This window comes from Ipomoea nil, unplaced genomic scaffold, assembly GCF_001879475.1.
Source record: "Ipomoea nil cultivar Tokyo-kokei standard unplaced genomic scaffold, Asagao_1.1 scaffold3056, whole genome shotgun sequence".
Classification (NCBI taxonomy): domain Eukaryota; kingdom Viridiplantae; phylum Streptophyta; class Magnoliopsida; order Solanales; family Convolvulaceae; genus Ipomoea; species Ipomoea nil.
Genome location: NW_017619484.1, coordinates 434834 through 506922, shown reverse-complemented (window position 1 = coordinate 506922; position 72089 = coordinate 434834). Strand labels below are relative to the sequence as shown.

Below are 72089 nucleotides of genomic sequence, written 5' to 3'. Positions count from 1 at the left end.
CTCATTTGTTATTCTGTCCATTTGGTGTTAAATAAATAGACAATTCCGTAATTTTAATATTGGCATCTCTTTACTCATAGACATGTGAACTGCGAAATCCTTTTTTTTTTTACGAATTACTCCCAGAATTACTCCTAAAACTGCGAATATAAAATTTGATTTGCAGGTCCGGGAGTAATTCTGGGTGTAATTCGTACAAGAAAGATGAATTTCGCACTTCACAAGTTGAAAGTAAAGAGAGATCAATATTGACATTATTGAATTGTCCATTTATTTAACACCAATTTGACGGAATAACAAATGGAGGACTAAATTGAGCGAAGCACAAAAGTCTGGGACAATATTAGGTCACCAAAGTCGTTTAGGACGAAATTGAGAAAAACCACTATAGGCAAGGACGATTTTGGGTATTAACTCTAAAATTAATTCTACTATGTATCATAACATTACAACAATACTTATAAATTTTTATCCGTGCATCGCACGGGGCAAATACTAGTTAATATTTAAAAGAAAACCCCAATGTTGCATATAAAGAATCCAATTACAATTAGAAATTAATCTCATAAATCACAATTATAATCTCACTATTAATATTCAAAAAGATCAAAAAATAAAATTTATAAAATCAATTACTTAAAGATTCAAACCTAAGACACTTCACATATTACCATAGACCTAAGCTATCTAAGCTAAGTCATCCTTTGGTTCAATTATTGTATATTTAGTATTTATACACGTTTAATCTGTATATATAAGGGGTCTATACATATACAACATATATAAAGGGGTGTTGAGTAATAAGGTGGAAAATCCCAAAAAATAATAACCCTACGAAAAGATTATTATTATATGGGAAAAGGCAAAGAAACTGGAAAGGAAAAGTTGGATGATTTGGATAGAGGTTAGCACAAGTTTGAACAAATCATTCTTTTCCTTAAAACCTTATTTGCTACTTCCCACAAGTGCTAGGAGCGTTGTAGCCTAGGTTTCCCAGGATAAAACATGCTACGATTCAGTGTTTGAACACTCAAACAAAGAATCCGGCAAACAAAGCAAAGTATGAACACAACTGGCTAAAGAAACGAGTAGAAGCAGAGTTTTGGGAGCTAAAACGTAGTGGAATTCCTTGTTTCTTGTTCTGTGTAAAAAACCTGCTGGTCTACCCTCTCTTATATAACCAATTGTGTAACACATGCAACAACCATGCCCACTAACTAGGATTAAATTTAGAATTCAAAAAATTGGAATTAAAACAATATTAATTCCGTAACGGATGAATTTAATCTTTCCAAAACTTCATGCCGAACTTATGAATCTCATTGTGCCGGCACGCACGAGCTTAGGCTTGATTCAATCATTTTCGATTTCATTTTGGGATTTGATTTGCACCCCCCCCCCCCCTCCCCCCTGCGCGCAAGAGAGAACCTCTATGCTATACAATTCAATAAGCTTAAAAAGAGCTCCTATATAAATAGTGGGGCAAATCAACTTCCAAAATCAATGTGGGACAAAAGCTTCACTTTTTCCCTTCATTTTTCCAACTCAAATTGGTCTACTTTGAGAATCAATATCTCATTCACCCATTATCCGTTTTGAGCGTACAATATATCAATCTCTTCGTTTTACTATGAAGAACCCGAATCCACTTTGACCCGACCCAAATCGGAAGTGGACCCCGCTGATAATTGTACCACAAAATAGCCACTTAATATGCCATTTAAGCTATTTTTTCCAACAATCCCCCACATAAATGAAAAATTGATTTTCAGGGTATTTTGAAATCGGTAAAAACTGTGTTCAACGGTTAATCCCTACATAGGATAGGTAGGGTCACACCTTTTAAACCTTCCCTCGTGAAGATACATTTACTCTACTGGTTGTACGATAGAACGCGATGTCTTTGAACCGACTGCCATTTGTGTAGACGATGACATATCTCACACAGAAACCTCCCAACCATGCTCTGTTCTCATAACTGTGCCCATTTTGGTCGTGGGTCACCATTCCTGGTTCTGCAAGAGTTTGTGAAGAATTGTGCCCAACAATTCTCCTTTGAAGCGACCCTCACTTCTCTCCCACATAGGTGATTCTTTTCCGAGTATCCCGCATACTCACACATGTCAACCGACATTCGAATCACTAAAGCATCAACATGCTAACCTCGTGCGGGAGCCACTGTTCTAACGAGGAGTGGAAGGGAATCCGAGACCCCCACAATGACACGCTCCGTTCCATAATTTAGTTGTCCCATTGAACCTAGGTGCCAGCTAAGTTGGGTATCCACTATAGAACTTTATACCAAGGGCCTTAGACCCATTCCTCGTCTCAATTTCTCCACAGCTACTCTACATAACCCTTTGGTTAGCGGATCCGCTATATTGTCTTTTGACTTTACATAGTCATCTAGACAACACCAGTTGTGAGAAGTTGTCTAATGGTATTATGTCTACGACGTACATGTCTAGACTTACCATTATACATATGACTCTGTACTCTCCCAATTGTGGCTTGACTATCACAATGCACACATATTGGAGGTATATGTCTTTCCCAATTAGGAATATCCTCTAGAAAATGGTGTAGCCACTCAGCCTCTTCACAACATTTGTCCAAGGCTATCAGCCCAGATTCCATCGTGGATCTAGCTATCACAGTTTGCTTAGAGGATTTCCATGCAACGGCTACACTGGCTAGTGTAAACACGTAGCCACTCGTAGACTTGGAGTCCTTAATATCAGATATCCAGCTAGCATTGCTATACCCTTCAAGTACAACAGGATATCTCCCATAGTGCAGTTCAAGGTCTCGAGTATACCTCAAGTATCTCATAACCTTCACTATTGTCGTCCAGTGCATGGCACCGGGGTTACTGATATATCTACTGAGTTTACTAACCACAAAGGCAATATCCGGCCTAGTACAACTCATAAGATACATCAAACTACCAATAACCCGAGCATATTCTACTTGAGAAATACACTCCTCGTGGTTCTTAGTTAGATGAATACTACGATCTAATGGCGTCCTAGTCTTTCGATCATCATCCTTGTTAAACTTTTCAAGGATTTTATCAAAATAATGTGATTGGCTCAACACAAGACCATCAGGTCTTCTAATGATTATAATCCCGAGGATTAAATCAGCCAAACCTATATCCTTCATGTCAAATCTCGCATTTAACATGTTTTTGGTATACTTGATCATCCGATCGTTACTACCAACGGTGAGCATATCATCTACGTATAAACAAAGAATGACGTAGCCGTCTATCGTTTCTTTAACGTAGACACATTTGTCACTTTCACTTATTTTAAACCCATTAGTTAACATCGCATGGTCAAACTTCTTGTGTCATTGTTTAGGCGTTTGTTTTAAACCATATAGCGATTTAACCAACTTACACACTTTTCTTTCTTGGTCTGGAACCATGAACCCTTCGGGTTGTTCCATATAGATTTCCTCATCTAATTCGCCATTTAGAAAAGCGGTTTTAACGTCCATTTGATGAACTTCCAAATTCCGAAACGCGGCTATGGCAAGTATCATCCTAATGGAGTTTATTCTCGTCACGGGAGAATACGTGTCGAAGTAATCAAGGCTCTCGCGTTGCCTGTAACCTTGATTACAAGACTAGCCTTATACTTCTCGATGGAACCATCAGGTTTCATCTTACTCTTAAAGACCCACTTGGATCCTAAGGGTTTACTACCCGGAGGAAGATTAACAAGTTCCCAAGTGTGATTCTGTAGAATAGAATCCACTTCAGTTTTAATAGCCTCTTTCCACATTGGTCCTTCCTTAGAAGTCACGACTTTTACAGACGTTCGAGGCTCGTTCTCTATCAAACAAGATAGAAAATCTGGTTCATTTTCTAATAAACAAGTTAGAGTACCCAAATCGTACTCCAACAAGTAAGTTAGAAAATCATGACCAAATGATTTTTCAACTCTCGCTCGCTTACAGTGTCTCGGCTCGAGCTTGGGTTCTTTCTCGGATTTCCCACTATCATTATCCATAGCTTCGTCAAACATTCATTTTGACATACTCGGTCCCTCGTTGGACTTACAAGGAAATACATTTTCAAAGAAAGATGCATTCCTTGGTTCTATTATCGTGTTCTTATGTACGTCCGGATTAAGGGATTCGTGTACTAAGAACCGATAAGCACTACTGTTATGTGCATAGCCAATAAAGATACAGTCCACCGTCTTAGGAACTATCTTTACTTTCTTAGGTGTTGGCACCAAAACTTTGGCAAGACACCCCCACACTTTCAAGTACTGGTAGTGGACTGTGTGGAATCTTTGGAATCTTTGTTGAGATGTTATCTGGAAGTGGACTGTGTGGGGACCTATCTTGATACTGATGTGAGATATAGCGGGTCTCTGGCTCTGTTTACAATGGGTCATGTTCGATGTTGTAAGCCCTTGACAGATCGATTGCAGTGGAGCACCGGTCAACCATTGTGGACTGATTCGGTAGTATTGGAAAGCTACCGGGTTTTTATTTGGTTTGATTATTGATTTGTGGGGAAACCTGGTAGAAACGTATCTTGAGTTGTCGGATATAGTTCTACACTTTTAGTTGTTGGGGACTGGAGATCCCAATAAGGGTATATACTTAAGAATATTTATAGTTGTCTCCACTGGTTACTTGAGATCATGTTCTTGTCCCCTGGGTGGACTTGATTGCTGTCTGGAAGCCCTCAACAATGGTTCCACGTTTGATTATTAAGACTATGATGATATTGTCCCCTGGGTGGACATGAGACATGAGATTTGAGATTGAATACATGGTTGAGATGGGAATTTTTCTATACTCAAATTATGTGATTTGCTCTATATTTCTTGATGTTCATATCTTGAAACACATCCGTAAAACTGTTTTGCTTCCTCCCGATAGTGTTAGGGGTTTTGAAGCGTTGATTTCTCAAGATACAATGGATTTCATGTATATATTTGAGGACTCAAATATAAATGTTTTAGCAAACTTAAACAAAGGCACAATTCATAGGTAGAAAATTAGAAATTTCAGAGAGTATTAGAAGTGTTGGCAAATATGTAGAAATAAAGAGATTTCATAGGTAGAAAATTATAAATTTCAGAGAGTAAAAACTTTTAAAACATTTTGCCAACATATGGTATTTATAGGGAAAAAGGAATTCATTATCATTCATGACATTCAAGATTGAATTGAAATTCAATTGTGTAACTCTCATACCTAGCAATTTGATGAGATTAAATTTGATGTTACAAAGTTAATTCTTAGATATAAATTGGAATTAATCCTAACGAGTCCAAACTTTTTGGATTTGATTTGCGCCACCCCCATCGCATGCGATGAAATCTGAGTCGTTGATCAAATCTAGATCAACGGCTCAAATTAATGAAAATTTAAAAAGAAAAAAACGCGCGTCCTAGAAGGAAGAAGCAAAGTGTAAAAATTGCGCACTTTAAGTGTTACAATGACGCACCTTAAGTCTTAACATCGCGCGCCTTCAGTTTTTAAAATGACACACCTGAAGTGTTACAAAGACACACCTTAAGTAGTAAAATCACGCACCTAATTAAGTGTTAAAATGACGCACCTTAAGTGTAGAACTTATGCACCTTAAATGTTAAAATGATGCATCTTAAGTGTCGAAATAACGCACTAAGCTTTGAAACGACACACCTAAGTTTTAACAAAAAACGCACCTTAAGTTCTCAAGTGTGTAACTGACGCACCTTAAGTATTAAAATGGTGCACCTTAAGCATAGAAAATACGCACCTTAAGTTTGAACAATATACAAAATGACTAAATTGCCACCACGTTTTTTTTAATATGTATTCATCCTGGACTTTGATTTTGACAAGATCAATGACTATTATCTCACCACATGAGAGAGAGAGAGAGAGAGAGAGAGAGGGGGGGGGGGGGGGGGGGGGTGTTCCAACGGGAACCCCTACCCCATGAGAACTTGCCAACTTTACATAAATGATCACAATCTTCTACATGAATGCATACAATAATCTAATATTCCCAGGGCTATCCCTGGGCATGATTCCTCAGGGCGCTTGCACAGGGCCCTTTGAATTTGGGGGCCCCAAATCCCTAATTAGAGAACATATGGCATGCATTGCATTGTGCGCCTTGATGCAAAACGACGTCGTTTCAGTTTTTTTTTTTTTTTTTTTTTTTTTTTTTTTTGAAATTTCTCTACCCTATATTGGTGGTTAATTTTCTTTTAAAAAAATCTCAGGTTAAAAAATGTACATAATTTTATACTAGAATACACATAATTGTATACATGAATGTACATAATTGTATAACAAAATACACATAATTTTTTTTAAAAGATAATACATATAATCCAACATAATACATAATATACATAAACTTTTAACATAATAAACATCAACTCTTAACATAATACACATAAATTTCATGGTTTGGATGTACACAATTGTATAAAAAAAAATATGTACATGATTGTATAAAAAAGAGTGAATTCCATTTTTGGACCTACTGTAATAGGGGCGTTTCCAATTTTAGTCCACCTTAATTTTTTTTGCCACTTTATAACCACTATTATTGAATGTGTTCCACTTTAGTCCCACCGTTAGTATTTCCATCAAGAGGCCGTGTAATCTAGGGGTATTTTGACCTTTTTTCTCATCCAAGACTATGTTTGACTAAAGAAATGAGAACATTAAACCTAAAACCTAAGAAACCTCGCCGACCCATGTTGGAATGAACGAAACGATGTAGCTTTGGGTTCCCATTCTCGTTGTTCGAAGAGCCATCTTCGAATATTGAAGGAGGAGGACGAAGCGCCTGGATTAAAAGAGAAGAGACAAACATAAAAAGACCAAAACACCCTTTGATTATACGGCCTCTTGACAGAAATATTAACGGTGGACTAAAAGTAGAACACATTCAATAACAGTGGTTGTAAAGTGGCAAAAAAAATTAAAGTGGGCTGAAATTGAAAACGCCCCTATAACAGTAGGACCAAAAATGGAATTCACTCGTATAAAAATATACATAATTGTATAAACAAATACACATAATTTATAAACAAATACACATAATCACATCAACTCCCTACATAACTTACCAAAATGACGTCGTTTTGGGAGGCGCGGGGCGCACAGTGCTATGCACGCCGTGGTGCAGGGTATAACGATTGATACAGCAGGTAGCGCACTGCCTGCTGTATAGTATGCGTATATATATAATTTTTTTGTTTTTTTTAACAATTGGCCCCCAAATTTGGGGGCACAATTGTAAAATAAAAAATAAAAAATAATATAGTTATATACATATATTATGTGAGTTATATATATAGGCTATGTTTGGTAAAATAGTTAGTTTATTTATCAATTTTAATTTATTTGACTATTATTAGATGTTTGACTTGGTTAAAAAAAAAGTAATATAAGAATCAACTTTTTGTAACTCCAAAAAGCTACTCAAAGCAATTTTTTCAATTAGCTTTTTGAGAAAATAAATTATACCAAACAGCTATCAGCTAACAGCTAATTTACCAAACACCTTTCTACAATCAGCTAATGTTATCAACTAGTCATACCCTCTAATTACCCAATCAGATAACAACTATTAGTTAACATCCATTTACAAAACAGGACCATAATTTTTTTTACAATTAGGCCCCAAATTTGGGGATAAAATTGTAAAAAAAAAGAAAAAATAAAAAAAATTATATACTTATATACATAGATTATATGAGGATTGTCAACCCAATTACCATTTCAAATGGATATTCATAGGTTTGAACTCCGGTTGTGGGGGCTTATATTCTTTGATTTTCTAGAAGTGGTCTGAGGGAGGTTGTCGGTCGGTAGTATACTGTATACAAGTTCTGAATTTTGAAAACTGAAGTTCTTCATTAGGTAGTTTAATCAGGATCTGGAGGAGTGGTCCAAGTTGTACAAAAAAAAAAAAAAAAAAAAAAAACCCTTAGATGTAAATCGTAAAGCATTTTATACTATTAGTGTAGTCACAATCTTTAACATAACTTTGTGTGATATTGCAAATAGTTGTGACAAAGCAAGAGATTCCTTTGGGGTATTACAACGTATTTATAAAATTGAACAGCTATTATTTATATATATATGACTTGAAAAGGGGCCCAAATTATGATGTCGCACAGGACCTTCATTTTCATTGGAACGGCCCTGAATATTCCATGCACACAATCTACCCTTGAGTAGTTTGTGTGCATTCATGTTGAGAATCAACCTGCATGGGCAGCTCAATTGGTGACAGATGTGAAACTTTAAAAGAATGACCAGGGATTGAGTCTCACCAGTGGCAGTGTGGGAGCAATCTCTCAAAGTGAGGGGGGTTCCTTGTGTTGGTACCGTTGGTAGAAAACACAAATAATAATCAAAATAAGATTATTATTTTTCTGGAAATAAGGGAAGAAAAGATGAAGAAATTTGGCTAGTGTTTGGTGTTGGGTTTTTGCAAGAGTCAAGTAAGCACTCTTTCCTTAAAACCTTATTTGCCACCTCCCAAAGATGCTAGGAGCGTTGTGGCCTAGGCTTCCCAGGATAAAACTTGCTAATGATTCAATGTTTGAGCACTCAAATAAGGAATCCGGCGAGCAAGACAATGGCTATGAACACAGTAGGCCAAGAAAGAGTAGAAGCAGAGAGGTTTTGAAGCTGGAAAAACGAACTTTCGTGTTCTATGTTTCTGTGTGTAAAACTCTACTGCCCAACTCCTCCTTTTATAGGGGTGAAGGATTTAATAGCTTTTAATTATGACAATTAAAAATGACATTAAACTGCCTTCCAACAGCTATAACAGCAGGCCACTACCTGGGAATTGAATTCAGAATTCAAAATTGGAATTAATAGACAATTAATTCCGTAACAGATGAATTCAATCCCCTCAACGGTCAGAACTTTCGGTTTCCAGACCGTTAGCGTACAGGGTTCGGTCTCAACTTTCGACCTCACCCAGTTTCGGCCCTTGCACCTCTCGTGGACTCTGTTGCACGAGAGTTGTGCTCTCGGTGCACCACAACCTCTCGTGCTCTCTTGTATCACGAGAGTAGGTGGCTGTTGCACGAGAGTTTTGCTCTCGGTGCACCACAACCTCTCTTGCTCTCTTGTAGCACGAGAGTAGGTGCTCTCGGTTCGGTTCTGGCCGAACCAAGTGGCTATAGCAATTGAAAAATGATACCGAAGTTTAACCGAACCAAGTGGCTATAGCAGTTGGAAAATGATACCGAAGTTTGGCATAACTTATGCCCGCAAGGCCAGCCAATTTCCGCACATGAGCTCGGGCTTGAATCAAGCCTTTTTCAATCTCTGCTAGTTGGAATTTGATTTGCACCCCGCCCCCCCCCCCCCCCCCCCTCCCCCGCGCGAGAGAGCCTCTATGCTATACAATTCTACAAGCTTCAAAAGAGCTCTTGTATATAAGGGGGGAAAATCTTCATTCCAAAGCAATGTGGGACAAAAGCTCACTTTTTCCCTTCATTTTCCAACTCAAATGGGTCTACTTTGAGAATCAATATCTCATTCACCCATTATCCATTTTGAGCGTACAATATATCAATCTCTTCGTCTCACTACGAAGTATCCGAATCCACTTTGACCCGACCCAAATAGGAAGTGGACCCCACTGATAATTGTACCACAAAATAGCCACTTAACATGCCATTTTATGCCATTTTAAGCTATTTTTTCCAACAATCCCCCACATGAATGAAAAATTAATTTTCGGGGTATTTTGAAATCGGAAACAACTGTGTTCAAACGGTTGATCCCTGCACAGGATAGGTAGGGAGTCACTATACCCTTTGAACCTTCCCTCGTGAAGACATGTTTACTCTACTGGCTGTACGGTAGAACGCGATGTCTTTGAACCGACTGCCGTTTGTGTAGACGATGACATATCTCACACAGGAATCTCCCAACCATGCTCTTTCTCTCATGAGTGTGCCCGTTTTGGTCGTGGGTCACCGTTCCTGGTTCTGCGAGAGTTTCTAAAGAATTGTGCCCAACAATTCTCCTTTGAAGCGACCCTCACTTCTCTCTAACATAGGTGATTCTTTCTTGAGTATCCCGCATACTCAAGAATCATTAAAGCATTAATATGCTAGCCTCTTACGGGAGTCACTGTTTTAACAAGGAGTGGTAGGGAGTCCGAGACCCCCACAGTGACGCGCTACGTTCCATAATTTAGTTGTCCCAATGAACCTAGGTGCCAGCTAGGTTGGGTATCCACTATAGAACTTTTTAGTCCAAGGGCAGTAGACCCATTCCTCGTGTCAACTTCTCCACAACTTCTCTTCCTAACCCTTTGGTCAGCGGATCCGCTATATTGTCTTTTGACTTTACGTAGTCAATCGAGACAACACCAGTTGTGAGTAGTTGTCTAATGGTATTATGTCTACGACGCACATGTCTAGACTTACCATTATACATATGACTCTGTACTCTCCCAATTGTGGCTTGACTATCGCAATGCACACATATTGGAGGTACCGGTCTTTCCCAATTAGGAATATCCTCTATAAAATGGCGTAGCCATTCAGCCTCTTCACAACCTTTGTCCAAGGCTATCAGCTCAGATTCCATCGTGGATCTAGCTATCACAGTTTGCTTAGAGGATTTCTATGCAACGGCTGCACCGGCTAGTGTAAACACATAGCCACTCGTGGACTTAGAGTCCTTAATATCAGATATCCAATTCGCGTCGCTATACCCTTCAAGTACAGCGGGATATCTCCCGTAGTGCAGTCAAAGATCACGAGTATACCTCAAGTATCTCATAACCTTTACTATTGCCTTCCAGTGCATAGCACCGGGGTTACTCGTATATCTACTGAGTTTACTAACCGCATAGGCAATATCCGGCCTAGTACAGCTCATAAGATACATCAAACTACCAATGACCCGAGCATATTCCACTTGTGAAATACCTTCTCCGTGGTTCTTGGTTAGGTGAATATTTGTATCAAATGGTGTCCTAGCCACTTGACTATCATCCTTGTTAAATTTCTCAAGGATTTTGTCAATATAATGTGATTGGCTCAACACGAGACCATCAGGTCTTCTAATGATTCTAATCTCGAGGATTAAATCGGCCAAACCCATATCTTTCATGTCAAATCTCGCATTTAACATGTTTTTGGTAGACTTGATCATCCGATCATTACTACCAACGATGAGAATATCATCGACATATAAACAAAGAATGACGTAACCGTCTATCGTTTCCTTAACGTAGACGCATTTGTCACTTTCGTTTATTTTAAACCCGTTAGTTAACATCGCATGGTCAAACTTCTCGTGCCACTGCTTAGGCGCTTGTTTTAAACCATAGAGCGATTTAACCAACTTACACACTTTCCTTTCTTGGCCCGGAACCACGAACCCTTCGGGTTGTTCCATATAGATTTCCTCATCTAATTCGCCGTTTAGGAAAGCGGTTTTCACATCCATTTGATGAACTTCCAAGTTCCGCAACGCGGCTATGGCAAATATCATCCTAATGGAGTTTATTCTCGTCACGGGAGAATACGTGTCGAAGTAATCGAGGCCCTCGCGTTGCCTGTAATCCTTGATTACAAGCCTAGCCTTATACTTCTCGATGGAACTGTCCGGTTTCATCTTCCTTTTAAAAACCCACTTGGATCCTAAGGATTTACTACCCGGAGGAAGATCAACAAGTTCCCAAGTGTGATTCTGTAGAATAGAATCCACTTCACTTTTTATAGCCTCTTTCCACATTGGTCCTTCTGTAGAAGTCACAGCTTCTACATACGTTCGAGGCTCGTTCTCTATCAAACAAGATAGAAAATCGGGTTCATTTTCTAATAAACAAGTTAGAGTACCTGAATCGTACTCTAACAAGTAAGTTAGGAAATCAGGACCGAATGATTTTCCAACTCTCGCCCGCTTACTGCGTCTCGGCTCGAGCTCGGGTTCTCTCTCGGATTCCCCACTATCATTATCCATAGTTTCGTCAAACGTTCGTTTTGACGTACTTGGTCCCTCGTTGGACCTACAAGGAAATATATTTTCGAAAAAATATGCATTCCTTGATTCTATTATCGTGTTCTCGTGTACGTCCGGATTATGGGACTCGTGTACTAAGAACCGATAAGCACTACTATTATGTGCATAGCCAATAAAGATACAGTCCACCGTCTTAGGACCTATCTTTACTTTCTTAGGTGTTGGCACCAAAACTTTGGCAAGACACCCCCACACTTTCAGGTACTGGTAGGAAGGTTTCCTACCGTTCTACAGCTCATAAGGAGTCTTATCGAGCTTCTTTCGTGGTACCTTATTCAAAAGGTAATTACTTGTCAAAAACGCCTCACCCCACGCATCTTGAGGTAGGCCCGAACTTATAAGCATCGCATTCATCATATCTTTCAATGTACGATTCTTTCGTTCGGCAACACCGTTCGATTGAGGTGAGTAAGGTGCCGTACGTTCGTGTATTATACCTACACTTGCACAGAAGTCACCAATAGGTGCTTCGTACTCACCACCTCTATCGCTTCTAACCTTCTTAATTCTCCGATTAAGTTGGTTTTCCACTTCATTCTTATTATAAAGAACGAATTTATCAACGGCTTCATCTTTGCTCTTAAGCAAATACACATAGCAGTATCGTGTGCTATCGTCGATAAATGTGATAAAATTCTTATTACCACCTCTCGTTTGTATCGATCTAAAATCGCACAAATCACTATGGATTAATTCTAGTGGTTCAGTTTCCCTTTCAACCGATTTGAAAGGTACTTTCGTTAGTTTTGCCTCAACACAAATTTCACACTTGTTATTTGTGTCAATTTGAAAGTTAGGAATATGGTCCATGCTAATTAATCTACGCATAGAATTAAAATTAACATGACCTAGTCTACCATGCCACAAACTGGAAGACTCAAGCAAGTAAACAGAATTAACTTTGCTTTTATTGATAATAGGAATTACATTGAGCTTAAAGAGCCCATCAGTTACATATCTTTACCAACAAACATCCCAAACTTGGACAAAACTACTTTGTCGGACTCGAACACCATGCGAAAGCCATGCTTGTTCAACAGAGAGCCAGACACAAGATTCTTCCTCAGCTCAGGAACATACAGCACGTTGTTCAACGTCAGTTCCTTCCCAGAAGTCATCTTCAGAACCACCTTGCCCATGCCTTCCACAGCAGACTGAGCGGAGTTTCCCATCCACACCTTTTCACCCTCAACGGTCTCAAAGGTGTTGAACATCTCTCGGTTGCAACACAAGTTCCTGGTTGCACGAGGGTTTGTGCCCACGAGGTTCACTTCGGTCACCATAGCCGAAAGGCTAATCTCGACCTCCTTCTGACTGCTATCTCCAACAACATTGGCTTCAGAACTCTTGTTCTTCTTCCTTGGAGCCTTGCATTCAGATGCTCTGTGGCCATGCTTGCCACAATTGTAGCATTCACCAGGAAACTTGTTCTTGGTAACGCCACCTTTCGGACCTAGCTTTCGCTTGTCCTTCTTGCTCCTCTTGGAGCTCTTACCGTGCTCCACAACGTTGGCCTTAGCGCCAACAACGATAGGAGCCTTCCTATCATTCGTCCTGTTCCCTTCCTCAATCCTGAGTCGCTGGATCAGGTCCTCCAGATTCATCTCCTTTCGCTTATGCTTAAGGTAGTTCTTGAAGTCCTTCCACCCTGGAGGCAACAAATGGATCACAGATCCCACTTGGAAGGCTTCACTTAGCACCATGCCCTCATCACGGATCTCATCAAAGATTAATTGCAAATCTTCTACCTGACTTAGCACGGTCTTTGAATCAACCATTTTGAAGTCGAGGAATCGGCCAACTACAAATTTCTTTGAGCCGGCATCCTCACTTCGGTATTTATGATCCAAAGCTTCCCACAACGCTTTTGATGTGCTTATCTTTCGATATACATCATATAGCGTGTCACACAATCCATTCAGGATGTAGTTTCGGCAGAGGAAGTCCGAATCCTTCCAATAGCCAACTGCCATCACGGATTGTGCATCTTGTTCCTTCAACTCGGGAACACTCTCGGACAAGAACCTTGCCAGGCCGAGAGTTGCTAGGTAGAACAACATCTTCTGTTGCCACCTCTTGAAGTTCGAACCAACACCGGTGAACTTCTCCGGCTTTTCAGCCGAACCACTCGGTACCGAAGGTACCCGAGACATGGGAATATATCCCTCAGTGCTCCCACCATCTTGTGAACCAACGTTCACTGGTGTAGCTTGAGAATTAGCAACATTGTTGCCATTCCCTCCACTGTTATCCGCAACAACGTTATTGTTGTCGTTTCTTCCATTGTTGTCCGCAACAACATTATCCTCCCCATCAATTGGCAGTACGGGGTGCTCCATTTTCTTCAAGGAAATTCGGAGAAAACCACCAACGGGAAAACAAATATATAAGGTTTTAAGATTGTTGGTACCGTTGGTAGAAAACACAAATAATAATCAAAATAAGATTATTATTTTTCTGGAAATAAGGGAAGAAAAGATGAAGAAATTTGGCTAGTGTTTGGTGTTGGGTTTTTGCAAGAGTCAAGTAAGCACTCTTTCCTTAAAACCTTATTTGCCACCTCCCAAAGATGCTAGGAGCGTTGTGGCCTAGGCTTCCCAGGATAAAACTTGCTAATGATTCAATGTTTGAGCACTCAAACAAGGAATCCGGCGAGCAAGACAATGGCTATGAACACAGTAGGCCAAGAAAGAGTAGAAGCAGAGAGGTTTTGAAGCTGGAAAAACGAACTTTCGTGTTCTATGTTTCTGTGTGTAAAACTCTACTGCCCAACTCTTCCTTTTATAGGGGTGAAGGATTTAATAGCTTTTAATTATGACAATTAAAAATGACATTAAAGCTGCCTTCCAACAGCTATAACAGCAGGCCACTACCTGGGAATTGAATTCAGAATTCAAAATTGGAATTAAAAGACAATTAATTCCGTAACAGATGAATTCAATTCCCTCAACAGTCAGAACTTTCGGGTTCCAGACCGTGAATTCAATTCCCTCAATAGTCAAAACTTTCGGGTTCCAGACCGTTAGCGTACAGGGTTCGCTCTCAACTTTCGACCTCATCCAGTTTCGGCCCTTGCACCTCTCGTGGACTCTGTTGCACGAGAGTTATGCTCTCGGTGCTGCACGAGAGTTGTGCTCTCGATTCGGTTCTGGTCGAACCAAGTGGTTATAGCAGTTGGAAAATGAGGCATAACTTATGCCCGCAAGGCCAGCCAATTTCCGGACGACATTCGTGCCCCCAGGTGCCGGCGCACACGAGCTCGTATAAGCCTTTTTCAATCTCTGCTAGTTGGAATTTGATTTGCATCCCCCCCCCCCCCCCCCCCGCGCGAGAGAGCCTCTATGCTATACAATTCTACAAGCTTCAAAAGAGCTCTTGTATATAAGGGGGGAAAATCTCCATTCCAAAGCAATGTGGAACAAAAGCTCACTTTTTCCCTTCATTTTCCAACTCAAATGGGTCTACTTTGAGAATCAATATTTCATTCACCCATTATCCGTTTTGAGCGTACAATATATCAATCTCTTCGTCTCACTACGAAGTATCCGAATCCACTTTGCCCCGACCCAAATCGGAAGTGGACCCCACTGATAATTGTACCACAAAATAGCCACTTAACATGTCATTTTAAGCTATTTTTCCAACACTTTGTGCGCAGTGAGCACAGGTCTTGCTCTGACGGGTTGGGGTTCAGCCTTTTGAAAGAATGTTGACGTTGAGTATCAATTTCTCATTTAACTATTATATATTTTAGGAACATAATATATCAAATTAAACATTTCAAGAGAATCTAAATTTACTTTAATCCGATCCAATCATAGGGAAACTGGAAACGCCCTCCTCTGTTTTATAACTTATGTTTGAAATATAGTAAATGGCAAAAATTGGACTTTGGAGACTTATTTTGAGTTTGATTATCACTTTTTACATTTTGATTCGTATTATATATGATATAAAATAATATAGTATTGATGATGTGATAATGACGTTAAGGAGTGTATGATGCGGTAAGAACTAAGAACGAGTTGCAAATAAGTCATATAATGTAGCTTACCAATCTTTGTCAGCCTATTCCTTGGCTTAAAATTGGTTCAACCAAATATTGCAGTCAATAATTTCATTTTGTAGTGGCGTCATCGCCGCTCAAATCCTCCGTGGAATCGTCTCTTTCACCGCTCAAAAGTCAAAACCTCTGCACAGCGGTTGCTGACTGAATGACACAAATTTAGTATGCATTTCGTTTCTAGGAAATATATATATATATATATATATATATATATATATATATATATATATATATATATATATATATAGAATAGCGCTCAAATGCGGCAGTAGCTTTAGGTGCGGCGGTGCGGCTATATCAGCATCGTCCATTTTGCTTAATCTAACAGCAGCGGCTAATTTCTGAAGATTTAAAGATTTAAGCGCGTCCTGATAAGTGGGGGGTGTTATGGTAATTGTAGTGGTCATTTATATCGGTCGCTTGTCAGAATACACCAACAGTATTAACAAAAGACATCAATAGTGTTACGAAAAAGCACCACAATGAAATGCACAAATACACCAAAAAAACACACAACACACCCAAAAAATACACCATATAACTCACCACCCCCAAAAAATACACCATATAACTCACCACCCCAATGGTGTATTTCTGAACACTGTGTGATGCTTTTATTCATACCTAATGGTGCGCTCTGGTGATGCGTATCTAATTTGTGCATGTTTTTTGGTGTGCATTTTCTAACATGGATGGTGTATATTTGTATAACTATTAGTGCACCCGCACTGACCGCATGGGAAGGCGTGGGCACACCTGAACTTGGCACCAACACGAATCCTCAAATACTCAAATACACCACAGTAAGGTTAATAATGCACCAATAACAAACATAAAACACACAACACTATGGTTTGATATATTCAGGTGCCCAATAACGACTGAGAACGTGCGCGAAAATATCAGAAAAGCCTAGATGAATGTGATTCGTTGAATTTATCTAATCTAATGGCCCTCAGAAAAGTCTGGATGAATGTGATTCGTTGAATTTATCTAATCTAATGGTCTAAAATTAACCGCAATGACCTAAATTAATGGTCTAAAATTAACCGCAATGACCTAAATTAACCGCACAGCCGCCGCACTTGAACCTTTCTATATATATATATATATATATATATATATATATATATAATAATAATAATAATAATAATAATAACAATGGATCGGATCGAACAGACACCAAAAACTGCAGGACAACGCGTATACAATTATCTATCATCCAACAATATAATAAAAATGTATAAAATTAATATCAGTTTCTCTGAATATAGTAATTTTATCACATTTAATTTTAAATTTTTAAATTGATCATTTCTAGTACTTTCACTTTCAAATTGTTATTGTAGTTTTGAAGTTGAACCACTGTAATAATTATTATCATCTGTAATTTTGAAGTTGAACCACAATAATTATTTAAAAGTCAGAAAGATCAGAGTGGTCAATTTGAAAAATTTAAGATTAAATATGACAAATTCATTATACTCATTGGAGGACCGGATGGTATTATATGCAAAAATGATTATAATAAATCAATAATCCACTTTTACATGTAGCACTAAATAGTGAGGAAAAAAAATGAAACAAATGAACTTCATAATAACTTGAAAATAATTTCTTTTCCTCCATCACCCACACAAAATTAAAGAATATAAACTCCAGCCCATATTTGATCGCCAAGATCTTTTAAAATTCGATTCCCAATTCATCATGAGAATCTCCGACCTTGGACTCTAATTTATCTTCCTCCTCCATTAATGGAGCTGGAATTTGGGGTTTTGTTTTTAATCGGAAAAAAAATATCTACATTAATAATCAATCTAATATGGAAAATTGATTTTATGACGACAATGCAGCAAAGCCACCCCTTTTCATCATGTGCTTGAACTCGGCGAAGTCGACCCTCCCGTCGCCGTCGCCGTCGACTTTGCCGATCATCCTCTTGCAATCCTCCAGGGAGCGGCCCTGCTTGAGCCCCAGCGACGACAGCACCGACTTGAGCTCCTCCTCGGTGATGAAGCCATCGCCGTTGATGTCGAAGACGTTGAAAGCTTCCCGCATGTCCTCCTCCTCGTTCCTCTCGGCCATGAGGGACTGGTACAGCGCCCCGAACTCGTCGATGTCGACGCACCCGTCGCCGTTGACGTCGATCTTCTCGATCATGGCGACCAGGTCGGCGTCGGGGATGGATATCCCCATGTTCTCCAACGAATGGTTCAGCTCCGCCTTGGTGATGCGGCCGTCGCCGTTGCGGTCGAACATCTGGAAGAGGCGGGACAGGTCCTCGCTCTCCATTCGTGGGTGTCGCGGCGGCGGCGGCGGATGCGGCGGTTTGGGAATGGCGGCGGGGCGGTGGTGGGCTGGTGGTACCAAGAAGCTGGGAGGAGGGGGCGGAGCTTCTTGGGAACCAAGCGGAGGAGGAATGCGTTGAGGAGATTGTGAAGGAAGAAGAGGATTAGCGAAATGGTGGGCATTATATTGTTGGTGGTGTGGCCAAATCTTTTGGATGAGAAAATTTGGGAGACAAACTCGGACGGTCACTCCATTATATATTGGTGGAGGACAACTCTTTATTATTATTATTATTATTATTATAATTATAATTTCTTTTAATTTCTTTTAATTATTACTGAATCTATTACAATGTAGTATCTGTCTATATACCGTCTAAAGAGAATATCCCTCCACGAGAACTCAAACTCATGACCTCCCATTTAGAAAAGTTAATTCATGCTACTAGACTGCAAGGTTATTGGTAGGACAACACTATTTAATTTAGCTACAATTTTTTTGGAATATTATACTTTTCATCCTTAAATAAACAATTAGTTCATAAGTATTGGTCGTGCTCACTTTTCGTCTCTAAGCTATCATTGACGTTGTAATACTTTTTGTCCTTTTATTAACTTTTTGTGCTTATTTTCCGTCATTAAGTTATACTAAAATTGTAAATTTCGTCCCAAATGTTTTGTTAGTAAAGGGATGAAAAGACGAAAAGTGCAACGCCAATGATAATTTAGGAATGAAAAGTAAGTATGACCAATAATTAGAGACGAATTCTACAATTATTGTATAACTTAAGGATAAAAAGTGTAATTTTTTCCCTTTTCTTTTTCTCCAATCTTTTATTATGTTGGGTGTAACCCATGATATATCCACCACCGAACACACTAACTAATCCCCAGCGAATTATATACACATATAAAATGTGAGACAACTAGCCTAGAGATTTAAGGCTGCTCCATACCGAAGACTAAAGATCGATCCCTTGATATTTGATAAATGATAAATGACTCTCTTCTACTCAACCACACCTCAGATTTTCATTTATCTAACTAAAATTACTATATTCCTTCTTTAAAATTCAGTATATACAATTTTTATATAAAATAACGAATAAAGCTAGCTGACCAATATTTGTGTGGGAATAAAACTTTTTATTTATTTATTGATTATTGTGAATTGATTTACCATACCCCATCATATGAAACATATATTGCAACATTATATGGTACAGGTTTTGGTGAAATTTTTTTACTTTACAATGTAAAACTTGATCTTTAAAAAACGACATGTCGTGAATATTAGGAAGTAATTTTTTTTAAAAGAAACGTATAATGAATACAAATATAATACTCTTTTTTTGTCACATTTTATTTGTCGTTTTTATTAAAAAAATTAATTAAAATAATTTCAGTCAATGTTGGTTAATCGAACCAAATACATAAAATAGAACGAAGGGAGTGTAATTATACGCTTATGTGTAAAATATTTGGAGAATTTTTTTTTTTTTTTTTTTTTGTTTAAGTAGCATTAAATATTTTTTTAAAAATTTGGTGAATTTTTTGGCGAAAGAAAGGAAAAAGATAAAGTGCAGTTGTGAAGTGAATGGTGATTGTGTGAAGAGGATGGTTTCCGGAATATGATTCTTAATCATATTATGATTTCCTCACACAATTAAAAAGAAATGATAAAAGTATGATTATAAGTATATTATTAAATAATAATAAATAAATAAATAAAAAGACGCGTAATACCTTAGAGACATAATTTATGCACTTGTACTCTTATAAACCATTAGATTTTTATGTTGCCAAAGAAAGTGTTTGCTAGTGCAAAAATGCCCCTCTAACTTCGTAAAATTGTCATTAATTGAAAGTTTTATGTTATAAATTCTCACAATTATTTCACTAAACTATTGTAACGGAAAATTGGACAAATTATTGTATGGACCATGGTCCACACAATGTTACGTGGACCATAACAAAAAGTACATTTTTAATATACTAAATGTACATTATTTTTGTACTGAATATACATTGTTTTACAGTAGACAAAATATGGTCCACACAATAATGATTGGAAAATTGTTTTTGATCAATTTGGAATATTCAATCCGGTAATTCTTTTTGGATATGAGAGAAGTTCCTTAACCCTTTCGAGTGTGAGTAAATATCGCATTGTGATCCTAACAGATAAATAAAAGAATCACGAGAAAATAAATCAGTTTAAGTTACTCATAGTTGACTCGCCAAAATTAAGGGGGACAAGGATTCAAACTCGTGACCTTTGTGAATACAAATGTGGATTTCTGATATCATATTAGCAGTTAATTTATCAATTTTCAATAATTTATGATTTTGAGTGGAAGGAATCATATTATATAAGGAATATAATTGAGAAACGCGTTGCGTATGGAGCATAATTGGTTGTTTGGTGAATAGCGTGTTGTGGTTGGCATAAAGCAATCATCCGGACCTACTACACTACTAAATATATAGCACGACTGGAGTGGTACATAATTGAATAGTGAGTGGGGTTTACACTTGACAACTTTAAAAAGTAGATGTTCCGAAAGAGACGCATAGAAGACCGTTGATAACGGATCTGAAGAGCGCAGAAAAGGACACAAAGACGTTGGGGACTGAAATGCGCCGAACAAGTAAGCCAGGTGAGGATCTGAGCTGTATGCCGCCCGTGAGGCATTTCACCTACAAAATATTTACAGGGAGTTTGGTTAGAGAGTGGAATTTCGTAGGAAATGAATTGCAATTTCATGAAAAATAAACTATTCAGAATAAAGTTAGAATTTTTGGTTTACAGGAATAGAATTACTGGGAATTTCAATTCCAATGTTTGGTATACATAAGAATTGAAAGGGAATAAGTAGTATAAAGTTCAAAATACTCATTGTTGTGGTGGTATTAATTTTATATTTAAAAAAAAAAGAGGGGTAATTTTGTTTCATTACTAGCTTTTTATTCTTCCTAAAATCCCAGGAATTAAAATCTCATGGGGGGACATGGAATTTTAATTCTATGAAAATGGGGGAATTGCAATTCTTTCCAACCAAACTAAGGAATTTTATGGCCTTTGGAATTAATTAAGTGGAATTAAGTAAGAAGGGAATTTAAATTCCCTCCAACCAAACGCCCTGTTAATGCAATTTCACAACCTATGTTAGAGCATCTCAAATAATTATAGTTTTTGAAAAGATTGTGTAAGTGTGACTAGAAAAAATGATATGAGAGAAGAAAAAAAAATGTATTTATATAGATTAATGCGACCGCCTGGTGTGCACGAGAGCTTCTTTGCGTCTTTTTTTTTTTTGGTGGGCTCCACTTTTCCTACAAAAACCAATAATCTCCTACAACAATTAGTTTTCTTCTCTCTCCTCTACATAAGCATTAGCTCCGCAAAAATAAATGAAAATCTCCCTCTATTGGGGATGCTCTTAGAGCATCTCTATTAAGCACACTTTTTTGAGAAATTTTTGTCATATTACAAGGAGAGAGGAGAGAGAACAAAAGCACAAAAAAAAAAAAAAAAAAAAAAAAAAAAAAAAAAACATATGTCACGCGAAAAAAATTTAAAACAAAAGGTTTTACGCGCCCAGGGCGCAAAGCTTGCGATGAGACCTCCGTAGCATTTCCTTTGTTCTCTCCATGAGGGCCCCATATTTGGAGACAAAAACTCACTCTCCCTACAAAAATCCATTTTCCTCTCTCCTCAACATAATATGCCGTTTGGTTGAAATGAAGGAATTAAGGTGGAAAGGAATTGTAATTCGGTGGGAAAAGAATAAGGTGGGAATTAAGTATGCATTCAAATTACAGTGTTTGATATGCAGAAATAGGATTACAGGAATTGAAAGGGAATAAGTGATACAATGACTAAAATGCCCTTATGTACTACTACTACTACTACTAATAATAATAATAATAATAATAATAATAATAATAATAATAATATTATTATTATTATTATTATTATTATTATTATTATTATTATTATTATTATTATTATTATTATTATTTTGCAACCCAGAAACATATAGTAGAGATGAGAGATGATAATGAGATGAGTGGATGGAAGTTGATGAGACCTTGTATTATTAGAAGGGCAAAAATGTCAAAATTGTAGCTTCTTCTCTCCATTTAATCGCTGAATTACAATTCATAGGGGAGGAGCTATGAATTGTAATTCAGCAAATGGATGGAATTGCAATTCCGTTTAGAATATAGTGATTGTACAATTTTGGTCAATAAAAAGGTTTAAAATGTCAAAATAATAAAATTTAAGAATTAAAAATGACCACACCAATAACTTAAACCTAAGAGCTAAAACTGCTATTAATCACACTAGTAGACTTTTAATAACCAAAATCCAAAATAGCATATCCGCAATCTGAAGTCAAATATCCGAAATAGCATATCCGCAATCCGATAAAGTTTAGCATAAAAAAATTGAAGGGACGGGTAACCTAAATCAAATCCAAAAATCGATCGGACTAATGAATGGGATATCCAATCTGAGTGATGCACAGGCCTTAGCAGTTTATCCTAAGATAAGATGATTCCCTAGTTATGCGATAAAGAGTAGTATGCATATCATCAAAGAGGGCTTCGTTTTTCAAGTAGTTGAGATGGAGCACATGCTTCAATTTGGTATCAGAGCCAGACTAAAGGTCAAGGGTTTGAATCTCAGCGCCACCCGAGGCGTGTTGAGCATGTAGCCATTGATGTGCAATCCAAGTATCCAACTATCAGCTTAGGCTTTTAGTTGAGATGGAGCACATGATTCAATTTGGTATCAGAGCCAGACCAAATGTCATAGGTTCGAATCTCAGTGCCACCCATGAGCAACTACGTGAGGGGGCGTGTTGAGCATATAACCCATGAGCAACTACGTGAGGGGGCGTGTTGAGCATATAGCCATTGGTATCAGAGGCACTCATGAGAAACTACGTGAGGGGGCGTGTTGAGCATATAGCCATTGGTATCAGAGCCAGGCGTGTTGAGCATATAGCCATTGGTATCAGAGCCAGATAAAGGTTATGCAATCCAACTATCAGCTTAGTTGAGATGGAGCACATGCTTCAATTTGGTATCAGAGCCAGGCCAGACAAAGATCACGGGTTCGAAAGAGGGCGTGTCAACTAGCTTAGTTGAGATCAATTTGGTATCAGAGCCAGGCCAGACAAAGGTCATGGGTTCGAAAGGGGCGTGAGGGGGCGTGTCAACTAGCTTAGTTGAGATCAATTTGGTATCAGAGCCAGGCCAGACAAAGGTCATGGGTTCGAAAGGGGGCAGTTGAGATGGAGCACATACTTCAATTTGGTATCAGAGCCAGGCCAGACAAAGGTCATGGGTTCGAAAGAGGGCGTGTCAACTAGCTTAGTTGAGATCAATTTGGTATCAGAGCCAGGCCAGACAAAGGTTATAGGTTTGAAAGGGGGCATGTCAACTAGCTTAGTTGAGATGGAGCACATGCTTCAATTTGGTATCAGAGCCAGACAAAGGTCATGGGTTTGAAAGGGGGCGTGTTGAGTATATAGCCATTAATGTGCAATCCAACTATCAGCTTAGGCTTTTAGTTGAGATGGAGCAAATGCTTCAATTCAGTGCAGCTACCTCTTGCTTCAGTTTAGTAATTTCCTCCACATATTTGTCGACCTCACAGTCGTTCTCCTTCGCCATGTTCTCTAAATTAACTCTATCAAACTCTGCCACCTTCGTCGCCACACTGGCATCATCACTCTTGATTTTAAGAGAATCAATCCTTTTGCGCAACTCTTCATTTTCTTTCTGCAGGCTTTCTTTCTGTGTTTTTCCTTTGAAAATCCACATGGTTACCTGCCAAAAGTAAAACAATCCTCAAAAGTTGAAGTGTATTTAAACAGAGAATTTTCAAGCATACAAATAAACATAAGTTTTCTGGAAATAAAAAAGAAGCATTGCATATCAAGTGTGTATGTACTGTCCTTCACCAAAAGATTGCGAGAATGAAGCAAGGGCTATTAATAACAGATGTCAATTATTAGAATCAAAATTTTAGCCCTAAACCTAATCTCCTACCTTTGATTCCTCAAGCAAGTCAAAGAAACGGAGATCAATTGCTATTTTCTTGTAAATCATACTCTAGAAAGTAGAGGCTTGGAGGAGGCAATGGATTATGGATGGAACAAACAAGAAAACTAAAGGTTTTTTCAAGTTCTTCAACTAAGATATAAATTTAATGAAAAAGGCAAGAAATTCGGACACAATTTCACAAAGTCAGGAATGAGGGCACAATTAACAAATTAACAATATAATTATACACAATTGTACAAAGTCATGAATTTTATCATTATCATATTTTGTTGAATCTAGTTCAAAACTCAAAAGCAAAAAAAAAACAACTTAAAATTTACAGAGAGGGGGTGCGACCGGTGAGAACTTGAGGGTGAAAGGCGGAGACGGGCAGCCGCCCGAGGCAGAGACGCAAGCCGGTGGTTCGCGAGAGAGAGAAGAAACTTCGCGTGAGAGAGAGAGAGCGAACTAATATGGCTTGATGGCTTGTGGCCTGATGTCATAAGTAACTTCTTTCCAATTTTACATATTTTTTCTCCTCAATTATTAATGTCATTAAATATAACATCTTTAAATATAATAACTTTTACATTATACAATATTTACTTTTATATTTACAAGTTATTTTCAATTATATGTTTTCCGTAGCTCTCCTGGAGAGAAAGTCAAAGAATCGAATCTCGATATTGACTTTTTGGATTACATTAATTAGAAAAAGTATATAATAAATACTATACCTTATCATAGTTTCTATAATTTTTTTCACTAACCCTTTTGTTTTTGTTTCTAATGTTTGTTTTGTTTTGTTTTTTTTTTTTTGTTGTTGGTAGTTTTCCACTTACTTTTTGGACTTTTCTTATCAGACTATTTGTTAATGTATTTATGAACTCAAAAATCTTATGAAATTGATTGAATAATGGAATTGGAAACCATTACACACACACACATTATATATAAATTGAGAATTTGAAGCCCTAATTTAAGTTGCACTAAAACCTAATATCAATGGCAATTATAATTAAATTTGATCCTTTTTTAGTTGTATTTTTTAAAAATATAAAAATAGAAATAATTTCTTTTATATTAATATATTATCATGCCATGATTGCCCCCACTCCCACTGCAGACAAGCACATCACGTAGTCTCACTGAGTTTGTTCTGTTGGCCATCTCTTTTAGGTATAAGAGAGAACAAGATGCCTCGTTAGTGTTCACAGTTTGTTAAATGGCTCGTTACTCTCTGACAGTGGGCCTCCATTGCTTGATTTTGAGGTAGGAAGCATTAGTCTTTTAGCCATCCTTTATAGTGTGGTTTTTAAGTTCAATGCTTAGATCAGTGGTTTCTTGCTTATCCTTTTTCTTAATATCCTTTTTCTTTGTGCTAATTAGAGAAAATTTCAATTTTGGTCATACGACTATAGGGGCCTTGTTAATTTCAACACCTAACTTTCAAAAGTATCAATTCAGTACCTTGAGTATGTAATTTTTCTCAATTTAGGTCATTCCGACCAATTTACCGGTCAAATTCGACGGAGAAAATAATAGGCACAAAACTGAGGGGCAAATGAGTCTTTTCATCCTCTGCTCCTAATTGACCGGACCGCGTTCTTGAGCCGGTTCACCAAATCGACTCCACTCCCTCCCTCACTATTAGACCTGCGTATTGTTCTACTCTAAGCCCTAACATTTGCGCGGCCAAGAGCAGACAGAAGGGTGGAGAGAAGAACGAACCGTTTGCAGTGCCATTCCCCATCTCCATTTTGAGTATGAGTAATTTCTACACTTCTTCTTCTTCTTCTTCTTCGAGTACTGAGTACAATGAATTTGGAGAAAAGTTCCCAATTCACCATTGTAGATGTGGTCATCAATTAAAGATTCGAACTTCATGGACAAATGAGAATTCAGGTCGGAGATTTTGGCAATGCCGTGGTAGTATGGTAAGTAATTATCATTAGTTTTGGTTAAGAGAAAATTTGCTTTCCCAAGATTTTGCAAATTCGTTAATGGTGTTAGTTAATTTTTGCAATGCCGTGCCATTCCCCATCTCCATGCTGCAATGGTGTTGTTTAATTTTCAAAGCTGTGGTTTATTATGCTTGTTTATATATTATTATTTTTGGTTACTGACTGCAATGGTTATTTTTGCAAACTGGGATGGTACTGATTGCAGTTTGTTATTTTTTTGGTAAAGTTTGATTTTTGTGTTTTTGTGTGAATACAGAGTCAGGTGGGGTGTGGATTTGTGGATTGGTATGATCCTCCAATTTGCTATCGTTCGAAGCGAATCATACCGGGATTGCTAAAACGCATAAATAGACAAGATGAAGAAATCAGAACACTAAATACTAAGCTTAAAGGTTAGAAGATGGAGGATGGAAAAGTGTTGAAGTGGTTGAACAAATTGGTAGTAATATTGATTGTAGTAGTTGTAGCTTATGTTGTCAGTAATGTAATGTAATCAAGACATGAAGTGATCCTTTTGGTAATGTAATGAAGTTATCTTTTTGGTAATGTAATGTAAGCAAGACATGAAGTGATCCTTTTGGTAATGTAATGAAGTTATCTTTTTGGTAATGTAAACAAGTGATCCTATTGCCATTTGAATTGTCATTGAATAACCAAACATTCCTTTACAAAACTAAACAGCCACACTACCATTATAAGTAAAGCACACTGCCTAAATAACCAAATCACACTGCCTAAATAACTAAAGCACACTGCCCTAATTCACCAAAGCACACTGCCATTAAATAACTAAAGCACACTGCCATTATAAGTACAACAGACTTCCATTATACCAACAGAATGTTCACATTCATTGAAACAATTCCAACCATTCCAGCAATAAGGTTTATAATCACTGATCCAAAAACACCAAAAGTAATCAACAGTATTACATCAATTAAGGCTTATGTTCAGTGATCAAAAAACAAAAGTAGTACATCAGTCAGTCTAGTCTAGTCTACGTTGATTGGCTCATCAATGTTTCCAAAAAATTTGGACTTCATCGTTGTCTTGCTCCTCGTATAATATGGCTTCTTACGGTTGGATTTCCTTTTCGGTGTGCTCTTCTTTTTGCTCACTGTAGGCTGCTCCCCAAGACCTTCATTGCCTCCATGATGCACATGAGCTTCAACCTCTTGACTGATTCCATGGTGCTGCTGCTGCCCAACCTCTTCATTAAGTCCATGCTGCTGACTCACTCCATGATCCTGCTGCCCAACCTCTTGACTCACTCCCTGCTGCTGACTCACTCCCTGCTGCTTAGTGATGTGGATGGGGATTTGTTTAGTGGAATAAATCACCTTTTTCTTTGGCTTCATGGAAAACAATACACTACTGTTAGTTACAAATCATGCATAGATTCAAATACTCTAAATAAAATTATATACCACAAGGAATATTACCTTTTGCTTTGGATTAGATGGACATCTCCTTGAATTGTGTCCAGCCTGCTTACAAAGGGAGCAGTGCAACTGTATGTGCTTTCTTGAGACATATACTCCATCCACACTCAACTTCGGTCTCTCAGGCTCATCCTCACCCGCAGATTTCTTCCTTAGCTTCTTAGGCCTCCCAACCTTGGCAGAATAGATATGGGGCAGTAGAGGAGTGTTGTTACTGATTGGCCACTCATCTGGACCAGCCATAGGGTTAATTGAGCCCTTGTATATTTTCAGATAAGTCTCCTTTTAGAGTAACATGGATGTACAAAGTCGTAAACTGCTCCATTGCCATTCTTTTTCCAAATAGCACACACAGCATGCTTGCATGGAAGCCCAGTGAGATCCCACTTCCTACAAGAGCATTTTTTGTTCTCCAAGTCTACCTCTTGTTGGTCTCCATACAGATGTTGGACTTCAAACTTAAAAAAATCACACTAGGTAGCCAAATATCTAGCAGCTTGTTTTTCAATTTGCTTCATTTTTCCAACAATTTTAGGACAGATAACCGAGTTCCAACCAGCTGCCTTTTGTCTTTGTTCGAAGAATTTGGCCATTAACATTTTCCTAATTGTTTCAAGACAGTCAATAATAGGCTTCTCCCTTGCCCCAAGTAAAGCTGAATTCCATGACTCACAAATATTGTTCACCAACATGTCAGAATGGCTAACTGTTGAGAAGTGGGATCTAGACCATTCCTTAGGATCCTTATCACCTAACCATTGATATGCTTCTTCATCTAATTCCCTAAATTTGCTTAAAGCAGTACTGAATGAAGTCATAGTTGTTGCCCTAGCACAAGCCCACAGACTATCCTTCAGTGTTCTGCCTTGAAACCCTGCCACTTTCATATTGGAATGTAGGTGCCTCACACAAAATCTGTGCTCTACTCCAGGTAAGACTGCAACAAAAGCTGGAATTAATCCCTTTTGTTTATCACTTATAAAACAGAAATCCTGCTCACAGTGGTCTAAAATCTGCAAATCATCCTTGAGCAATCTTAGAAACCAACTCCAAGACTCCTTATTCTCACCTTCTACAATAGCATATGCAAGGGGGAAAATGCAGTCATTAGCATCCACACAGACAGCAGTAAGTAATATCCCACCTGTAGAACATCTCAAGTGACATCCATCCACTCCTATGAGGGGTCTACAATGCTTGAAGCCTTGTTTGCTAACATCCCAGCACATGTACATCCTTAAAAATCTCTTCTACCCAGATCCATCAGCCAAATCTCTGTCCTTGACAATACAAGTGGTGTGTGGGTTTGTCCTTAAAATTTCATCATGGTAGTTCCAAATCTTCTTGAAGCTGTCTTCATCATCACCTAGTCTTTGTTTCTTAGCCTTCCAAATTGCCCTATAGGCTTGTTGATTACTTAGATAGAAACCCTCTTCACTGCTCACTTTATCTCTGAATTTTTTCATCATCCATTCAGGATGGTCTCTTAATTCCTTACACCACCTCTTTGCAACAACACTTGCTTTGACTAAAGAGTTCTCCCAAACCCAACAGCAACCTTCATGCACATCCACCATGTTTAGAATCCTCCAAGACAAAGAGTTTTGTACTTTCATCAGTCCTATTCTCCAAGGACAACCATGTTGTGAGCACTCAACTATAACCCTCTGCTTATCATTTCTAAGAGTTCTAATATCTTTCCCATTTTTTAAACCATAGTTTCTAATTGCTTCTCTAAATTGTTGCTTGGATGCAAAAGTCATGCCTAATGTAAACTGTGGATCTTGCATGTCAGTGGCAGGTCTAAAAATAGTCCACTTATTATCTACATAACTGTCAGAATTCACTAATGAGGCATCATCAGAGAAGTTGATCTCATCAAAATCATTTGTGTTTCTGTTTCTGTTTCTGTCAGGCTCTAGCTCAAGTGCTCAACCATGACACCATTACCATCTTCAACATCGCTTTCAATCTTTATGTTTCTGTTCCTGTTTCTGTCAGGCTCTAGCTCAACCATGACACCGTTACCATCTTCAACATCACTTTCAATCTTTATGTTCCTGTTCCTTTTCCTGTTTCTGTCAGCCTCTAACAAAGCCTTCACACCCTTACCATCTTCCTCATCATTACCACCATCAGCACACTTCTCATCCTTGTTTAAACACTCAACCTCAAGCTCAAAGTCACTGTCCCATTCACCCTCAGATTCAAAGAAATCTATTTCTGTTTCAATAAAATCAGTAGCATCCACTGTTTCCACCCATATCTCTAATATTTTCCCATCTTTCTGTGCATTAATTAGACATTTTGCAACATCAAAGTCAGTTTGAAGTAAATTCAACCTTTCAGTGGTAAAATCATAAATGTTGGCTCCTATTTCAGAATACACTAGAGCTTTGATCTTATCCTTGAAGAACTGTATACAGACTTCCTTAGCATCCACACTTTCATATAATTCTACATCACCCCCCAAATACTTCACTTCACCTTGCCTATTTATAATTCCATTGTGAAATAGAGCAATTTCAAAGAAGCCAAGTTTATCTTCTGGAAAGCACCAAAATAGTAAAACAATAAAGTAAAAGCATATGTCAGTATAACTAAACTACAAACTTCAATATATGCACATGACATTTCAAGAAAAAGATAAACACAGTGGTCCCCCCCCCCCCCCCCCCAAGCAAACCTACTCATAAAATTTAAATATTCAATACATTGGACCCCACAAGCAACTTTCTCAGAATATGTCCTTAATCTAACACAAATATACAAGTAAAATGGTCCCCACATGTCATCTTCTCAACATATATAAAGCCCAGTCAGAGAGAATATCACCATTGCTACTTTACACTATACTCTACTCACATACACACAAGAAATACTCTGAAAAACAGAATAATGCGAAAGGTTCCAATTTCAGAGTAATTTTTACAAGACTAAGTAAATCTTACTTGCTTCGAGAGTATTGGACGCACTACCCATTCCACTACCAGAAGACGACATAGCCATTCGTCGTTGTGTTCACCTTCCTTCGTCTGTGTTCGCCAGAGTACTTGTTTACTCCTTCGACGTCTTCACCTTCGTTCGTCTGTGTTGTTCACTTTAGGGTTGTGAAACAAATTAGGAATTGATTTACGAGATAGAGTAGAACAATACGCAGGTCTAATAGTGAGGGAGGGAGTGGAGTCGATTTGGTGAACCGGCTCAAGAACGCGATCTGGTCAATTAGGAGCAGAGGATGAAAAGATTCATTTGCCCCTCAGTTTTGTGCCTATTATTTTCTCCGGTCAAATTTGACCGGTAAATTGGTCGGAATGACCTAAATTGAGAAAAATTACATACTCAAGGTACTGAATTGATACTTTTGAAAGTTAGGTGTTGAAATTAACAAGGCCCCTATAGTCGTATGACCAAAATTGAAATTTTCTCTGCTAATTATATTGTAAAAATAATGAATTTAGTTTAATACAAGTTATATTATATACTTTTGCATTAATCATAAAATTCAAATTCTGTATATTGAATGATAGCGTAAAGTTCAGTGCACACAAGTGAAACAGCTAGTGTTTAGAAGTTATGCCTCCAACTAGTTCTAGAGATAGCTGAATGGAGAATAAAATCCATATTGCCAATCCAGACTTGTTTGGGATTAGGCTTTGTTGAATTGAATCTTTCTTAGTGGCCAGACGCATCTAAGCCCTTGATTGATTTTATTGTTCTAATTGATAGCTGATTTATTCTTTCATTTATTTATTTATTTGTTTTTTTGGTGAAGGACAGACTTATAATGAAGTTCAGCATTGCTTTGTAACAGTTGGTTCGGTGTACCATGAGGATTTGTTTGTGTTCCTTCTCAATGTAGGTTCTGTTCCGTACTTGAATTAGTTATGGATCTAGTTACTAAAATTTTATGGCCACAATATATCCTAAAAAAGAGAAAAACTATTGTTTACAACCAATGTTTAGAAGGTGAGTACAGGCCCGGTCCTATCATTTTATAGGCTCAGGGCGTAGCAACAAAAATGGGCCCTATATTAAATTAATATATATTTTTATAATTAAAATTTAAATTAAGTAAGGGAAAATAATAATATCAAATAACTGAAGATTTACAAGTTTTTAATAATTATAAATACACATGAAAACAATTCTAGATGCATTCCTAAATTCGAAATAAGCATTAACCGCATTAGTGCTTTCATATATAAAGAATTGAAAAATTTGTACTTTTCGTCCCTAAATTTTAGGATAATTGTAAATTTCGTCCCTAAGTGTTGGTCATACTCACTTTATAAAAATGAATAAATAATTTAAAATAAAATGAGCTTATAGAGAATCACATTATTATTATTATTATTATTATTATTATTATTATTATTATTATTATAAATAATAAGTAATTTTTAGTAAAAATTTATATATAAAAAAAGCTTACAATAAGAGCATAACATAAAATCTTAATTATTGGAAGCAATAAATAAATCAAAATAGGCTAAACGTGATAAAAGATATTCATAATAATAAAATATAATACATAATTAATTGGATAAAATAGTTCAAATAAAAAACACATAATAAATAACACATCTTCTATATTGCTATCATATATATTTATAAATATTTTTCCTTTTAGTTAAATCAATTTCAAGTTTTTCTAAATTAATTTGAATACGATGATGCACAATAGGACGTCTAAACTACATTGCCTAGATAATTCATAATAATAATAATAATAATAATAATAATAATAATAATAATAATAATAAAATTAAACTGTTTTTAAAAATATTTTTCATAACTAAATCACAAAATATATTATAGATACATAACTCATTATAAAATTAACAAAATAGCACATATTTTAAACATAAGTAGTAAATTATTCAAATAGAAATAGATTCAAAATTTGATACGAATCACAAATCAATCTATATTATAAATCTCACTATAATTATAAAAAGGTAAAAAAAAAAAATTACAAAATAAATTTTAAATAATACAAATTAAAAATATAAAGAAATTTCTTAAGTTACAATTTTAATACTATATAATAATATCCTAAAGAGTAAGAGAGGAAAAGTTTAATGTATAGAACTATTTATTTTTATTAAAACATTAATGTATGGAAATAGAGATGCGTGTAACAGTATATATACACATGATATAATAGGAGATGATTCGATCCCTAGATCTATACCATAAAAACCACATATCCTACCGGCTAAACTAACTTCCACTTTATTAACATGAAGCTATACAAAATTATTATACTATATCTATAGTATATATAAAAGGGTATGTGTATGTACAGTCTGGTGGGCCCCTTCCAAGCGTGGGCCCTGGGTGAGTACATAAGGTCCCTTGCTGAGATGTAACCCCACAAATATATTTATATACTTTTTGCATGTTTATTGCCTACCTCAACTGTCATACGAAGTGACTTTCTTCTTTAGTCTATGTATTTGCTTTTGTGATTTTCATGTCTTTCTACAATCTACTTCTCTCATACCTTTAGTAGAGAGCCATGCAACTGACATAGACTGAGGTCAAGATGAAGAAGAAAAGATTAATACCTGATGCCTCAATATGTATTGAAAACTGAACCATTGAGGATACAAATTCATATCTATGCTGTAGTTCCCTTTTTTTTCCCAAAGTTTGGGAGGAAACTTGTGTCCCCCCTCAAATGGTGCAGGATGGTTTGGGGTACTTCGACTCAGGACTTGCCTTTATAACACTTCTCCAATTTTCTGCTTTTCGTTTGTGCATTGTTTTCAGTATAGTAAAGTAGTAAACAAGCTACTAATTTTGTTTTGTTTTGAGTTAGTTAGTTTACACATTCATCATTGACCTGCAGTTAACACAAATTTTTGCTTGCCACCACCAGAAATGCAGGTTGAAAGAAGATAGATTCACTTTTGGTTCCCTTTGTGTTTTAAATAAGTACTTTAAAGTATATCAAGACAAGATTATATTGGAACTGTTTAGATAATTGAATGTTAAATTTGCGTATTTAAATGGGCAATTCTAAGTTTACAAATGCAAGATAATATAGTCAAGATTGATTACAATCCTGCAAACCCATACTCCTCCCATCATCCCATGATCTCTCCACCACCTCCCTGTACCCCTCGTCATATAGCCATGCCATCTCAAAACGGAAACCGCTCCGTCTCATGCTCCCTTGCTCATTATAACCATGTATCCCTAAAAATATGGCTGAGTGGTCTGATTTCATTGTCAATATATTCGTGACACTGGCCTTAGGAACCACACCACGCCAATCATCTGTCACACCTTGTCCAATTTCTCCTCAATCCAGTCCTCCGTGCCCTTTCCCTTTTCCCATGTAAACTGATATCCATTCATTGGCAACTGTGATAACCCACACTGCTCAATAACTTCCCCAAATCCGCGAAGAAGATTATCAGGGTGTGGAAGGTCAGATCGTGGTGCTAGCGATTTAATCAGATCCCAAGCCTCATACCGCCTATGCCGCTCTGGAAAATCGTAATAACATGTCATTCTCCAGTTCGAAAAGCCCGTAATACTCACCTCCACATCAATATGATTTTTCGAAAAGCTAAAGAGCCTTGTTGTATTATTCTTTCGCCACAACAAAGCTAGTCCACCGCTTAGACCGTTTCTACCACTACTATCAACATAAAAAAGGCCATCGAAACCAAGTTGGACACGCATATGCTCAGCATGTATTCGTCCCACCTTAGTCTCCATGAGAAAAACAAAATCTGGCTTCTTACGTGTCACAATGTCTATCACTTCACGAACTGTTCGTGGATTGCCCAAGCCACGACAGTTCCAGCTTAGAGTAATCATGATGATGGGCGGGCCTGGGAACCAGAACCCGCCATAAACAAGTTTTTTTAAACCTCTGTCATTGCAACATCCTCATTATCATCACCCTCCAACCCATTACCACTATCCCCTTCCAGCCTCCTCTTCGTAGCCGCCACAAGAATCAGCTCGGGCCCCTGCCGGCCAGAACCTGACCCCGCGGCATTACCGCTGGTCAGCCCTCCTGGCAGTACAGCAGCCACGGTCGCCGCCGATTGTATTGGCTTCCCCTCCTTATCCAATAGCCACGGTGCTCCAACCTTTCGTGGCCCCCTCCGTTGCCCTGCACGCAGTTCGTCCGTATAGGGGTACTGCTTTAACGGTATGTTTGCCTCCCGGGCTTTCAAACAGAACTTATGCAAGTGTCCAAGCATTCCACAGAAAAAGCAAAAGTTATGCAGCCTCTCATATTTAAAACTTACCCAGCAAGTCGACTTGTCTCGTTTTAAAAATTTCATTCGTCGTTTTAGCGGTTTCAGCACAGGAATCGAAACCCTAATTCGGTAGAACGTTTTCCATGGTGCATCTGCAAACCTGTCATCAATCTTAACTAAAGTTCCCAGAAAATTCCCGACCTGTTCCAAGATCACATCCGAGGTATATCCAAGTGGTAGCGCATGTAACTGTACCCACATATCAACAATATCGAGCGGAATGGTAACCGGTATTGCACCATCCCGAACTTGCTTACAAACTATGGTATGGTTCTCAAACGACCACAGGCCACCATCTAGAACATATTGCATGTCGGATTCATGATAAAACACAAACAAAAACATCCCCAGTTGAATCTCCGTTACATGAACACCCATCACCGGTTGCCATACCGAAGTCATAAATTGGCTCATGAACTCAACTTTGATTATCTTCGTTGTCAAGAACCGGCCTACCAACCTCCACATCGCCCTTGCCTCCACCGTCTCCTCGGCGTCATCCTGCCCCGCCGGTGTGAACACCTCCTCCTCCTCCGCCAAGGCCATGTCCGCCCACCGCTCGGACAAATGCTCCACAACACCTGCTTCCGTTGCTGCCTCCATGCTCGTACTGTTAGAGACGCCGACCTTCGTCGTAGAGAAGAACCAGAGATAGTCGAAGAAGCCCTCGGCAATCCAAGGAAGGGAACCGAAACCCTAGCTTAGCCTAGAGAGAGAATCTAAAAATATGGTTCTTAGTTGTAGGGAATGATTTCAAGGAATCTAATTCTTAGTTAATTAATTAAATAATTAATTAATATGTATTAAAAAGAATAATTGACTGAGAATAAAAATGACACGAAAATTAGGCCAATTGAAATAGAAAATGACTATTAATAATTGACTGAAAGTCTGAAAATGAAAAATACTTCCAAACTGACTAAGTATATAGAAAGAATATTAATCTCGGTTATATATTTTATAAAATATAAAGTTACTGGAAATATAAAAAAATCTCTATATATAGGTTACTCAAATATAATTATGTAAAGATATATATATTTAAAAATTGAAAATGAAATAGAATCATTTAGTATCCACAATTTATAAGAAAAATTTTGTAATTAAAGATGGAAAATGTTTTGCAATACGAGATGAAAATATAAGGTTTAGTCGAGATGGAAAAAAGAATATTAATCGATATGAAAATTAATAATTTTTACTCCAAATGTTATTTTATACTAATAATATAAGGGTTGTGTAATTATAAGGTTTAGCCGAGTATGTCAAAAAAAAGCTTAGCCGAGATGGAAAAGATATTAATCTCGGTTATATATTTTATAAAATGTAAAGTTACTGGAAATATTAAAAAAAAAAATGTGTGTATATATGTTACTGGAAATATAGTTGTGTAGAGATATATTTACAAATGGAAAATTGAATAGAATCGTTTACTATCCACAATTTATAAGGAAAATTGTGTAATTAAAGGTGGAAATGTTCATATAATACGAAAACGTAGTCAAGAAATTCTCTCTAGGGTTTTCTATGGTTCCCTCTCTCTCTCTTGTTTATCGAGATTTTCCGGCGCTTTTCGTGTGTTCTCTCCGGGTTCTGCATCGGCGTAATAGTGATGGAAGGGGCGGAGCAAGTAGCGGCAACGCAGCAGGCTGTGGCGGCGATGGGCGGACGTGACCTTGGACGACGAAGAAGATGATGTTTTTGTGCCGGCGGTGGAAGAGGGCGCTGAACAGCCGGCCGAGACAGTTCCAACATGGCGGCTAGTTGGTAGGTTCCTGACTACCAAGCTTGTGAAGGCGGAGTATATGAGCCAGGTCATGGCTTCGGTATGGCAACCGGTGAAGGGGGTTCGGGTCTCGGAATTGCAACCGGGGCTTTTTCTCTTTGTGTTCTTCCATGACACGGACATTCAGTTGGTTCTAGATGGTGGTCCATGGTCCTTTGAGAACCACACTTTTGTTTGCAAGCAAATTCACGATGGTGAGATACCGGTCTCGGTGTCGTTGGATACAGGTGCATGACTTGCCGTTGGGCTATACTTCGGATCTTATTTTGGAACAGGTGGGAAATTTTTTGGGTGTTTTTATCAAGATTGATGATAGATTCGCGAATGCACCTTGGAAGACGTTTTACCGGATTAGGGTTTCAATCTCGGTCTTGAAACCGCTAAAACGGCGCATGAAACTAATGAAGAGGGATAAAACGACTTGTTGGGTAAATTTCAAATATGAGAGGTTACACCACTTTTGTTACTTCTGTGGTATGATGGGGCATCTTCATAAGTACTGCTTGAAGGCGCAGGATGCAAAGGTACCGGTTGAGCAATATCCGTATGACGAGAATTTACGTGCTGGTTTTAGAAAAGGACCGCGAAAGGTGGGTGCTTCGTGGCTACTTGATATGAATGGTAACCCGATGGCAGGAACACGGCCAGATATGGTGCATAGGCCACGGGTTGATGGGCAAGAAGGGGGGCCAACTGAGCCTTCACGTGACCAGGTGGAAGGTGATGTGGTCACGGCTGCGAGCAAGAGAAGAAGGGCTGAGCTCAATGATGGGGGTAATGTGCGTGTTGGTGGAGATGTGATTATGACAGAGATCCAAAAAAACTTGTCCATGGCGGGTTCTGGTTCCCAGACCCGCCCGTCATCATGAGTACTATCAGCTGGAACTGTCGTGGCTTGGACAATCCACGAACAGTTCGAGAATTAACGGACCTTGCGTCCAAGAAGAAGCCTGATTTTATTTTTCTTATGGAAACCATGGTGCAACGAATACATGCTGAAAGAATTCGTGTCACCCTTGGTTTTGATGGTCTTTTTTATGTTGATCCGACACCGCAGGGTGGTGGTGGTTTAGCACTACTGTGGCGAAAGAATAATACGGCGAGTTTATTGAGTTATTATAAAAATCACATTGATATTGAAGTTAAAATGTCTAGCTTTCCGAGGTGGAGAATGACATGTTATTATGGCTATTCTCAGCGCCATAGGAGGGCAGAAGCATGGGAGTTGATAAAATCCTTTGCACCCCGGTCTACTTTACCATGGGTTATGATTGGAGATTTTAATGATCTCCTATTCCAGCACGAGAAGAGAGGAGGTAATCCGCACCCTAATAATCTCCTACGCGGCTTTGGGGAGACTATTGACCAGTGTGGCTTGACTCAGTTACCTATGGAGGGTTACCGGTTTACTTGGGAAAAAGGAAAGGGTACGCCAGCCTGCATTGAAGAACGTTTGGATAAGGTATTAGCATCTAATGATTGGCGTGAAGTTGTGCCTGGGGCTAGGGTGATTAATAATCTAATGAGGAAATCTGATCATTCTGCATTATTTTTGAGTGTCCATGGAATTTTACAAAACGGAGGAGGAGGAAGGAGGGGGTTTCGGTTTGAAATGGCCTGGTTATATGATGACGGATGCAGGAATGTGGTGGAGAAGTCATGGGAGGAGGGGAGGAGTGAAGGGATCCAGGACTGTATAACACACTGTGGGAACAAATTGTCCAGATGGGGTGGAGACCGGTATCATAAGTTTGGTGAAAAAATCAGACACCTGTAGAAGCAACAGTTACATCTTAGGGGTCGTACTGATTTGGCATCCTTGAATGAATTCCAGCGCCTGGAGGGAATTCTGAGTAATATGGAGATCCAAGAGGATGCTTACTGGAGGCAAAGAGCCAAATAACACTGGTTAAAGAATGCAGATGCTAATACGAAATTCTATCACAGGTACGCCTCTCATCGTATGAAGAAAAATACTATTTATAAACTTATGAATGATAGTGGGGATTGGGTGGAAGGTGATGCTATGAGTGCAGTTACTTTGGATTATTTTAGCCATATATTTTCTTCTTGTAACCCATTGAATGGTGACAATCTATTTTCTGGAGTATCCCCGAGTAACCCAGGATCAGAATGAGTTATTATTACGTCCCTTTGAGATATTTGAAGTTAAAGATGCCCTATTTGCGATGGCCCCTGACAAAGCTCCTGGACCAGATGGTATGAACCCAGGATTTTATCAACAATTCTGGGATATAGTTGGTAGCGATGTTTCGGCATTTATAATGAATTGCCTAAACAACCGAGTTTTCCCCTCCAATTTGAATGATACAGATGTAGTACTCATCCCCAAGAAGAAAAACCCTGAAGTGGTAGCAGATTTTCGCCCGATAGCATTAAGCAATGTGATATACAGGATAATGGCTAAGATGGTTACGCAGAGAATGAAGCCGTTAATGGAAAATTTAATATCTGCATCCCAGGGTGCTTTTATTCCAGACAGGCTGATTACTGATAATATTCTTATAGCTGCGAAAGTAGGGCACTACCTGAATAGAAAACAGTGCGGGGCGGTAGGGTGGAGTGCACTCAAACTGGATATGGCCAAAGCTTATGACCGCATGGAATGGCCCTTCCTTCGTGGGATGTTGTTAGCTCTAGGCTTTGATGATAGATGGGTTGAGTTACTTATGATGTGTGTGACCACTGTGTCGTATAACTTTATGATAAATGGCGCTCGTAGTACCTCCATTACACCCACGCGTGGCCTCCGCCAGGGAGACCCATTATCTCCGTATTTGTTTATCATATGTGCAGAGGGCCTCTCACTATTATTGCAACAGGCTCAGAATAAAGGTTTAATACATGGTTGCAGGGTTGCTAGAGGTGCACCACCGATCTCTCATTTATTTTTTTGCAGATGATAGCCTACTATTTTTTAGAGCAAATAGACATGAAGCATCTGAAATAAAGAATTGTTTACAGTTATATGAGAGTTTATCTGGCCAGAAAGTAAACTATCACAAATCCAGCATATGCTACAGCAGGAATACAGGGCAGAATGATAAAGATATGGTGGCACAAATACTGGGTGTTACACAAGCCCCCAACTTTGGGAAATATCTGGGGCTGCCTTCTTTTGTGGGACGAAACAAAAAGGCGGCATTTGCATACATTGAGGATAAAATCAAGCAAAGGATTGGATCTTGGAATAAGAGGTTGCTAACGCAGGCCGGGAAGGAAATATTGTTGAAAAGTGTGGCTCAGGCAATGCCAACTTTTTCAATGAGTGTTTTTCTTCTACCAATATCTGTTTGTACGGCTATTGAGCGTATTATGAATCGGTACTGGTGGGGGTCAGGTACGGATCGTGGCATACATTGGAAAGCCTGGGATAAATTGTGTATCCCAAAGAAATATGGTGGACTATGATTTAAAGATTTAAGGGCATTTAATTTGGCAATGTTAGGAAAGCAGGCATGGAGGCTGCTCACTAACATAGACTCATTGGTAGCCAAAGTCTATAAAGCAAGATATTATCCAAAGGATACTTTCCTAGAGGCAACTATAGGAAATAATCCAAGTTTTTGTTGGCGCAGTATCATGGCAGCAAAAGAGCTAGTATGTGGTGGCGTAAGAAGAAGAATTGGGAATGGAAATTCTACCTTGATATGGTAGCATCCCTGGCTGAATGATGAACTGGATCCTATGATTCACACGGAAATGCCGCAATATCTGTCTGGGGCCAAAGTAATAGGGCTAATTGATCATGATACAGGTACCTGGGATCCACATATATTGGCAGATATTTTCCAACCGAGTGATATACCCAGAATTCAGAGTATACCAATTGCCCCTGAGTATGATGATATATGGTATTGGTATGGTAATCCTAATGGATGTTATTCAGTCAAGAGTGGCTACAGGCATATAGTGGGGAGTTATGAGAATAATTCTAATGGTATTTTTAATGAATGGCTAACCTTATGGAAATTAAAAATACCACCAAAGTGGAAGACATTCCTATGGAGAGCTATTTGTGATATCCTTCCTACCACTAACAATCTGCTTATAAAGAGAGTGGATGTTAACCCAATGTGTGCCATGTGTGGAAATGTGAATGAAGATACCATGCATGCATTAGTTTTGTGTGACTATGCACACTCCATTTGGGCAAAATCCAACCTTCCAATCCCCAATATTGTCACAAATATTTTTCATGATTGGTTTAGTGCAATCTTGAATGTTCTAGACTTTGATGGAATTGTTTATGCAGCTGCAATTTTATACCATCTTTGGAGGGCCAGAAACGGAGCGGTATGGGATGCCTGTCTACCAAGACCAACGAAATTATTGTCAGTGGCGACAGCCACAATGAAAGCATGGAAAGATATTCACCATCGTGTCCCGCCGTCACAGCCACGAACGGCCAGCCACCACCTTACTGCTGAACAGCAGCCACTGCCGCCGCTGGGACCGAACGCCGAGCCTGCCGGGAATGGACTGCCACCGCCGCATGCTGCCACTTTGGAATCTGTGATTGGCGAGATGATGACATCCGTCAAATGTTATATGGACGCGAGTTATCATCGAGGAACCAATGTTGCAGCTGTTGGTGCGGTACTCCTCGATGCCAATGGCCACTACATATCTGCCTTCAGCGCCCCGTTAACAGGTTGCCACTCACCGCTCATGGCCGAGACTTTGGCATGCAAAGAGGTTTTACCATGGCTTAAAAGGAGGAATGAACTATCTATACAGATTCATACGGATTGTCAACAGCTACAGTGCTACTTAACTGGGCCACCAGCCACGTTACGCTCGCATTTAGGTTATGCTATCGATAGTTGCAGAACCTATATGTCTACCTTTAATTATTGTTCAGTGCTTTACATTCCTAGATTACAGAATTTATTAGCTCATACATTAGCTACTTCAGCACTTAGTTTCAATACTGCTATGTACTGGGACAATGTTCCACCAGACTCTATTTTAACTCTTCTATAAATACAACCGCCAGGTTGACTTTCAAAAAAAAAAAGGTGGAAATGTTCTTGCAATACATATGAATGATTCAAAAGAAATTAATTATGACTGATTTTGTAGCATATCTTTATTCAAAATTATAGGACCTCATTACAACACGCAGTGTTGCAAAAATCGGGCCTAGGCGCCGATTAATCGGCGCCTAGCGATTTTTTCAACCATGACAACACGCATATATAAAGATATAAAATTATGTATAGAATGTGTAAGGAAAATTTTGCTTAAAGATGGAAAACAAATTAGACCAATTAGAAAATGTAATGAATATTAATAATTCACTCAAAATTAAATATGATCCCCAGATATATTCACTGAACACTGATATTTAAAATATCTAAAGTTTCAGCACTTAATACGTACATCTACCCATTGACTATTAATTTTGGGCAATTATTTGATCAAATTCAAGCAATGATAACATTAGAAAATACCATCGATCCAACCCAATTCATCAATTGCATTATATAATATTCGATATAATAATTTATATAATTATATATCGATCCAAATATATTCTTAAAATATTTTAACAAATTCATTCCGTGCATCGCACGGGGGCAAATACTAGTATAACAATTAAATTATAACGTACCTTGCAGCAATTTATATCGTGAACTAAGATCCACAGTACACTGTAGACTCTAGTTTAATACACAGAATTTAATTTCATAAGGTACATAATTCTTGTTTATAATGCATAGAATTCATGTTAATTATAAACATACACATAACATGATATAATGGACATGAATTCTGTACATTATGAACATGAATTCTCTGTTAAGTGTTTATGTGTCTTCAGCTATATAATACAAAATTTATGTTTATAATGGACATAATTTATGTTTAAAATACATCAAATTCATATTTATTATATCGTCTCACTTGTGAATCATTCATCAAATTTCCCCTCCTCCACCTCCAGTTCTAATATTCTTGTTGCCCTGCTCAATTTTATCTTCTCTTGCGCCGTCGCAAAGCATTGAGATTTGAGGGAGAGATAGATAGAGTTCATTCACTTTTCTCCACTGCAATTTCATACCTGTAGTAGCGTCTTCATTTCTCCCCCTCTCTACATCACTCATTCTGAAATCAAAGGTAACTCCTTACCTACGCATAACATATTTTTTGCTCCGTTTTAAAACTAAGTTTTGGGGTTTTAAGTACATTAGTTCTGTGAATTTTGCTTTTGTAGTTATTCTCAATGAATTTTTTCTCACTGTTGATACACTACTCAGATTCTAACCTAATCCAACCAGCTAAATTTGAGACCAAAATAACGTATCCCAATCATTCAAACTAAACTGGGGTTTGGAAATCCCAAAATTTAAAGATATATAGAATTTTTGCCCAGACCGAATGCTTAAGCCTGTCACATATGCACCAATAATTAGCAACCGCACAATTGCTGTAGTTTATGACATGATTTAGCAATGGTTTCCATGACTGTTATAATGACAGTAGCCTGTAGCTGTGTGGTTCAGTGCCAAGGCTGCGGATTTGGAACATTTATGGTATAATGAAAGTTATGGCTGTCAAAATGTTAGTGAGACTGTATATGTGCTGTTGTTCCGTATGGCTGAGCTGTAATCAGCACAACATTTCGCTTGTTTGATCACTAGTTTTCATGTTTCAGGACTAAATGAACGTGGAATCTCCTGTATTTCTAAATTTATGAGCAAAAAGTTAATTGACGTCTATTGTTTTTCTTTATAGATTAGAGATGGTGGTGTCTGTTTCTAGCTGGAACTCCTACCTTTCAGGTTCAATATATGTCAGCTTTGTTTTTGCCAATTTGATTAGTTGTGCTGAAAGTTCGGTTAATTGGCTAATGTTCTATGAGCTGTAGGTACTCTTCAACTTACAACTGGCATAAAGTCTCCCACACAGCCATTTCGAATTCATTGCCCCAATAGGTTCAGTTTCATAGAGCATTCTTCTGTTCAACTGACACCTAAGAAAGTAACTATTGCTTTCTCTGTTTACAAGATGTACATATTTATCATACCATATGAGCATTTTGATGTTTTTCCCTTTTGGTAGATAACTAGTGTAAAGATTGAGCATACATCTTTTGTGAGTCATGATGTCAAATGCTATTCATATGTCCAAAGAAATCATCAGCACTTGAGAGATGATGATGACAACAACCCATTTTTCGGGTTCTTAATGGAGCCGTTCAGGTACTTTACTTGCATACACAATTACACATGCCCTCTGCAGTCATAGTTTTGTAGAACAGGGAAGAAATAGGATCATATATGAAAATAGATAAAACTAAAAGAGTGGACATGAGACTTGTGTTTGCAAATATGAAGATACAGGTTACAAATTTTAACACATACAATCTCAACTTGGCTCTCTTGTCCGTACATTCTTTCATCCATTATTATAGTATCATTATTATAGACCCATTCCTAAGGATTCTTTTAAAATCTTGAAATATTTTTCTTCATTTGGAAGCTGGAATCAAGTGGTGAGAGGAAAAAGATTAGGGAAGAAAGCAAAACTCACAGAAAGGACTTCCAATTCTTGCTTGTATACCTATGGACATTTTGAAGGAAACAAAGTTAGAATTTATGAAGTAGCTCCTTGTGTGCTTCTGATTTAGGGTGGTAATTTTGAAGAGTTAATTCCATATTTTGTCCTAGATTTATAGGTGTTATTCCACTTCTCATAACATCCCCACTGGTCCTAGTATTATTGAGGCATGATCATTTTTGGTCCTCCGTTAACAAACCTGTTTAAATGACGTTAAATACAATGGCATTTTGGTCTTTTTGATACAAAGTGTATATTTTTATTTTTATATTTTCTGAAAAAATCCCTAATTCCTGATCAGACTACTCTGTCTTCTTCAAGTGCCCTCTGCAGCAGTGTCCGCAGCAGCCTCCGCAGCAATCTTTGTTGTACATTTGTACCTATGTTGCTGTTGTTATATATTTGTATTGCTTTTTTCACTTAAAAAAAAACACTACCCAACCAACATTGAAAAATACAAGAAGAGCAAATACAAAAGTTTGCCGTACCTTTGTTGTTGCTTCCACCGGCATTGTGCCTTTCATCCATACCTATGGAAACAGTACTTCCAGTTCTTGCTTGTATACCTATGGAAATTTTGAAGGAAACAAAGTTAGAATTTATGAAATAAAGTAGCTCCTTGTGTGCTTCTGATTTAGGGTGGTAATTTTGAAAATTTTCACGTATTTGTTAGAGTGATAATTTTTGTAAAACTGATGTCCCATAATTGCAGATCCCAGCCTTTAAAAAAGTAATTATTGTATTTATTTTTTCCGTGACTGCCGTATTATGAAGTAAGGTATATTGAAACACTTTCTAATGAATTTGTTGTTTAATATACAGGGTAACTAAGACTTTACTGTCATTTCTGGCTGAACAGCCAAGTCAGCTGAAGTACATAGAATGGCCAAGCATCCAGAGCACGGTTAGTTCTAAATTTAAACTCTCTTTCGTTTCTGAAGAGTGAAGACCAATATTGTTTGATGACATGCTTTCCACTCTTTTGTATAGATTGCCACTTTTTTCTAGTTCTCACCATTGAACAATTTATATTTTAAAAAAAATTTATTCTGATCTTCAATCAGAGTAAGACTTTGTCAACTCACTTCCTTTTTGCTTCATTGAAAATTTAAAGTAGCCTGCCTCAGAAGTAGAATGTAATAGTGGTTTGCTTCAGTTCCAGACTTCCAGTGAAATGGCATAGTGTTTTGTATAATATGCGCTAATAATGTAAGAGAGAGGACTGGTTTTCTGCCTAATGAGAAGGCTTTTTATTATTTATTTATTTTATTAAAAATGTATGTTGCTTTTCCTTTATCAAAATCGTTGTAGTAGTATCTATCTCTAGTTCTCTACAACCTTACCAACACGTTAAAGGAAATGAAACTTGCCATTTCATTTTTCAATATATAATAAAATGTGTGAAAATAGCTATTAACTCATTGTTCAGCCAGTTATGTGTTTTGGAGAAGCTCAACTTCAATTTAAATCTTACTATTATTTTTGGATGTGAAGTATAGATCTTTAGGCATTGTTTAGAAGATGGTAATATTTTCAATTTTCCAGAAAAATAGAAAGCAAAAATGGAAAAATGGAGTTTTTGTTCAAGTTGAAATATTCTCCTAACTGAAAATGGAAACAAATTTTCCATTTTTTGAACTTTGTAAAGAAAGTTTGAAATCAACTTCAATGTTGATTTCCAAATGTAAAAAATGGGTGAACAGAGCCTTCTTACTGTTTACTGGTGTTTTGTGAACAGTACATGCACACCTTTTTTGGTTCCCATTTCTCGAACATTTGTTTTCCATTTGTAGAATGAAAATTGTTGGAAAAGTTGAAAAATGGAAAATGTTTTTCATTACTAAATATGTTGAATTTTGAGGACGGAAAACATACTTCGCCTGAGAAACAACTGAGCTTCAAAACAAGTTTGTGACCATTGTGTCATAGGCCCTTAGGTTTACCCATGGCAACAACTTTCAAGCTAATGGATACAAAATTCCCACTAGATGCATGTTTCAAGATTGCATGATGGAGTTTCTTATCTCTGAATATCAGAGCTATTAGTAGAGACCATTTTTTCGAAGAACTGTTCCTAAATGATGCAAAAATGCAAGGATGCGGGTTCTTATGGCGGTGAATTTCTAGTCCTTTGATACTGTCATCTTTGATAATGGTCATAGAAGTAGATTTAGAGGATGAGTAGATCCATGGAGTCCTCGGATGTTCATGTGATGTTTTGTTTTTGTATAATAAAGTTTCAGTTTCCATCATATTATGACATTATATTTTATGGCTTATGATTTTTATATTTTTTTTGCTCGATTATGATCTTTCTGTTTATCTGTTTCCTATGAACATTGCTATTACAGAAAGTAGTTGACTAGGGTCTAATCTCAACATTTTAATGAGAAATCATTTACCCTGCTTTAGTACAGGCAAATGATCTTCAATTATCATCCAGGGTTATTGGTGTTCTTACTGGGTTTGCCCCATGCTCTGACTGAAATAAAAGAGCTGCTAGTTCCCATCTAAAGCACACAATTCCTTGACCTGAATGCCAGTATAGATGGGAGAAAGTACATATGTTATTTCTTGTGTTACTATGTAGCTATTATAGGCTCTCAATACTATTGTCCAATGGTAGCATCTTTTGCTTTGATGGATAAATTCAATATTTAAACAGTCCTTTCATCTTTTAGGCGTCTCAATTAACTTTAGTTTGTATTCTCATAAATTCAAGAACAATTGTATCGTATGTTTAGTAAAAGCAGAACTGATGCAGTTTCTTTTGTTGCTGCAGCTGAAGACGGCAAGTCTTGCACTCGTTCTTGTTGTTGTGTTTATCATTGCATTATCGTCAGTTGATTCTGCCCTATGTTTTCTGTTGGCTTTGCTTTCAAGGAGGGCAGCATGATACAAGAATTGCGTGTTTCATGCTGAAAGGTAACCTAATCTGGCAAATGCTGTTCTTCATATGTACCCCTAAACCTAGTACTAATGGCATATTCTTTGGCATTGCCAAGGGAATGCCACATGAAGTGCCTGCTGAATTTCTCAGAAGGAACAATTTTGCCGACGTATATGTACATTCACTTTAATGGAATTACTATCTGCCCTTTTTCCATCCAACTAAAGCTTCACGTTTTAGTCGAGGTTTTCTTTTGATTATTTTTATATGTGATCAATATTCTAGGCCAACTTTGTTCAGAGAAAATCTGTGTGTAGGGTAAGTACATATTTTAATACATGCAATTTATGTTGGAGCAAATACCAATTTTAGTCCCACGAGTATTAGCAAAATGACGGTTTTAGTCCATATGTTTAATTCCTACCAATTTTCATCCACAACTATTGTTTTTGTACCAATTTTAATCCACGATTATTATTTTAGTACCAAAATTCATCACGTCAGTCACCCATCTATTTAAAACATCCTGAAATCTAAAAATTTTAAGGGCATTTTTGTCCTTTTCAACTTAATATTCCAATTTTGAGCATAACTAAATGAATTTAAGCCCAAAGATTGATCCCAATTCGCAGTTCTCCTCATCATCCTACATTAATTTGAGGAGGAAAAATGTGAATTGAGATAAATCTTAGGGCTTAAATCCCTTTATTCATGCACAAATATGAATCCTAATTTGAAAAGCACGAAACTACCCTTAATAATTTCATATTTCGGCATGTCTTAAACGAAGGGGTGACCGACGTGATGAATTTTGGCACTAAAACAATAGTTGTGGATGAAAATTGGTACTAAAACAATAATCGTGGATGAAAATTGGTAGGAATTAAACATGTGGACCAAAACTGTCATTTTGCTAATACTCGTGGGACCAAAATTGGTATTTGCTCATTTATGTTGGGTTATAGTATTTAGGAGATGTCTGATTTCTTGATTTGTTTCTCAGTGTTGTTGAGAATGTCTTTGCATTTCGTGGTGAATACTATATTTCAGGGGGAGACATCCACAGTTTTGATGAAAAATTAGACGGTGGGTTGCGCAAGGGGCTCTTGGTCACACAAGAGCTGTGAAACCTAAGAATGTAGTTGATGCAAGAAATACTGATGTCTGAGATGAATATGCACCAATCCAGGAATGTCAAGCTTGCAACAACATTCCAAAATGCACTATTCAAAAGTTACCTAACCCAGGGAAAGTGATTGTGGGAAAAACACTGATTTTTGAAGATTTGGATGTATGACAGTTGGACATAACTACCACCAGATGCAAGTTATTATGTTTTTTATAACAATATGATATGATCTGATCCCAACTAATAAGATAGTGCACATACGACAACACATGGATGCACACAAAAACAAGTGGAAAAATCAAACAATGTACACATGAGTGCATACAAAGACAAGGGGAAAAAGACCCTAGTGAGGAGACAACAGACCCTCAACAGGCAGTATTTCGTACTGATTCAGTAGACACTATTGGAGAAGAATAGAACTAACCATGCAGCTCACTAATTCAGTATATAGTATTTCGTACTGATTCACTAGACAGTATTTAGGAGAAGAATAGAACTAACCAAAATGCACACATACGGAAGCACCTGAGACTGCGTGTGGAAAATTTCATTGATGATTACCCTCTTGCACTTGCAAATAACACATGAATTATTTGTATGAGCATAAAAGTTGGTATAATCTATAATTCATCATCGCATCAACGAAAAGTTGATTATTTTACAATCTCAATAGTCTGATTAAATAAGCTTTAGGTTCAATACTGTTCTAAACATAAAACTGCTTCCGGAGACACTATCCGGATGTCAAAACCTTTGCTTCATCCAAAAACATACGATGCTATGACATACAAAGGTTGGTACATCCATTACATCATTTAACACAAACTCAGGACATATGACAGTTTTGATATGCCGCAAAAATAGTGATAACCAATGCAACAAGCATGGCAAAGGCGAATGAATGGTGGGATTAAGCTTTGACATAAAAATGAAAAACAAACACCATAACACAACAAGCAAAGCAACGTCTTGTTACAGTCTTGAACTCCATGTAAGCAGTTGCGGCTTCATCATCATCGCGCTGTTTGGCTGCAACGGATTCTGATGCGAACGCTATTCTCAAACTCTGATGTTAAAATGCAGGAATAGGTAAAGGGATATCAGAACAAGAGAGTTAGGGACCAAAATAAGAAGGGCTTGAGAACCACCACCTGCACTTGCTCATTATTCATCTTCTTGGAAGATGAGGCTTAATGGATTCCACAACGACCTATTTATAACCAAAAAAAAAAAAAAAGAGATAAGACTTCAAAATTAATACAAACCAGAACATAACAAAGACATCTATTGGGATGGAGGAGATGGGATTCAAAACTGTCTAATTTGGAAAGGGGTTTAGCTTACAACTAAGCTAAATCTAAACCCCTCTCATGGGAAAATTGCTAAAAATTGCAAATAACTCCCACCAGCATAACAAGTAATAATTCATCAAGATAGGGTATTAGCTTCCTGTATAAAGTGGGATAGCCTATGCTTATAAAGGAGAAACATTTTCTAGTATCAAGATACAATTTCATTTTTCCCTAGGTTCTATATGAAAGAGTATAGATCATACCCTCCCGTCATAAGACAATGATGCGAACATCCATGGTTCTCGATAACTCCAAGCAAGACCTTCAAAATCAAGGTAGACAAATCAAATTGAGTTTGGTGGTAAAGATGAAGAAGCAAATAGATTTTATGACAATTACCATAGACACTATCTTCATAGTCACTGTATGAATTAAGCAAATGACCATCCCGACTAGTATTGGACTCAAAGCTGAAATCAGAAAAAACTTATGAGACATGATGTCAACTAATAGAGACATTAAAATCTTATGGGTTTTCTTCTGCATGCAGAGCAAGGATTATGGATGAAGACAATCACCTCTCAGACATTAGGTCCGCAGCACTAGGAGGAGATGTAAGCCACAAATTGACTGCAGAATCAGTCCCAGCACTCTACAAATGCTTTGATGCTGTCAGCATAATACAAGCACTCCAAAATACAAAAGAGAGTAGTTTTAAGACTGTCTAGAAGAGCAGAAAGTTTAGTACATATTCCAAAGAAATGTCATCTACATTTTCTAAATGTTTTTCCTTCATGTTACATGCATTTGTGATTTAGAGAGAGAGAGAGAGAGAGAGAGAGAGAGAGAACCAGAATTAAGCCTTCATATTCAGGATTACATTTCACAGTCCATGTCCTGTCAACAAACAAATTACACTTGCTCATTTGAAAACAAGACAGGCTAGGTATTTCTGAAAACCAAATGAACTATGATTGCAATTAGACATTCAAGGGTTAGACATTCAATAATGAAGCAATGTATTCATAGCACATCCATACAAAGACCATAGCTAACCAAACACATTGCACATTTGCAAATTAACAATATCTTAGAATTTGCCAAGAATGAAGAATGATATACCAGTGATCATGCCCAGGAAGCTGTAAGACAGGAAACTTCACCATTCTAAGGTCCCATATGTTTATCCCAGATTCATCTTCAGCAGTTACCTACAAAATATAAAGCATATTAAACAGACTGGGAGTTCAGGTTTACAGGAACCTTGCCCCTTTTTCCTCAATACAGAACAAGATAAAAGGATGGAACAATTCTTAGTGGATAAGTATGTTTCTATATCTCAGTCCTGATTTTTAATTTTAACCAATTATTACATATCATAAGAGTAATCACAGTGGAGTACAGTGACAATTTGAAACTTAAGACACTTCCAAGAAAGAAGTTGACACTTCATGCATTTAAATTATCTGTCCTTACACTTGACACAAAGGAAAGAGAGAGGTCATTACAATAAGCTAAGCCAGTTGTATACTTGTATCCATCAAAGTGGATGCAGTTCTGTGTGCCAACATGCCCCTAAATCTACAAGTTAGTTAAGAGGAATACTTATAGACAACCCAGACTCATTAATCTATGTCTTCCCCGTGAACCATATACAATGACCGATTGATCAGGAACAATTAGGAATAAGAACTTCAAAGTACTAGAGCTACATTAACTTATTAAAAAACTCATTCGAAGGTACTTACAAGCATATACTTTTTCTTAACATCATAGTCTACATTTCGGATGTGAGCATGCTCAATTGAGCTTGTTTTCCTGCAAGTGCAAGAGTTGTGATATTAATTGTCAGAAACAATCTCCTCATCCCTTTGTTTCAAACTAAAAAATCCAATAAAATTTGAAAGAGTGGACCTAAAATAAAACAAATGAAATGTGCACCAGTGTCTATCATAGGACAAGGAGAAATATGCACAAAATTAGCATACTTCATATTACGTAGATCCCAAAATTGAACCGATGAGTCACATGTTAAGGCAATGGCATTATAATCATGTGGATCCCAAGCTCCCCCAGATAAAGAGTGAAGCATTCCAGCTGATTCTTTTGCTTGCACCTAAACTTGGCAACAACAGCTGAATAATAATTAGCCCAAGAAATCAGAGCTAACAAGATTCTACATATATACCAATCTTCATTACTTTTATTTATTGTTTTGTGTTGGAGAGGGTGAATAAGGATGTAAATCTTAAGGTTCTGTAATACCAGGATTACCAGCCACAGAAAATTGCATGCTGAAAAACCATCAAAATAAATTTATTTTCACAAAGCAAAATGGCTAAAGTTGTGTCCAGAGTTAATACTTGTGCAGTCTTCTTTGACGTGTCAAAGCCCCACAGAATAAGATTCTGTTCATCAATGGTAACCAATTTGTCATGCCTTCCAGTGGGCCACCAAAGTGTGCTGCCAGTTGTTCAGAAAGTTGCAGAAGACTTTAGTGTTCAAAACAAATAGATTAAAACAAGACTCCTCAACTCAATGGAAATCCTCAGTGACAATTAGAAAGCAGAACGCTTAGTATCTAAATTTTTCATCATGGTGCAATCAGTATATCATTTTACTCAAACTTTACGGTGCACTCTGCATTTCCATTTTCTTCTACTTAGGGAGCATAAGAACATATTAAAGAATCATAAACCCAACCACTGTGAAATTGTTAACTCACCATCTAATCTTTGAACCATGTGCATCAAGAGAAGCAATCCGTTCTAACTGTGGGGAATTCAGCTGCCCATACAGCTCAGGTACCTGCCAAATTGCTGCCCCATACATTTCACCTGCAAAACCAAATCATAATTCTATCACAAATAAATGTAGTGTATGAGTGTATCATCTTCTTCCTACTCTTCTACAATCCAAGTACCAATATGACCTAACAAACAACCAATCAAGCAATACAACCCTACAACTTCTGATACGGACCCACACAAGACCCGCCATGAAAACCCATATTGTGCTTGATAAATCAAAATTGAAGCAAACCCACACACGGCCTGCTGTAAAAACTCTTGTTGCATTTGGTCAACCCAGAATCAATACCCAAAAATAAGTTAGATGGAGTCAAACCCAACACAAGGTGCGAAAGACCTGCCATGTGAATCAGAGTGAACTATATTCAAAAGTAAAATTCCACTGTCGGTAGTAACAGAAACAGAAAGGCTTGGGGGTAACCCCAGCCAAGATGGCAAGAGATCCACACTTGTAACCACAAGGTCACGAGTTCAAATCCTTGCCCCCTTGCTTTGAGCCGGTTAGCTATGGGTAACCTAGGCTGGTTTACTTTCTTGAGGTCCTTTGCCGACTAGGGTCACAAGGCAGGGTTTACCTACACACAAAAGGGTTGTAGGGTTTCCCTTGTCACCCAAAAAAAAAAACACAAGAAACATAAAGGCTTCTAGAGAAGAAGACAAAGATTCTACATTATTTTTCTTATTATAATCTTTTGAATTCCCCCATTAAAACAATAAGAAATGGGTATTTATAAAGTAAGAAAAAAAAACTTCAAGTAACCTAGTGGCCATTAGTGATTTATTGGTATTAAAGCATAAAAAGAAACTGAAATGAAATGACTATTAGTGACATATAATGCTATTGAGATACAGAAAGAAACTTAGAAGTAGGCCAGCTCCATTCTTAGGGCCTTCTTCAACTGGAATGAATAGGATGGTGTCATGGTTTGCATCAACTTCACTGCTAATACACTTCCAGTAAATTTTTCAAGCAAAGGTTATAGAAATGCAGGTCCCACATTTGGCAACTAGGTCATGGAAATCCTCAAAAAAAAATTAAAACTTCTCCAACTACAGTTAGAATGCTCTACCATGCAGCCAGAACACTTTCTAATGCTCCAATGTAAATCATAAGCTATTGAAATTGAGTTCTAACGTTTCACTATTAGCTCACCACAGATCTCATAAACTGCATTCTTAACAAGACAGTGGTCCCAGATGGAAAATATATAAACATTTCAGGCATTTTATTATATTCATAAAGACAAAACAGTAAAAAAGAACTACAAAAAAACATAATCAACAATTAAGCAGAGTGAAGAGGGAATCGGCGAGTTACCGGAAGAGAAAACGGTGGAGAAGATGCGTTGATCAAAGGGGCAAGAAGCGAGGTGCCAAATCTCACTAGGGTGAGAAAACAGACCCTCGCAGATCAATTCGGTGCCGTCGGCGGAGAGCCGAATAAGATGCACCTCGTTCTCTTCTTTAAGGCTAAGAGTTCCGGCGAGGAAGCTGGTATGATCAGTGTCGGCTTTGACGTCGGCGATGCATCTCGCCTGAGAGAAATGCGGAAATGGAAATTGTAGAGAGCGAGTGTGAATTGTCAAGACTCAAGAGAGAATAGAGAAGGGAAGGGAAGGAAAGGAAGCAGAGATTACCTGATACTTGAGGCCATAGCCGATGCCTGTTGATCCTCCTTGCATTGTTGCGACTGATCTCGGAAATCTTCGATCTATACTCGCCGTTTTTCTTTACACTATTCTTTCTTATCGTTGTATATGTATTGCAATGTAGTCAGAAGTCAATCTTGTACTCGTATCAAGTCTTAATTTTGGATTAATCTGTCACCACTAATAATATTTATGTGTTGTAAATTCTTTAACTTGTAGCATTTTTCGGTGAAGATAGTGAACAGTGTAATGAAATAGGAGTAAAAGAAAAAATATAGACAAAGTAAATTGCGCAAGAAATTTTATTCCAATCACCATCTGTACATAATACAAAGAACATATATATAATTACAAAGGTAACGGAAAAGAATAATGGAGACATATACGAGGACAGTTATAACTGTTATATAATCCACTCATAATGTCCACACTTAATAATAATATAATTATAACATTCACCCTTAGACATTATCTTGTCATAATCATGTCTCGTTAAAAACTTATTAGAAAAATCATGTGGAAAAAACCTAGTCAAGAAAAGAGTACATGATATATGGGTAAATGGGTAATACATGTGTTGTTTCAATTGCCTCATTAAACACCTTATTCGAAGAAAAGCATGTGAAAAGATTTAGTTAAGGAAAAAATAGTACAATCATAAGACTTCAGGGCATAATCTTCAGGATTTTTTTTGGGGGGGGGGGGGGGGGGGGTGTGTGTGTGTAAGTATTTATTTGCAACTTCCTCATTGATAGATATTACTATATTGTACTCATTCCTCGTTAAAAACCACACTAGAAAAACTCAATGGAAAAAACCTAGTGAGGAAAAGAGTACATGATATGTATGCATTCATGTGTTGCAAAAAGGGGTACAATTGTTGGTCTTTAAAACCCAATTTTCAGGATTATTCGAGTAAATCTTCAAGATTAATTCAAGTAAATATCACTCCCCCTAAAGATACCAATCTTCAATGTCAACATGTTCTAAAATAAAAACATTGTTTCAAAAGGAGTGTAGAAAAATGGGATATAGTACAATATTCAAGATTGTCACAAGAGTTAATTACATTAAGTATAATAATCTTGTGACTCTTCTGGAGCTCACGTGGGTTGAATATTGACACTATATATTTTGTCAAATATTCTTAAACATGCTCATTTATTATTTGTGCAACACAAATTTTATTGTCCTCACATAGGACAGTGGGGGTATAACATATTTAAGACTTGGCATTATGGAGATCAAAGATAATAGTCAGTACCCAAGTAACCCATTAAAAACATATATTGGTTTCTCACATAAACATCAAAATCTTTTGTAATTTGAAGATACTGGAGGATATGTTTAAACATTAACCAAATATTTAATTACAAAAAGAAACATTAAATGTTACTAGTAATTCCATCTCAAATACAATATAAGACCTGGTGCGATTATTAAATCTCTGGTTATAAAGTAGTGCTCCAATGATAAATAAGTAATGGACTTCCCGTCCCAACACATCCTCATTATCCTCTTTGGGTTCAAAAATGGTTCTTTATCTTTTCCAAGAGATTAGAAACCACTAGTGTGATAAGTAAATTGTACTTATCCATATGAAGCGCGTCAAATACAGTTTTCAAAATAGACTAACTGGCGATTTGCAGGTTGAGATAATACTTGGTTTTCAGGTCTTTTATTTCAAATTCCATCTTCACACGAGCTAATATCATTAAACTCTTTATGTATTTCAATGATGTTCATGACACCAACACATACTGAGATAATAAATAAATAACTACATTAGAAACTCTTTAATAGGCACATAATGACACCTATTCATTTTTACATATTCCTACTTCATGAGGAAATTACTCAATCGATTGCTTTACTATTTCAAGTTAAGCAAAGCTTTTGTACTTTAACAACAAACATGTTGTGATATTTATTTTCTTTCATTCTGAGAATTATAAATCCATCAAGGATTTTCCCAAAAATTATTAGTGTCTAATGACCCATAATTATACGGTCATGACTTTCATCAGCTGCATATCTAAATTTATTATTCTGCCAATTATATAGCAGAACTTAATGACATCCATTATGTGAGAGTATATTTGATTAAAATCAATTATGAGTCTCTACATGATATTTGATTAATATCACACCACATCATCATTCTTGTTTCTATTTCGTACAAACACCTATTTGTAACCTACAGGGTTAACACTTCAATGGTGTACATGTTATAAAAATGATACATTTACCAGTGAGCTAAACTATATATAAGATTTTGCAGAATCCGAAAAAACCGACATATCCGCCCAAACCAAAATCAAATGAAGCGTTGCATTCATTAAGCCGATTCTGAAACGGGTTATCCGACCCGTTATCTTCGAGAAGCTGGGTAATGACAATCGGGTTGGGGGCATTAAATACCCCCCGAACCCGTCCGATTATCCGATTTAGGTATAGGGTTTGTATACCTCTTGTGTTATATGACGTCGTTTAAGTTTAGTATATATATGGAAGTTAAGAGGAAACCCTAGTCCTACTCTCATTTGCACAGTCACCCTCTTTCCAGATTATTCTCTCGTTCTCTCTTCTCTATGGTTTGAGACTCTGAGTTCTCTCATCTCTCAGATTATTCTCTCGTTCTCTCTTCTCCCCCTTCTCTCTGATCTTTTGATTCTTCTCTGAGTTCTCTCATCTCTCAAATTAAAGTCTACTATTAGTCTGTCTCTCATAGACTGTGTCACTACGGTGGAAGCCCTAGCCCATGAATCGGTTATTGTGAGAGTGAGACAGTGACCTGTGGACTGGGGTGACTTGTGGATTGTTGCTTGTTGGCTAGGAATCGAAGCCCTTTGTTCTCCGGGAATTATTTTGGAGAAACGAAGTAATTGCTAAAACCCTAATATTATAGTTTTACTTTTTTGTTATTCTGTGATAGTGTGATATATTGATATTATTGATATTGATATATTGATTGTCTTAGTTGTATCTTTGGTGTTTTTCTAAAAAATGAAAATATACAAATCTAGGGGTTTTTTTTTTATGATATACTGGAAGTTTTAGTTTGCACGTCCCTTAACTGGGAATTTGTGATTTTGAGAAATTTCCATTTTGCATGTCCTTGATTTAGTGTAGAAGCCCCTATTTGTGATTTGTGAAATACTGAAATAGTGAAAGCATCTGTGCATGTTTATGGTTATGGATATATGTCTCTTAAAGGCTTAATAAATTGCCCCTGATTTGGTGGAAACTCTAGCCCCTAATTGTGTTATTGTGATTTGTGAAATCCATATAAATGATGAGCTTTTTAAACTTTATAGTGGATGTTTGGCTGAAATTTGAATGCCTGATTATGGATTTCAAAGTAATGTGTAACTGTGCATGTTTATCAGTTTATGGATATATGTCCCTTAAAACTTAAATTGCCCCTGATTTGGTGGAAGCCCTAGCCCCTAAGTGTGAAATCCATATAAATGATGAGGTTTATAAAGTAGATGTTTGCTACTTTGCTTGAATACCTGATTATGAATTTCTTTGTATTTTGTAATGTGCAAGTGTGAAATTGTGCAAGTTTATGGATATATGACCCATAATTTTTGGAATATACATATATTATGAAATGTGCAATTAATTGAAATATGTTTATGAATGATGAAATGCCCTAGTTTCTAATTTGAAGGGTTCTTATTTACTAATACTTTCTTACTATATAGATGAAAAGTGTTGGTGGGTCTGGAAGTCAACCTCCTCTACAAAATGTGAAACATGATCTTGAAGTACAAACTGTAGAGAAAGATACATCTTAGCAGTCATTGCTTCCATCTATTCCTATTAAAAAAATGTTGAAACCCGATCTCCTGTATGGGATCACTTAGAAAAAATAAGAAACAATGATGGCATTGTTATCAAAACCAAGTGTTTATATTGTGCAAAGTTGTTTGCATGTGAGTCCAAAAAACATGGAACTTCTTCTTTGAGAAATCACATATTAAGTTGCCTAAAAAATCCTCACTCTAAGGATACTAGGCAATCTCTTCTCACATTCTCTCCTGCCCCTAGTTCTAGTTTAACTGACTCTGAAGGTGCTGAAAGGGTTTTGGGAATCTAGGTATTCGATCAAGAGCTGATTAGGAGAGTTCTCTGTGAAATGATTAATGTTGATGAGCTACATTTTAGGTTTATTGAGGGTCAAGGCTTTAGGAAATTTGTTGATATTTCATGTCCTAGGTTCAAAATTCTTTTAAGATGGACAATGAGTAGGAATATTCTGAAGATTTATTTTGATGAGAGGGTTAATTTGAAGAATTTCATTTAGGACTAGTTATCAAAGGGTTAGTATCACTACTGATACTTGGACTTCTGTACAAAGGACCAACTATATGTGCATAATTGCACATTTCATAGACAATGAGTGGAAGCTACAAAAAAAAAAATAAATAAAAAAATAAATAAATAAATCTTTTGTCCTTGTGTCTTCACATAAGGGGAAATATATAGCAAAGGCACTGGAAACTTTCCTACTAGAGTTGGGGTTGAAGCCTGTCTTTTTGTAGATAAGGCGTCTTTAAGAAAAAGGAGAAGAAAGTTGAATGGTTGAAAGAAATGAACAAATATAATCTCCTGAAAAAATAATATTTAAAAAATTCTAATTATATAACATCACAGACCAAATATGATGTATTGTGAACAATTAAATGACTAATTTTGTTCAAATCAATTAACAGAGACTAAATTTTCAAAAGTAAAATAATTGAGGGTCCAAAAACGATGTTTTCCCTTCAATAAATGATCAGTAATTAATAATATTTGACTATTTAGATTAGTCCGTAAATAAAAGGCTCCTTGAAAAGAAAATAAATTATAATGCAAATACTATGAACAAATTAAATGAACATCTTAAAATATACTTGTATATAAATATATATAATATCTAAAAATATAATAAGTCTTAATCCAGGTTATACTCCTGGATTATAATATGAATTTTACAACTATAATTTTTTTAAAGAGTTTTTTTTTTTTCAAAATGGTCATCGACTATTGCTTATTCTCAATTTTGCATTTCGACTTTTAATTGTACCAAATGTAGTCCATCGCCTTTCAAAAACTCACCCAATTCAGTCTTACGTTATGTATTTCGTCTACTCAATGTTAAAATGGAGGTCATTTTGGTCGGTTTACCTATTGTACACCTAATATACACTAAGAAATAGTTGAGGGGCCATTTTAGGAATAATCGAGGGACCATTTTGGTAAAAACTTTTTTATTTATTTCATTTTTAGTTATATTCATTTAAAAAAAAAAAAAAAAATCTATCAAATTAGAATTTCTATAGATTTTTTTTCTCACAAATATAAATTGTTAAAATCTCACACTCCAACCTCTAAATTTTAACTTTTTCTACATAATTTTTACTTCTGTCTAAACATACAAACTTTTGGAAATTGGTAGCCATAATTGTAGAGTCCCCTTAGTATGATGTACTGCTTGGTACTCAGGGATTTGGAAATGGTAGCTATGGTTTGTACTAGCTTTGGAATAGAACTAATGGCCATGCGAGCAAAGTTAAGCCAACTTTCTAAAAATATTTTTCAATATTTTGCCATTGATTAAGAAGTGAAGCACAATTTTCTGTTCCGAGAAGTGCAAGAAGCACCTCTTTGACCTAGAAGTGCGCCCTCGGTCGTGTGACCGAGAAGTAAACTTACATTCCTGTCACAAGCGAGATTTTACATTTTGGCTCAACCGAGAAGTTTACCAGAAAAACTAACATTTTGGTCTAACATTTTCCCTACATTTTGTACTCTTTGGGTGTCTAAATAGGAAAAAAATAATAATGTTATTTTGAACAATAAAAATAATATTTAATGTGATACATAGTGATTGATTGTCTATTGAACTTTTAGTATGATTTTTTTTTAGATATATATGAACATAAAAAAGATAAAAATAAAAAGTATATGAATATTTATGAAAGTTACGGAACGTATTGTAAAACTTGATAGGGATAAAAGAAAAGTTTGTATGCTTAGATCATGGTTGAAAAAATGCTAGGTGCTCCTTGGACGCCCGTGTATTTTTTTTTTTTTTTTATAATTTTTTGAGTTCATGAACGATTTGGTCTCTCAATTATTAGCGAACTGTCAATGTAGTCTCTCAATCGCTTATTCAACGATTTGGTCCCCGAAAATAATTATTTTTATTTGATTTAGTCCCTCCGGCCGGAGGGACTAAATCAACTAAAAATAATTATTTTTGGGGACCAAATCGATGAATAAGCAATTGAGGGGCTATATTGACAGTTCGCCAATAATTGAGGGACCAAATTGTTCATTATTTAAAAAAAGTTTTTAAGACTTGATAATTATAAACTATTTAATATTTTAATAGTTAATACTAAAATATTAAATATTAACCTAAAATAATATCTAGAGTTTAAAGAATTTAGGATTATTTTGCTCAAAATGATATCATTTTGAATAAAATAACCCTTTAAAAAAAATAGCTAATCAGCCAACTAGGCGGCCTACTCGGCATTTAGGAGGCCTAGGCGGTCAGCGTCTAGGCGGCCGCCTAGACCACCGATTATGGTGATACGCTAGACGGTCGGCTGACGCCGATTAGCAGGATTTTTGCAACACTGGTTTAGATAGAGGTAAAAAGTTTAAAGAGAAAGATAGAAAGTTGAAATTTTTGAATTTGGAGTGTGAGATTTTAACTATTTATATTTGTGAGAAAAAAATTGTAAAAATTCTAATTTGGTAGTCTTAAAAATTGAAAATAAACAAAAATGAAATAAATAAAAGAGAGTTCCTCAAAATGGTCCATCGACTATTCCCAATATGGTCCATCGACTACTTCCTAGCGTATATTAGTCGCACAATATGTAAATAGACGAAAATGCTCTCCATTTTAACGCTGAATAGAGGGAATACATAACGGAGGACTGAATTGGGTGAGTTTTTGAAAGTCAAGGAACCATATTTGGTGCAATTGAAAGTCGAAATGCAAAATTGAGAATGAGCAATAGTCGATGGACCATTTTGAAAAAAAAACTCTTTTTAATATATATATATATATATATATATATATATATATATATATATATATATATATATATATATATATTATTACTTTAAAAAAGTATTTTAACTTGAGATTAATATTGAGCATATATTTTTGCGCATAGCGCATATAAAATACTAGAAAAATATACGGAGTAATACAAATCAATGAAGGTAAGGGTATAACGGGAATAAAAATATGTTGGTGTAATTATTTCTAATAATGAGTTTTGTTGTAATGTGTGTGTGTGTGTGTGACACCCCAAAATTCAAATTCAATTAGTGGATTAATTGAGTAATTAATCCTATTTCAATTGGTGAATTAATTCCTAAAATCCTGAAATTCAATACTTGGGGACTAGTATTTGACTAGTCAACCCCAAAGTCAAAGTTATACCTTGAGCTTTGAAGGAAGTTCCCTTGTTCCTTACATTTCCTAATGTTAGTAAGGGCATTCTTGACCTTTCACCTAGTGTTAGTATTGTAACCTAACCTAGTAGACATCTTCATTCTATCCATTACACTTTCTAAAAATTTAGCTCTACCTTCTCTCTAAAAAGGTGAGTAGCTTTTCTTCCAAGCCAAGTTGAGGCCTTGCCAAGACTTCAAGAGTTGCTTCCAAGATTCAACCTTTCTTATATTTGGGCATCTAGGAGGGTAAGATCTAAGTTCATCTTGTGTTTTTGGTTTCATCTTAGGTGTCTTTTTCTTAAAGGTAGGATCTTTATGATTTCTTGGTTTGTTTTTGAAGTGGGTTTGGAAGGTGAGCCTTGAAAAGAGCTTGTTAAGGTGTAAAGTGAAGTCTTTAGTTTACAAGAGGTAACCCATGCTCTACAAAATCTATTTTGCTTACCTATATGTGATTTCTTGGATTCTATATGTGTTTTGCTATGAAATGTGAGTGTTTATGCATTTGTCTTGTGAAAATGCATATCTAGAGCTTGTGTTTAGGGTTCATTTGTGCCATTGCTTGGCATTTCCTATGATTCAAGTCATTTTGTTGTATTGGGTGAGATTTGACATGTTTTGGACTTGAATTTGAGTTTGGAGATAAAATTCACGAAGTGTGTTGATGTGGTACAGGTTGTACCCGCGGGCGGAACGGCGGGTAGGAGGCCCACCCGCCGCCCACCCGTGGGGTACACTTCTTGGGCGGCCTGTACCCGCGGGCGGAACCGCGGGTAGGGGCCTACCCGCGGGTACATGATATGGTGATGGTGGGGATTTGTTCCCCGTGATTCTTTTGACTCGGTATTTGGTCTTTTGTGGAACTATTTGAGTGTCTTCTTGATGTTTCGTATGTCTAGAACTATATGGTAGGTATCCATGTAGGACTTTGGTGTCTTGAATCGTGCTAAGTGTTCAACATTGAGTTTCGTTGAACCGTGGTGAGTCTTGTGTGTTCCTCGGAACTACCTTTGGTTTACCCGTTTGATGAGCATGCTAGTTTGGTGTTTAAATGCTAGCGTGTGTGTTGTTTGTACCTTCCGATTGGTTGATGATAACTTGTGTTATTCATCGTCGTTGTTGTTGGGCTGTGACCCATTCCTTGATTGAGTATGGTTTCATACCTTCGTTGTGATCCGTTGATTGATTCTTGTTGAGGTGTGATGCGTGTGTGGCTTTACCTGGATTGCATGATTAGTGGTATGAGACACTAGTCACCAAGGTATTGCAGCGGTCCTTGTGGTGGCCGTGACGTGATTATGGAGCTGTGGCCTTTGTGTAAGGTTCACGTGTTTATTACTGGGATAACATGTGTTATCCAGGGCATGTGTTGCCATGTGTGTGTACGGTACCTCGTGTACTATGAAATCGGTGGTTTTGTTGGAGGGACTGTTGGAGGGGGAACGACGGTTCCCGGGGGAATAAGGTTGGACTTGGTGTACAGGGGTCCTGGAGGTAAAGGTTGGAACTAGATATAAGGTTGGGGGTAGCCATAAGGTTGGAACAGGGCATAAGGAAGGCATATCAACTCGTGATGAGTGATGTCACGAGGGCTTGTGTAGCCGTGATTGTGTGTTCTCTTCTTGTGACGTGTGTAGTCACAAAGGCATGTGTTGCCGAGGCATGTGTTGCCGTTTGTCGTGTCTTTATCCTTTGTGTTGTGGTTGTCCTTTGCGGTTTTGGGATGTGTTCCCGTATCCTTGTTGAGGGTGTTGAGTCTTGTGTTGACTATTGCTCCTGATTTTGTACTTATATACTTATGTATTCCGTTTCGAAAATGGCTTTATAACTTATATCTATCTATGTATGATATTTCACATGTATTGGTGGGTTGCCAGCATTATTCGCTGACCGGGCGTCGTCCCATGTTTTGTTGTGTTCTTTCAGGTGATGTCTAGACGAGTGCGCTGTCTAGTGCCCGATAGCATAGCTCCTTCCATTTGTTTTATGGCCTGTGTGCCGATCTAGTTGTAGACTTGTGAGATTTGGGATAGTTGTGAACCATGCAGATTTTGCCGTAGCGTTCATCTTTGTTGGTGAACGTGGCATAACACCCCATGACTTGGATTTATGTTTATCCAGTTATCTTTTAATCTTCCGCTGTGCTAGTTGTTTAGTTATGTTATCTGCATGTGTTAAGGCTTTTTATAGCATGTGATTTGGGGGGGGGGGGGGGGTGTTACAGTGTGTGTGTGTGGACATAATAGAGGAATTATATTATCATAATACCTCTTAATCCTTTATAGACATGTAGTTATATTGAAACTCTGTACATTATGTATATATTGGATTGAAGGATGAATAATAAAATATTGATGGACCTTTATTGTACTTTATTATATCTGTTCACACAAGAATACACATCTAGTTTTACGACAAGTTTTACATTTTGCTTCATTTCTTGTACAATTATAAAATATTACTACATTGTTTCAAAAAAAATAAAATATTCCTACATTTGTCATTATCCTTTTTTTATTTTTTCTATATGTAGTATTCAAAGTTGAGCATCAAAGATCACAAATAAGAAAACTTTAAAATCATTTTCTAACTATTTATTTTTTTAAAAACAATGAAACACACGCCCAATGGGACTTGAACCCACAATCGCTTGATTAGAAGTCAAGCGCCTTATCCATTAGGCCATAGGCGCTTACAAAGCTTCATTATGTTTTTTTTTTCATTTAATTAATTTGCTTTTGAATATTTAGAACAATATTCAATATTCTAATTATGCTTTTTTCATTTCATTATTAGGAATGATTTAGCTCATTATGATATTCCTAATTTTTGTCCGTATTTCTATAATGGTAAAATTGTACATTATCTTTCAAATATTATACTATTATTTTTGAGTAAATACCAGCCAAGGTCCCTCGAGTTTAGTGGGTTCCGTCATCAATGGTTCTAAACTTTCGTTTTGACCTTTTGTCATCCTCTTAATTTCAAAATTGACCTCCAATAGTCCTTCCGTTATGTTTCTCCGTCTTAGCCGTGAAATATTAGGGGCATAATAGTCTTTTCTTTAATTCCCCCCAAATACACACTGTCATGCAGATCACTTCAAAAACACATCCCTCCCTAACCCTAATCTATTTCCCTTCCACCAGACAACAGCTAATTCGGTCTTTTTCTTCCCATTTCTTCCTCCCTTTTCATCTGATTTCCATTTCTTCCTCCCTTTTTCTTCCCATTTCTTCTCATTTCTTTAATTCCATTTGTTTAGAAAATGTCATCTAGTTCAAGTTGTACAAGGAGATGACATAATCTTGCGGAATCCATAGAAATTCGAGAATGTAATTGTGGGAATGAGCTTGTAATTCGAATATCTTGGACGGATCGAAATCCGAGAAGAAGGTTTTGGTATTGTTCTGAATCTCCCGTGAGTATTTTGTTTAGACTTTAGAGTATTTATGTTGGTTTAATTTTGTTCGTTCAATTACAAATATTTGTTTTTTAGATTTTAGGGAGGGAAGAGATGTGGTTTCTTTGACTGGGTTGATCCTACAATGTGTGCAAGGGCAATAAGCATAATACCGGGCTTGTTGAAGAGGATAAACATAGACCGAGAAGAAATTGAGAAATTAAAGGCCATGTTAGACGCCATTGCTAAGGAAAAAGAAGTGAAGCCAAAGGAAAAGAGATGTTGCAAAAAAAACACATTTTTAATTGTGTTTGGATTTGTGTTTGTATTTCATCTGTTTAGATATTATAGTACAAAATCAGTAGGAATTAGAAGTGTTAGAATGCTCCCAGACTACTGAATTTTGTTTTGGAGCATATGGCTATGTGTGTAAGTTTGTGTTGTAATTTTCCCAGACCTTTTGGTTTTTAATCTAGCTATATTGAATGAGTTTGTGTAGAATTTGGTCCCAGACAGTTAAGTGAATTGAGTTGTGAAGTGTAAGAAATTGTGAAGTGAACTATGAAGTGTAAGAAATTTAATTGAACTGGAAGTGAAATTGCTATAAGACAGTTAATTGAATAGAGCTTTGAAGTGTAAGAAATTGTGAAGTGTAAGAAATTGAATTGAACTGGAAGTGAAATTGCTATAAGACAGTTAAGTGAATAGAGCTTTGAAGTGTAAGAAATTGTGAAGTGAACTGTGAAGTGTAAGAAATTGATTCAAACTGGAAGTGAAATTGGTATAAGACAGTGAAGTGAATCATTAGGCAATGCATTTGTGAAATACAATAAGTTTACAAAATAGCCAATAGTTTGCAATTGGAAGTGATTTGAACTATGAAGTGAATAGAGTTGGCAAACTGCATAATAATTAGGTAATGCATTTGTGAACTGTAAGTTTACAAAATAGCCAACTGTTTGCAAAAACACATGTACTAAATAGCCAATAGTGTACTGGAGCTGCTGGCAGTTAAAATCCTAGTTAACCAAAATAATTTACAAAAGACAATTTACCAAATGAGGATCTGCTAGCAGCTACAATCCTAGTTTACCAAATGAAGATGCCACTTCTGTTACAAAATACCAGGACTTAACCAAAATGATAGTGTCATTCACAAATTCATACTTAGTAAATGTTAATTGGATCATCAGGCCTATTTTGGAACTTTGGTTTTGATGTGCTACGTGTGTTATATCTTCTACGCTGGACAACTGGAACTTCCTTCTTCTTCTTAGCCAACTATTTTTTGGGGAGTTGTTCACTTGATCTTGAGTGTCTTCAAGTGTGGGTGGCTAGCTTGTAATTGCAATTTCATCATAAGTGACTTGTGCAGATGCTTGATGTTGTGACACAACTGCATCAAGGTCAATACTAGCCAACCAAGAATCATCATCTTCTTGTTCTGCTGGCAGTGGCATAGGATCTGCTGGGAGTGGCATTTGATATGCTGGCAGTGGCATTGAAGATGTGGCAGTTGAAGATGAGGCACCAATTGGACCTTTCTTTGTCTTCACCCTCACTCTTTTCTTAGGATTTTCCTATATAAGAAAGATCACACAATAAGCATAAGCATAAGCATAATACCAATACACTTAACTACCAACACAAAATGAATTAGATTACTAAAAAAGATTACCATTCTCTCTCTAACAGTAGGATCATCAGGGCACTTCCTTTTATTGTGTTCTTCTTTCTTGCATTTGGTGTAGTGCATCTTCACATGAGCTCTGTTCAGGTGTGTCTCAACTTTGGATTTGCCCCCACCTCCACTGTTTCTCACCTCCTGTCTTTTCAGAACTTTTCCCACTTTAGCAACCTCATCACCTCCTTTCTTTCTCAACTTTTTGGGTCTACCTGGTTTGGCAGTGTAGAGTGGTGAGAGAGGGGGCTCTTTATCACTCTTAAGCCACTCATTAGGACCTGCCATGGGCCTTATACTACCTTTATATGACTTCAAGTACGTGTCAACAATCCATCTTTGATATGCCTTAGCATTAATGTCTTTGAACTTCTTCATTGTTGCAGTGATGGAGTTAACAATGGTGGCCCTAGCAGTTTCCCACAATCTATCTTTGATTGCCTTTCCTGTAAACCCAACTTGTTTCATGTTTCCATGCAAGTGTCTCACACAAAATTTGTGAGCCACTGCTGGCAGAACATATTCAAAAGCAGGGATTAGCCCCTTTTGCTTATCTGCTACAGAAACCAATCATAAATAGAGTTAGAACTGGAAATTCAAAGCAAACAAAGATCCCTTTGTCTGAAATTCATACTTGAAAATTCAGAACTGTAAAACAGAGTTAGTATTGGAAATTCATACCTGAAATGAAGGTTAACTCTAGTTCATCTTGAGGAGTTATTGAAAGATCTCTCTTTAATTGCTCTAAAAACCAAGTTCAGGATTCCTTTGTCTCCCCTTCTACCATTGTCAATCATTATTGCATGGACCATGGTCCACACAATTGTGTGGACTATAAATAAAAAGTACATTTTTAATATACTAAGGATACATTATTTTATGTAATATATCTTCAGTACACAAATAATGTACCTTCAGTACAAAAATATATTAAAAATGTACTTGATATTCATGGCCCACACAATAATTTGCCCTGCTAGAGCTAGCAAAAAACCCGGGCATGGGCCGGTTCTAGGCCTTGGTCAACACAGCTCAGGACCGGCCCGTAATATTCAAGGCCGATCCCGAGCTAGGACCGTAATTTATTATATTTTTTAAATATATAAATTGATATATTTTTTTGAAATAAGATTTGAACCCTTGACCCTATAATAACCAATTTAAGTCCTTTCCAATTAAGGTACTATAACCTCTTGATACATCAATACTAATTAATATATATATATATATATATATATATATATATATATATATATATATATATATATATATATATATATATAATTAATTAATTAATATTTTTAAAATATACACATACACAATAATATTTTTGTTAAAAATAATATTTTAATTATTAATCTCAAAATCTAAAATTAACATAATTTTCTACTAAATCTACTATCTACTATCTACTATCTACTATACTAATAAGAGCCCAAGAGAGTTAGGCCTATAATGGGCAGAAAAAATGGCGATCACAAATTTTAATCAAATGAATGGATCAGATTTTAATTTTTTCTTAAGATTTCCTAATTTATCCTTAATGAATATGATTATCCGTTAAATTTTCCGAAAAATATTATCTTTTCTGTTAATTTCTGTTAGTTCACCGTTAATTTACTCATTGATTTCAATAAAAAAGGTATTAAGTTCGAACCTCATCCCAATCAAAGTTGACATAATTAATACTCTATTTTTTTGGAATGCTATTGACTCTATTACATTGTAGTAATTAGTACTATATTTTATTCTTATAAAATTAAATAATAATTTAGTAGATACAACGAAAAATAACACATATGCATTTCTTTAATTTAGAATTATGTGTCTACAATGTCTTTATTCAAAAAAAAAAATCATTATCAGTAAATTAAATAAGAAAAATAATTTCATTAGTTATATTGTCTTTATTTTTCTCCAATATAAAAATTCCTTACATTCAAATTTATCAATTGATTATATTCGCTACATTATCCCTACAATGTCTTTATTAAAAAAAAATATTCATTATCAATAAATTAATTAAGAAAAATAATTTTATTAGTTATATCGTCTTTATTTTTCTCCAATGTAAAACTTCTTTACATTCAAATTCATCAATTGATTATATTCACTACATTGTCTATTATCTTTTTTTGTGCACTATTTTTTTTAATTAAATATCACAGTTATAATACAAAATAATGCTATATATTTATTTATCAAGTATTTTATTAATATCATGAAAAAATTAAAAAAATATAATTAATAAAATTAATCATATTAACTACTTGAGGAGTTTGTTGACGAAGAGAGTATTCAAATCACGCAACAAATTGAAGTGAGAACTATCTCGCAATGTCCTTGTTTGACAACTTGCAGTTAGCGGTTAGCGTTAGCGGATTATATTAGCGAATTTGACTAGCGAATTATATCAATGGTTGGCAAAAAGATATTTGAAAAAATTAGCTGTTTAGATTAACATGTAAAATGACATAATAATATACATATATTTAATAATAATAATAATAATAATAATAATAATAATAATAATAATAATAATAATAAATAATAAAAATATATAATTAAGCCAATCATATTAACTACTTGGGGGGGGGGGGGGGGGGGGGGGGGGGGGGTTTGTTGATAAAAAGAGTATTCAAATCACACAACAAATTGAAGTGGGAAACTACCTCGTAATGTCTTTGTTTGGCATTAGCACTTCAATATTAGTATATATTTAATATTTTATGCCCTAATTTTTATTTTCTTTCCCTTATGTCCCGTATTTGGTTTCAACCATACCTATACAATTATTTTATTGAAAATTATAATCAATCTTGACTATATTATCTTGCATTTGTAAACTTAGAATTACCTATTTAAATACGCAAATTCAACATTCAATTATCTATGCATGAACAATTCCAATATAGTTTTGCATTGATATATACTTATTTAAAAAAATATTGGACATTATCTCAATCGCGCAATGCGCGTAAAAAACTAGTTAAAATTTATAAATGACGTTAAATACATTTAAACTTGTAGTTTTGTACTATTAAAACTTTATATAAGAGTTAATATTATTTGATAACTTATAAATATTATAAAATGTAGTATAGTTTATAAAGTTCATTAGATTTTTACTCACTAAATAAGTTAGAGTGATAAATTAAAAATTAAAAATTTATAAAAGACTTTTACATTGGGTTTGCTTTTAATTTGTGGAGAATTGTTGTGAGTAGAAGTAAGAGAGGGTAGAATTAAGAATTTTTGTGTGATAAAAATAAATTGGGTAAGGGTATTTATAGGGATAAACGGTTGTGCCCGGGCCTAGGTCCAGGCCTGGCCCGTGCTCGGGCTTGGCAATCGTTATGCTATGGACCCGTGTCCAACATGCATGCTGGACACGGTAACGTTTCCGTTAGTGGCACCGTTATCTTCCACTTTTTTTTTTTTTTTTTTAAATTTCAGACCACTTCGTTATAGGAGTATATGTTCATAATTTTATCACTATATGTTCATAATTGTAAGTTCATAATGTCAGAGCTCTGTGTTCATAACTCCATAACTGTACATTCATACTTCCATAACTGCACATTCATAATTCCGTAACTGTACATTCATAATTCAATAACTGTAAACATTGTTGCAAAAATCGCGCCTAGGCGCTAAGCGCCCGGCCGCCGCCGCGAAGAAGGCCGGAATCGGCCTCCTTCGCGGCCGGCTGAACCAGAGCTTTATTATTATTATTATTATTATTATTATTATTATTATTATTATTATTATTATTATTATTATTATTATTATTATTATTATTATTATTATTATTATTATTATTATTATTATTATTATTATTATTATTATTATTATTATTATTATTATTATTATTATTATTATTATTATTATTATTATTATTATTATTATTATTATTATTATTATTATTATTATTATTATTTTTGCGTTTTAAAATTGCGAAAACTTCGGGAAGGCATAACTTTTGACTCGGTTGTCCGTTTTTGGACAATTTTTTTTTCAAATCGCGTATTTTTTCGAGATCTATCCACCGCAAACAGCCGAAGGCGGTTTGGTCCACTAATTTCTCAAAAAAATGCTTCTTTAGCTCTTAATTTTAGTTTTTTAAGTATTTAGATGGTTTAAACAATCTTTTGAACACTTTTACAACCACTTTCGTATATAGTTTTTAAGAAATAACTATGGAAACCTTATGTTTTATTACTAAATTTTAAAAAATTTTACTTTTTAATTTTATTTTTAATTAAAAAAAATAAAAAAATAATTAAAAAATCGGCGCCTAGGCGCCCCCTTGCCGCCTAGGGGGCGCCTAACGTGTTTTGCAAATTGACTGTAAATTCATAATTTTCGAAACTCTATGTTCATAATTTTAGAGCTCTATGTTCATAATTTTATCACTATATGTTCATATTGTAAGTTCATAATGTCAGAGCTCTGTGTTCATAATTACATAACTGTACATTCATAATTCCCTAACTGTACATTCATAATTTTCGAAGCTCTATGTTCATAATTTTATCACTATATGTTCATAATTGTAAGTTCATAATTGTAAGTTCATAATTCTATAACTTACATTCATAATTCCATAACTGTACATTCATAATTCCATAACTGTACATTCATAATTCCATAACTGTACGTTCATAATGCCACAAACAAATAACGTCGTTAACGGCGAGACAAAATCAAAAAAATTTTTAAACTGGAATGCCGCATTTTCCTTGAAAACGATGTCGTTTTGGACTTGTGTCCACAGCATAATTTGCGCGGGCTTGGGCCATGGGCCGGTTACGTGCTGGGCCCCAATTTTTTTTAAAAGGACCTGAACTGGCCCTTAACAAGACGGTTCCGGTTCAAGCTAAGCCCGACTCAGGCCCATTGAGGCCCAGGCCTAGTTTTTTTCAGGCCGGTTCAGGGTTAGTTCGACCTTGAACTGGCCCGTGGCCACCTCTAACCACTGCATAAGCTAGGGAAAACACACTGTCATTCTCATCAACACCAATGGCTAATAGCAACGGCCCACCATGTAGTCCCTTTAAATGACACCCATCCACCCCAAATATAGGCATGTAGTACTTATATCATTGTTTACAGGCTTCCCAACACATGTAAAACCTCAGAAACTTTTTCTTCCGATCCCATCGTAAATCAGATCACTCAATTTGACAAGGTAAGTGCTACCTGGATTAGTCCTTTGTATCTCCAAGCAAT

General features: G+C 36.5%; 3 protein-coding genes, 1 non-coding gene and 1 pseudogene across 8 annotated transcripts; 2 read left to right on the top strand and 3 right to left on the bottom strand.

The window, feature by feature from the left end:
• Window positions 1-17687: 17687 nt before the first annotated feature.
• Window positions 17688-18640, bottom strand: LOC109164028 (annotated as a pseudogene).
• A 22026-nt stretch (window positions 18641-40666) lies between these two features.
• LOC109164039 lies at window positions 40667-41950 on the top strand. The gene has a single exon (XM_019312790.1). It carries the CDS (start codon window positions 40667-40669, stop codon window positions 41948-41950), a length of 1284 nt encoding a protein of 427 aa, XP_019168335.1.
• Window positions 41951-42899: 949 nt separating this feature from the next.
• Window positions 42900-48770, top strand: LOC109164017. Of its 5 annotated transcripts, XR_002051373.1 has the most exons (8): window positions 42902-43087; window positions 43706-43752; window positions 43839-43951; window positions 44033-44172; window positions 45353-45434; window positions 47313-47455; window positions 47706-47738; window positions 48471-48770. XR_002051373.1 is itself a non-coding variant. In XM_019312767.1 (7 exons), the coding sequence occupies exons 2-7, from the start codon at window positions 43713-43715 to the stop codon at window positions 48501-48503; spliced, it is 417 nt and encodes a 138-aa protein (XP_019168312.1). In that variant the 5' UTR covers window positions 42900-43087; window positions 43706-43712; the 3' UTR covers window positions 48504-48770. The 5 variants fall into 5 exon arrangements, 4 of the variants coding, with proteins under 4 accessions (XP_019168312.1, XP_019168310.1, XP_019168311.1 ...); XM_019312767.1 differs by lacking the exon at window positions 47706-47738 and having other exon boundaries at window positions 42900-43087; window positions 47313-47321; XM_019312765.1 differs by lacking the exon at window positions 47706-47738 and having other exon boundaries at window positions 47313-47425; window positions 48387-48770.
• A 425-nt stretch (window positions 48771-49195) lies between these two features.
• Window positions 49196-54461, bottom strand: LOC109164153 (WD repeat-containing protein DWA2-like). The gene is made up of 13 exons (XM_019312941.1): window positions 54292-54461; window positions 53973-54189; window positions 52570-52681; window positions 52208-52307; window positions 51833-51960; window positions 51593-51662; window positions 50967-51055; window positions 50696-50741; window positions 50423-50496; window positions 50244-50314; window positions 50108-50166; window positions 49704-49762; window positions 49196-49618 (listed from the first exon to the last, which is right to left on the bottom strand). Exons 1-12 carry the CDS (start codon window positions 54334-54336, stop codon window positions 49721-49723), a joined length of 1053 nt encoding a protein of 350 aa, XP_019168486.1. The 5' UTR covers window positions 54337-54461; the 3' UTR covers window positions 49196-49618; window positions 49704-49720.
• Window positions 54462-64392: 9931 nt separating this feature from the next.
• On the bottom strand, window positions 64393-64465 carry TRNAR-UCU. Its single transcript has one exon. It is a non-coding gene; the product is annotated as a tRNA-Arg (tRNA).
• Between the last annotated feature and the right edge of the window lie 7624 nt (window positions 64466-72089).

What these genes read in the sequence shown, in the direction of transcription:
- LOC109164039 (XM_019312790.1), top strand. Translation starts at nt 40,667, where the DNA reads ATGCCGCAATATCTGTCTGGGGCCAAAGTAATAGGGCTAATTGATCAT.
- LOC109164017 (XM_019312765.1), top strand. Translation starts at nt 43,713, where the DNA reads ATGGTGGTGTCTGTTTCTAGCTGGAACTCCTACCTTTCAG. An exon ending in CTGGAACTCCTACCTTTCAG is followed by an intron (nt 43,753 to 43,838) that starts GTTCAATATATG and finishes TATGAGCTGTAG; the next exon opens with GTACTCTTCAACTTACAACT. An exon ending in GGCCAAGCATCCAGAGCACG is followed by an intron (nt 45,435 to 47,312) that starts GTTAGTTCTAAA and finishes TTGTTGCTGCAG; the next exon opens with CTGAAGACGGCAAGTCTTGC.
- LOC109164153 (XM_019312941.1), bottom strand. Translation starts at nt 54,336, where the DNA reads ATGCAAGGAGGATCAACAGGCATCGGCTATGGCCTCAAGTATCAG. An exon ending in CTCCACCGTTTTCTCTTCCG is followed by an intron (nt 52,682 to 53,972) that starts GTAACTCGCCGA and finishes TTGGTTTTGCAG; the next exon opens with GTGAAATGTATGGGGCAGCA. An exon ending in CGTCAAAGAAGACTGCACAA is followed by an intron (nt 51,961 to 52,207) that starts GTATTAACTCTG and finishes TGCCAAGTTTAG; the next exon opens with GTGCAAGCAAAAGAATCAGC.